The 60948-nt window shown below is 49.5% G+C and overlaps 1 protein-coding gene, 2 long non-coding RNA genes and 1 other non-coding gene across 5 annotated transcripts; all 4 read right to left on the bottom strand.

Moving 5' to 3' along the window:
• Positions 1–24150: 24150 nt before the first annotated feature.
• Positions 24151–29473, bottom strand: LOC109284522 (uncharacterized). Of its 2 annotated transcripts, XR_009459821.1 has the most exons (4): positions 28474–29473; positions 27407–27586; positions 26081–26767; positions 24151–24351 (listed from the first exon to the last, which is right to left on the bottom strand). It is a non-coding gene; the product is annotated as an uncharacterized LOC109284522 (long non-coding RNA). The 2 variants fall into 2 exon arrangements; XR_009459820.1 differs by having other exon boundaries at positions 26081–27586.
• Positions 29474–30154: 681 nt separating this feature from the next.
• Positions 30155–33763, bottom strand: LOC106738453 (uncharacterized). The gene is made up of 6 exons (XR_009459516.1): positions 33638–33763; positions 33325–33448; positions 32808–32917; positions 31954–32291; positions 30819–30973; positions 30155–30521 (listed from the first exon to the last, which is right to left on the bottom strand). It is a non-coding gene; the product is annotated as an uncharacterized LOC106738453 (transcript).
• Positions 33764–43032: 9269 nt separating this feature from the next.
• On the bottom strand, positions 43033–43881 carry LOC132248342 (uncharacterized). The gene is made up of 3 exons (XR_009459517.1): positions 43794–43881; positions 43260–43329; positions 43033–43131 (listed from the first exon to the last, which is right to left on the bottom strand). It is a non-coding gene; the product is annotated as an uncharacterized LOC132248342 (long non-coding RNA).
• Positions 43882–45379: 1498 nt separating this feature from the next.
• On the bottom strand, positions 45380–49435 carry LOC132248265 (maestro heat-like repeat-containing protein family member 2B). Its single transcript, XM_059721298.1, has 5 exons — positions 48441–49435; positions 47293–47415; positions 46501–46663; positions 46010–46108; positions 45380–45561 (listed from the first exon to the last, which is right to left on the bottom strand). Exons 1-5 carry the CDS (start codon positions 48774–48776, stop codon positions 45380–45382), a joined length of 903 nt encoding a protein of 300 aa, XP_059577281.1. The 5' UTR covers positions 48777–49435.
• Between the last annotated feature and the right edge of the window lie 11513 nt (positions 49436–60948).

A 60948-nucleotide genomic window follows, 5' to 3' on the forward strand; every position in this document is an offset into this window, starting at 1 on the left:
AAGCTGATTCTCTGGGTCTCTCTGGTCTCACTGCAGCTGACATGATGGAGGGCCTGCTCTCTGCCCAGTAAGATGTTCCTGTCCCTCGCTCCTAGTCCTGCTCCTGCTTACCAAGCCTCTAGTGGCAAGTCACAGCTGTGCAGGTGAAGGACAGTCAGAGAAGGGTTTTTGCCTTCAGGTTTGACTGCTTCACTAAGCTGAACAACAGTAAGCTGATTAGCATTTGTTTGGCTTTCAGTGTAAGGTGTAACAAGGCCCTGGCTAGGGACAGAAATTACACATTCACTGGTTTAAGGGATCAGAAACTGGTTTAAACCTGTAACAGAGCAAAAGTTCAGCGCACATAAACTAGTTTCAAAATGGCCCAAACTGATTTAAGATAAACCTGGTTGAATGTAGTATTAGACTTAACTGACTGAGGTCAAACCAGTTGATGAACCTTCTGTCCTAGACCCCTGAGTCCCAGGCAAGCAGGCTTAGCCCCAAAACCTTTAGTTTTCTATAATGAATCCAATACTGTTGTGGATATTTCATTTTCAGTTTATACCCAAGATTTTTTTCAAATAAGGGCAAATAAATCCAAGTGCAATTTAAATCATCTAGGTACTTGATTGCAAGGATAATTGTCTACTTAGATAGCTACACTTTGTTTGCAAGTAAATACACATCCAAAAATAGATTTCATTATTATTTTATAGTACCTCTCCATAGAGAGAAACTGATGCAAATTTGTCTCAAGACAGTTAATTAGAAAGACCACAACTAGTACAGTTTGAATTTTCCAGAACACCTGGGTTAGTAACCTTAACTCTAAATAAGAATTATAGAATCATAGATTCATGGGACTTTAAATTAACTTAGCCTACAGCTCATTTGAATAGCTACATATCTATGTAAAATAAGGTTTTTAAGAAGCTCCTTGTCTTACATTTGCATACAAGGAAACCTCATTAAATACATTGTCTATCTCTTAACTACTGCCAAAACAGCATGTGCTCAGTAAGGGAAACCAACTATGAAGCTGATTTAAATTCAGCCAATGCTGAGCATGGCTATAAAACACATGACCCATATTGGGCAAACATACTGATGGGAACCTGCCACAAGGAAAGGTTAGTGCAGCCAATATGAATAAAATATACAGTAGTGTCCATTGAGCTCAGTCCCCCTTCAGCATTGACTCTTTTTTAAGTCATGATGAGCCACTACCTTGAATACATTTCGACTTCCTCTTCACTCTCATGGATGAGCTGTGCCTTTCTTTCCTATTTCCAATTATTCCTGTTTCTTCACCAGCCTTAAATATGTGGCAAACATCACCAAATGGGGCCCCAAACAATTCACCCAGGATCCCTCTGTCACTCCCACTCTCAGCCTGTCATGTGATTAGCGTGGCCTTGCCCTCTATAGCCGTGTCCGGACAAGCATGGCCGTGTGGTATGTGGCACCGCAGACACATCCGTGGCACCACATACCACACATTCAGCTGTTTTCTGTGCTGCAGGGTAGCAGTGCGGGGGTATAGGTGATGCATAGGGAGGGCATGGGGGGCACGTGTCGGCGATCAGCTGCTGGGCCCCACCCGATCAGCAATCGGCTGCTCGTGCCCCCCCCCCCAAGTATCAAGAGGCACCAGTTGTCCATGGCGGGGAGGGTGGGGTCACCCCAGGAGACCCCAGCATCAAAAAAACCCACACAAAAAAAAGTAGAATGGCGCACATAGGGGCAGCACACACCACCCAAAACCGGAGCCTGGCTGGCTGGAGCCACACTTTGGCTGCCAGCCAGGCTCCGAGCAGCAAGTTCACCATTGCTGCAGCCCCAGGAGGCCCCCAGGTAAGGCTGCTGGGGCCACACCTGGGGTAACCTGCTATACACCAGACGACAAATGTCCATGCTTGTGCGGACGGGACGTGGCATATCAGGTAAAGCTGGGCCAGGTTGACCTGTGCCTCATCTGCCTAAATTTTTAGAGGATCCCAGGACACATGACAAGAATACCTGGTTCCAGTCGGGGGGTGGGAGAAGAATTGGCACATACTGGATCCTTTGTGGGGGGGGTATGTGGAGTACACGCACATGCTGCGCAGTGCTGAATTGTGGGGTCATCATGGCCTGACATGCTGTTGACTCTGCTGGGGCCCAGCCCAATGAACTATATAGTAAATCATGAGCCTTTTGGCTTTGGACTAATATCATGCAGTTTGTACTGTGCATAAGTAGTGCTTAAAAGTGTGTTTGTAGAATACTGTGCTAAAACCTGCAGTGTCAAAAAAGGCAAAATGCATCAATTCTGGATGAACCGAGTCTATAAGTACCCATAGTAATTTGCCTTTTTGCAAATTATTACAGGTATGGTTATTTCTAAGTCAGCGTTTTTCAAATTTGCCCCTCATTTCCATGTGCTAAGGGAGAGCAGGGTCTGACAGTGAGGGGGGAGGGGGAGAGTGGGGGGAACTTCATAGGAAAGGAGTTGTGGGGGGCAAAGAGCAAGGAGGCTACCTGACACCCTCAGATTTATTTTCCCTGTTGTAGCAGTGAGAGGGGGATAAATTCAAGGCAAATCTCCAATAATTAAATTTTATACCTGGAAAATTATAACAAATTTATATATGTTCCATATGTAGAATCTAATTGAGTAAATATGGTAGTAGAGTGGCTTAGGGTGTTTGTTCAGGCAGGGCAGAAAGCTATCTTCTGAATCAATACTACCACTTCCTGTGCAGGCTAAGTTGGAGTTTCCCAGGCTGTGGCAGGGGGTGGAATTATAAGAGTTCACAGCCTGCCCAGAGAAGAAACAAGGACAGGAAGACAGAATTATTCTATATCTTTTCCACTCCTAAATTAGGCCTGCTCTCGAGTCTGCAGATAAAATGGCAGGCAGGTCCAAAAGGACCACACTCCTCCTTTCCAAATTTGTACAGTAGTCTACAGTATCACTGGAACTGGTCATGTACACAAACTATTCAGATTGGCGCATCAGCTTTGCTTGGGGATTTTTTTTTTCTCCCATCATTCAGCCATGAGAATACCTTCTGGTCAGACTCCCAGAGCATCAGCAGAGTACAGATGCACTTAAATAAAGGATGCAGTAAACAAATAATCTATAAGCATTTTTGTTGTGGTACTTTGACAACTCCTCATCAAAACCAGGAAGCAACAGAGTATAAGAAAAACAAAATAACAGAAAACTGTTATTTTTACTGTTATTTTTATAAACATCCACAAGTCATTCTACTCAATGTATATTTAACTCATCTACAGTCACAGTAAGGCTGAAGTTGTCTGACAGATGTCATCACTCTGTCCATGAATCTTTAGGAGCAGTTTGCATCTTCTTACATTTACTTAAACATTATTCACTGAACACTTTTTTTTTCTGTTTGTGAATAGTTCTTTGCTGATAGATTATTCATGAGCACTTCACTACATGCATGAAATATTTAAGCTGTACTCAATTTGATTGGAAATGTAGGCCACATGGGGTGTGTGTACACATGCTTTTATATGCACCCAAACTTAATGCACATTTGCCTAAAGCTCAGTAAGGCAATTTGGGAACATATCTACACATGCACACACTAAGGTGCATTAACGCAGTGTGCAGACTGACTTGGGACTAAAGTTAGTCCCAAGTCAGTTGACATACACAGCCTTAATGAGCCTTAGTGCATCTACATGTGCATTAAAGCACTTTAGTGATTTGCGACTAAATTTGATACCTGCTGTTGGTATCACCATTTTAAAGGTGTATTAAGGGTGTACACATGTAGACCCATGCCCTTAATGCGCCTTAATGGCTAATGTGCCTTAAATCAGCATGTGTAGATGCACCCATAGTGTATATTTTCTTAATTAAATTGGCATAGACTTTAGTACCTTTACTGAGGATGCAAAAAGGACCAGGCTTTGAGCCTTCTCAGTGGTACAACACAGCTGTAAAGTCACAGGCTCCAGCCCAGAAAATTCCTGTGTAAGGTGGCTTTTTGAGTGATAGTCTGCTGGTACCTCCATCTCAGCCCCTGGCTTAGGAGGTTTTTCCTGAGAAAGGCAAGAGGTATGGAATACTCGTTCCTATGCTCAGCAGTCCAGTTTCAAAAGAGGAACTGAGGACTGCAAGGTATGTGAAGGGAGAACACAAAGATAGCTCAAAACTACACTTGATCCTCTCTCCTCTGCCGTACTGCATTGAGCTCTGCTGGACAAAAAAATCAAGCTTACATCCTTTGATTTTTCCTTTGCATTGGCAGTTCCCATGAAGGTTTTTGACAGTCTTTCATCAGAATATTGAAAAAGTGACTATATGTGAAGGTCAAATAAAGTGGGGGGAAGGGGAAAACAGTGTATTCAAAATAAACAGAAGCAAGAATTCTTTTTGAGGTATTTACCTCTAGTTTACCATTCAGCCTGTATCCGAGTATGCAGTTGTATCAATCATTTCTCTCAACTAGTATAGATTGTAAACTCTCTCTTAGGGGAGAATCTCTGTTTCCATCAAAACTGACTATGCTGAAAAGCTAGGCTGTGGATCAAGGAATAGGAGGGAACTAGTAACACATCTGGAAAGGACATTATACTCTTCCATTTAACCACAGGCTTCTCTTTTGATGTTCCAGTGCAGTGATGAAGCAAGGTTACATGGAGGAAAAACGGATCCACACACTAATAATAGCAATCAACAAGCGTGCAGATTGGTATATAATTTCCAGCTCCAGAGAAGAAGGAAGCAAGAGGAAATTGAAGGTTTCAGTAGACAGGGTCAGAAACAGACAGATAAGAGGCAGCCTCAAGGTAAATGCAGGCTTTTTAACTGAAAAGGCAAGCATCTCAATTATGCAGTAGTTGTTCCCCCATGGAAACAGCATTCACATGCCCCTATGAACCACAGCTTCCTATTTATAGCTTAGTGCCATCCCTTCCCATTTATAATACCTGCTTTGTTGTTGCTAGTTACCATATAGGTCAAAAATAAGTCTCTTTTACCAACCTGAGCTTGTAAAAAGTTTTTTGATCCCTAGTAAGTCAGGCATAGCTCTAAGCAATGAGAGAAGCAAACAATTCTCAGACATTGCAAATACTCCAGGGAAACTTTCTTTTCACGTATTATTTGGAGAGAGTTTTTTGTAGCCAAATAGGCATCAAAGGAGCAGAAATTTGGAAATCACATGTGTGTGGCATTACTAAAATGAACTCTTTCATTGCAGGGAATAAATAAATAATTTTTGTTCCACGTTTTCAGTTATTTGAAAAAAAAAAGGGGGGAAATTTTCAGGGTTTATTTTCCAAACATAAAAACCAGGTTGAAATTGGGATAAAAGGAAGAAAAGAAAAAAAAAATCGGTTTAAATTGGGGAAAATAATAATATGTTCCCATGGCGATGAGGGAGGGAGTAAGGCTGGGACTAAGGAAGGAGTGGGGGGAGGGGTGCAGCACAGCCCATCCACCGCTCCCAGGGCTGCAGCAGGGAGCAAAGCAGAGGGAACTGTCAGTGGGTGTCGGGGAGGGTGGGGGGGGCGGTTCTTACTGCTACGTGCACCCCAGGAGGGCTGCAGGCTGGGGGGCTGTGCTAGGCTATTCCCGGGGGGGTGCCCTCGGAAGAGTAGGCTGCCAATGCAGGCTGGGGCCAGCAGCAGCCCTGGGCTCTTCCCAGTCCTTGGAGTGGGCAGCAGCCTACTTTGGTCTGGCGTGCAGATCTAGGGGCATGCGCCCCCCAAGAAGAGCCCAATGCAGCCCCCCAAGCCTCCTGGGGTGCATATAGCAGCAAGAGCCATGCTGCCCCTGTACCCACTGACTTACACTTCCCTCCACAGCTGGCATCGGCCGTTTTGGGGCCGCTGCAGCAGGACTGGGGTGAGTAGGAACAAGTAGAGCCCCCAGGGGTATGGGGTGCGGTACAGCTTGTCCCTCCTCACCCCAGCCCCTGCTGCCACGCCCCAGGAGTGGCTGATGCCAGCTGCCTGCAGCTGCTGGGCTGCGCTGTGCCCCAAACCCTCCGAGGCTCTGCTTGTCTACACTCACATGCTGCAGCGGCCCTGGGAGCAGCTGACACCACCTGCCTGCACCACAGCATGGCACAGTCCAGGGGCTGGGGGGAGCAGTGCACTGGTGGATGCAGAGGTGGGAACAGACCTGATCCCAACCCCGGCATCTCCACAGGCACCTCCCGCCCCATCCGGGGTCAGAGCTGGGAGGCCCGCACCCCGCGGCAGTGGCTCCAGCCCCACAGGCCCATGCGGAGTGGCTGGGTGCAGCAGCCACAGCAGGGAGTGGGGTCAGGTTCTCCCACCTGCCTCCCATAGCAGGACTCGCAGGTCCCAGCACCCGGGGCAGGGTGGCAGCTGGAGCCCCCAGGGTGCAGTTGGGACCCTCCTGCCCCAGGAATGATTCTTGTGGCCCCTCCCAACTTGCTCAGGGTCAGAACTGGGAGCCCCACACCCCCAGGCAGGGGCTCCAGGCACCCTCCTCTGGCCCCTGTGCAGCCACCACCCCCATCTCTGCGTGCAGCCGCTGCTACCACCCCCCGCTGCCTCGCATCCAGCCAGAAACCTATGCCTCAGGTAACTGGCACTTTTAACTTACCGGCACCCCCCAGCCATTCTCCACTTGTGTGGTTAAGAGGAATTTTACTGTACCTGGTAAAGTTGCATGAACTGAAAAACAGGTGTAAAACATTAAATCCAAATAACTTCAATAAAAAAAAAATCAGGGAATTTATCAGTGAAAATCAGTAAAAACTTAAAATGCGGAAGACTAGGAATAATACACTGTAAATACTCTTTTCCTTAGAGTTCTTCAATCAGCATTTCTTTAAAAACAGAGAATTAAGTAAATGAAATTGGATTTGATTGGATATTTTTAATTGTTTGTAATTAGAACCATAGAAGCTTTAAAATCAAATTATTAAAAATAGGTACTTACAAACCAGGTTCTTGGCTATTAGGCTATAACTAGAATATCTCTTTGGGAAGGCAATGCGTCACTTATATTGCTGTTGTGGGTCTTATGCAAGCAGTGAAAAGCACAGAGATTGAGCTGTAATCCGGCCAAATAATTCCACATACGCGATGAGCATTGTAAAACTAAGAAGAGCATGCACCATAAAAGATAAAAGTAATAAGTTAAACACAATCTCTAACAATAAATAAAAAATACATATGGCACAGCTTAGCATTCCAGCTTGATGGCTTTTTCTAGGTGAGCCTAAATAATCAAGACCAAAGTTGGCAACACAGCTTCCAAAGGATTGCTAAATACAAAATCAGTCACTCAGCTGACAGGCTTATCAGCAGATACACAGTACAATCCAAATTCAAATGCAGATGCAAGGTCTATGGAATATAGATTTTGAGATCAAAAGAGATGAAAAGAAGATTTCTAGATCACAGTACTAAACACTGAGAAATTATTGAATTCAACTCCAAACTGGAAATCCTTCTTGGATAGTTCGGTAACAGATGGCATAGCATGTAGTGCAGAGGGGAAGTTGGAAGTCCTAAATAAAACCATAGGAAAATCATTTTTAATGTATTTAATTTTCAGGAGAGTGTGGTTCCATCTAAAAATCCATAGTCTATGCAACCTTTTATACTGGGAGTTCTATGGTAATAGTAACTGTAGTTAATGTACACTAAAATTTTAAAAAATTGTAAGTAATCCTGTAACTGAAATTGCGTAGAAACTATACCAGATAACTGCAATTTTGGAATCTTTTATCCCCTAGAATATTAAACTTGATATAGCATCATTACAACAGGAAGGTTGTTTGTATTTCAGTCTATGAATGGTCAGGCACCAAAAGTAAGAATGAAACCAGTCAGCAGCAGAATGTCATTTGGCTAAGGTTGATGCATGCTGTTGGGCTTTGGGGGACATATTTAACTGGGTGTGAGAGATTAACATCTAATTCACTGCAGGGATACCTACCTGACAGTGGGTAATGTGGCTCATGCTGTATGACTGACTTGAATACTGCCTACTGGAAAGCCTGTTGCAGAATTAAAATGGCTCTGCTCCTCAGATACTACACAAGATAAGCAAGAGTGACTGCAGTTCCATTTTACTTCAGATAACAGTAGACAGATGGCCTGGTGGGTCATATAGAAAGAATTTGCATTAGACATGGCATTAATATCTGGTGGGTTTGCAATACTGGAAAACAGTAAATCGGCTGTGTCTGCTAATTCACTTTTGTAGTGATTGTTGTTTTGAATATTGTGAAACACCTGTGAGAAGACCTGCTGGGCAACCTAGAAGGAAATAAATGCTAGAGGGGCAAAATAGCCACATTTAGCTCATGCATTCTCAAAATATAGTCTAAATAATGTTTGCTAGTAGTCTACAGAGAGCAGATAAAATAAATAATACTATTGATTCTTATTTCCATCTGCTTAATTTAAGAAGCTAAAAATGCATCAAATACCTTGTTAATGCTTTCCAGATAATGGCATGGTATAGTTAATATCCTAATACCTTGTAATCGTGAATGGGAGGCGAGGTGACTAAGAAACATGTCCATGTAGTAAGACTTGATCTATACTATATTTGAGAACCCCTCCTTCAGCCTAAGTATGCTACCTAGTTCATGACTGCTTGTTAAAAGAATACACTGCATATGTGTGTGTGCAGTCTATACATGGGTTACTAAAACTTTAACTACATTCAGTTTACTGAAATAAAACTTAGGCTTGTAGGGAATTTCATTCTTGTAGGAGCTCACTGCCAATGTAGTGTTACTGAATAGCAATATAATTTTATTTATAAGAAAATAATTGTATTGTTTGTAGGTTTATGCATAACCTTCATCGGGTTTCTTTTCAAGCATTTTCTCTTGAACTGTCTGATTCTCAAGCCTTCAGATGAGACTGAATTTTAAAATCTTCAGCCCCTCCTTCGTGTATTACAAATATTTCTGACATTCTATAAAGGGAAATGTAGGTCTGGGAAGGTACAAATTGTAAAATTCCTTCACTGCACTCTGTATTATAGTGGTTACTCACACAAATCCCTTATTGTTACCAATGTAGTTTAGTAATCAACTAATTGATTTACTTGCTTGACAAGCCAGACAAGTGTTGTCATCAGTTTTAGAAAGGAAGTTTTGTTTCTTTAACATCTTTGTCAAGGAAGGTACAGTTTGCTTAGCAGGGAGCTTCACAGTGTATTTGGTTTTTATTTCCTGAGTCCCCTTGTCATTTATTCTCTGCTCCTGATTTCAGTAGCAGATTGCTATAATGCATGATTGTATCATTACTTGTTCTTTCTGTGATTTCGGTCTTATGCGCAGCTTTTCTCTTTTGCACTTTTAATAAAATCTTTTACTGTATTTAGTAAATATCTGGAAGACTTTATAGGTTGCAGAAAAGTGAACATTCTTAAAAACAAATATTTATGTCTGTGTGGGAGCATGGCTACAAAAATGGTAAAGATTTTGGTTTAATGTAATTAATGGACTGCTCTGAACTTTGAAATCAATCTTTCTAGCTTTACTTGATCCTGGCTTTTCTGGGCCATTTACTATAGGTTAGAAGTACTAGCAATAATGTGCATACTCCTAATTGTGGATTCAGATCTAGAATCCATGGGTCTGAAGGCAAAATAGAGAAGTCGATTTTGCTCATGACATTTCTCCTGGGTTTGACATGCTGTAAAGATCATGTCCACAGTTCTTTGAGATGGTCTAAAGCTGCTTTGAGATTCTGGAAGTATTTCTTCCGCAATTGGGAGAAGGCAATTAGCAAAGGTACACGTGATGACTTTCCCAGCAGTGGCCAACAAAGATGGATTGATGGATTCTCTGTCTTTTAGGAGTGTTGTTCCATCCTTTGAATTTAGAGGATTAAGGCCTTGAGTGCTAGGGCTGTAGACAGCTTTGGTAGCACTGAAGAAGCCAAGAGTGTCATGGATGTCAGCAAAATGTTGGATTTCTTTTGATTTCTGAATCCACCACTCATTCTTCAGCTCTCATGTTCTCCTCTGCACCTTTGATTTTGCTAATGCTCGTTAAGCGGTTTTGGCAGGTGTCTAGAATTGCAGAGACTTGAGACTAAAGTTAGTCAAGTCCCGTCAGCCCTGCCATGTGTCCCTATGGTCACCAGGGGGAGCTGCAGCCTCCAGCCACATGGCTGTCAGCACTTGGCAACCATTTATGAAGCTCTGATCCTTAGCCAGCCCCTTCACTGCTCAGGAGCCGTGTGCCCAGCACAAGGGCAGCATGCGCCAGCTCCCTCCCTGCCTACCCTGCCTCCTTGCTGCCCCTGGCCCATGACCCCTGCCCCTGCCAGTGGCACCTAGCGCCCCGCTGGTGCAACTTGGCCCCTGCCAGTGGTGACCAGCACTCTGTGCTGTTGCTGGCTATGGTGCTGGCCCCACCAGGTCACCCCCATCCAGGCCCCAGGACAGCCACGCACCCACCAGCAGTGGCCAGGGCAAGTGCTGGCAAGTGCTGACCAGCAGTCAGCGACCACCTGCAGATGTTGCTGGCAGCGTCAGCAGTGGCCAGCAGCAATTGGGGATTGCCTGCAGACGCCACCAGCAGTATCAGTGGGGGGGTGGGGGGTAGAGACTGGGGTGGTGAGCAGGGGGTGCACTGCCAAGCTCCGGGGGTGCACGTGCACGCACATGCACCCCCTATGTGTTGCCAATGCGTGTGGGGTTCCTGGACAACTGGGGCAAAGGGCTAGCTGTGCTCCTGCCTTCCCCACAGCGGGCCTCTCTGGGGAGGCTCCCCAGGGCTGGAACCTGCTTGCCACTGCTCCACTCTGAGCGTGCCCCTACTGCATGTGTCCCAGGCGGTGCGCCATGAACTGTTTGTGCAGGCTGAGGGGTCACTACACCCTGCTTCTGCTGATCCTCCTGGTGCCCCAGGCTCGCCTGTGCTCCTGGTTCAGGACCTTGAATTATGATGGTAGGGGGGGAAGCTCAGACTGTCCCACAACCTCCACCACTGCCTGAAGGGCTACCTGTCACAGTGCTACATGTTCCTGCCCCTCTGCTGAGGAGTACATTGCTGCTGGCATTGACAAATTCCTCAGCATGTGAGAGGCCCATGCCCATCGAGCTGTGGGGACGTGGGCTGCTGAATAAAGTTCTGAACTGTGTCCCACCTGTCTGCATGCTGTGGGGTGGGGGGCAAAACCCAGAGCCAGGGGACTGCAGGCAGGTCAGGTGGGAAGCGGGGGCAGGAGCTGGGGCCAGAGGCGGGACAGGGGCAGGGACTGAGAAGGCCCTTTTCCACGTGTGGGACTTACCACGTGTCCAGGGCTGGCAGGGCTGGTGGCTTGGTGCAGGCCCCCCTATTAAAGACAGTGTCCAGCTATACCCACTGTCCACAATCCACAGTGTGTGGCAGGCTGGTGATTGGCCAGGGGCCAGGGAGGAGCTAGCTCTGCTGGCAGCCAGTGTTGGCATGGCTGGCCACTCGTTAGGCTAGGGTCTGGGGCTGCACCAAGGCTGAGGCAGCCATTGGGCAGGGAACCCCAAGCTGTCAGTGGATGCAGCAGCCAGGGAGGAGGACAGGGTGGGATGCTGAAGGCCCGAGGCCTATGACATGTCACCGGAGGCATCAGGGTAGCATGGGGGCTTGGCCAGACTGCCTTTGCTGGTGGCACTTACAGTGGTGCAACCTATCAACTGCAGTCCCAAAATGTGGATCAGCTGCCACATAAAGGGCATGGACTTTTGGGCATGACCAGACCAAGAATTTAAGTCAATTATGGCCATCCATTCTGTCCGCAAGACCTTTACCTTTACATGACACTATTGCACCAACCGAGAGTGCCCTCTCTCCCACATCCTACCCAACAGGACCTCGTAAATGTGAGTTTTTGAGTGCCTGCCCTGCATGAACTTCCTCTGCACATCTGCATGGCCCCAGAGCACCACAAGGTCATGCACATCCTTCCGGGCACAGTTGGGGGCCCTGGTGGGCATGCGCATGTGGGCAGGGCCAGGGCTTGACGGGGGGGAGGACAAGTACATGGTCATCCCGCACTGGCTTTCTGGACCCCCACTCAGCTGTCCCTGGGTGGCCAGCCCTGGACAGCTGCCAGCAGCACCCAGCGCAGGGGTATGGCCAGGAACTGGGAGCTGCTCAGCAGAGGCACTTCACCACAGGACCTGCAAGCACAGGAAACAGCTGGGGGTGAGCAGCAGTAGGGAGCAGGTGCTGGCCCTACTGGCAGAGACAGCCAGACAGCAGCCCTAGGGAGATCTCAGGGCTGGGCAATGGGTGCAGCAAGCAACACTCATCCGTGGCCAAGCAGCAGCTCTGGAGGGGGGCAGGCCAGGCAGAGGCAACCTGTGTCCTGTCCAGGGGAACACACGGGGCTTGCTGAGCTCCTGCACAGGCTCCTGGTGTGTGTGCCCCAGGGCACAAAATGGCTGCTGGCTTTTATAGCCTGCAGCTAGGGGCTGCCAGAGAGCAGCCCAGCCCTGGGGGAGGAGAGGCACTCAGCCAGGAGCTCTGGGGCTGGGATCAGGTTGGCTCCCTATGGCCGGGCAGACCCAGCACTAAAATTAGTGCCCAGTTGTGTCTACACGTGCGTTAATGCGCTTTCACTAATCGCGCCTAAATTTGATACCGACAAATGCATATCAAATTTAGGTGTGATTTGTCTATATTCGCCATTTTTAATGTGCATTAAAGGCATACACGTGCAGACGCACACCCTTAATGCACATTAAATTAGGCTAATATGCATTAATTCATCTCATGTTGATGCACCCTCTATCTATTATGGGTACAGTTTGATCAGGACTAAATGATTGATCAAGAAGGAAAGCTGAGTATATTATAGCATTTCTTTTAGTTTCTATGGATCTGTTTCCCTATAACCTTTTTGCAAAAAGTTGTAGTAATGAGGGTGTCTACTTTTTATTTTTATTTTTTTAGAGGGGATACCAAATACATTTTAGACAGTAAGAATCCATACTTCCTTGCTACGAGCTTTGTGCTGTAGTATGTATGCCAAAGATGAGGTCTGGCTTGTTTTGAAAGCTTAATTACATGTTGTGTGACAGATTCTGACCTCAAATACATCTTTACACATCTAGAATAACTTGTCAGAAGTCAGTTAAGTTGCCTGGCACTTACACTGCTATAACTGAGATCAGAATCTCTTTTTCTTGAGGAGGTCTAAGACATCTCTCCTGAAGTCTTAATGAATATTCTTGCCTGTCCCATAATAATGAAGGTCCTGTATGCAAACAATTTGTAGCTGGAAGGTAGGTATGTGGAATTTAATCTGGCTAGTCTTGCTTTTGTAGGTTAAGAAGAAAGGGAAGGCACTGAAAGCAATGGCTTAGTTTTGTTTTGCTTTTGAAAAGGCTTTTAACATTTCAGTGAACATTTTAACATGCTCTATGCATTTTTGATGCAGATGAGAGAGTTTGGAATTTTTTATTAAAGTCAGACTGCATTCCCCAGCCCAATGAAAGAAATAGAAATTGTTTACTTTTTAGTTGCCCCAATTATTCTTGGCACATAGCATTAATGGTGTTGATTTTCCACAAGAGATAGTAAAACTAAAATATCTTGGTTCTGATTTTTCAGTGTTATACCATCTTCCATTCTTTCAATTTCTTCTTTGAATCTACTTGAAAGAAAACTTCTACTATATGTATTGAACAAGAAGCATCTTCATGTGGCAAGATATTAAAAAATAATTATACTGTCTCTTATGGTACCAGCTACATCAAAGGGAACTCAGTTTTTCTCAGCTAAAGACTATTGTGGGAATGGTATTCATACTCTTCAGTTAGGAAGCTAGAAGTGAAGTAAAAAAAAAACTACAACATTTAAACTATGTGTATAGAAAGAATGTGGTCTTGATATTCCAAATCCTACATTTTATACCTGCCAAATAGAAGAATGAGCAATAGGGCAATGCTGAGGTAATGTTACATGCAATTGTTACATCATCATTCCTTTGTCTCAGCTTGGATCTATACTGAAATAGATGCCAGATTTCTGTTTTTCCAGGATTCGTAAGGGAGTACCAGTTAAATCTTAGGGTTACAGTATGTAAACCCTGATAAGCAGGTGTTAATGATTCCTACACAACTTTTGAAGCCAGGGTGCCATAGAACCTCTTAGTAAAATAAAGATGTAATACACAAAAAACATTGTAAACAGCACAGAATATGGCAAATAGTATTTGAAATATTCTGGATAATTTTACTTTTATTATTAAACAATAACTATTGATATTCTTCAGGCACACTTCCCCACTTCAGGGTTTTTCTTTTCAATATACATTCAAATATAAAGTTTCTCAATCACATTTACACCTTTATACTTTAGTATACACATAAAAAAATGCATGTTCCTCTATGATCTTCACTCTCAGTCTTGATGGTGTGGCTATTATGTGTACTGTGTATCACCTGGATTCTTCAAGTTTGAAAATAAGGGCAGTGTTTTACTTCTTTTTCAAACACTTCAGAACTTTGTCGGCAAATTAATAGCTCAGGGAGTCTCTAGAACTAATAGCATTCCAGCAATAGGGTTAATAGTTGAATAAGCCTCAGTCATTGATGAAATTACAGTCTGTAGTCTGTATCCAAAGCAGCATAGGTATGAGAGCAGCATAGAAAATATCTATTTGCTGACTTTCTATAAAGTGCCACTTCTCCCGCTAAGTCCAGCCAAGTTTAGGAATGAACAAACCCTAGCCTTAGGATCAGTCCTGCCTATTCTTTCTGAAACAGTATCCCAGTTTAAAGCAATTAGATAATAGCATATGGTAAACTCCATAGACTGTATAATACAGCTGTGCGAAATTTTGCCAGCTGTTTCATTTCAACACTGTTTCGACTAGTTTCAAGCTCGAAACAGCAAAATTGAAATGAAATGAAGGACTTTGAAACAGCCTCAAAATAAAACAAGGGCAGTCGGAACATTTAGAAAGTTTTGAAATGTTTCAAGTTTCAAAGCTGAAGCTGGGCTTGCCTGCAGGGAAACAAAGTAAGGAGAGGGAGGGGGAAGAGAGGGGAAGGACTGCTCTGACAATGACTGTGTAGCTGCCCAGTGACTGATCCTTCCCTGCAGTCCCTTCCCATCCCAGTGCTCTGGGGGAGGGATGGAAAAACAGCATAAAAGTCAGCATTGTTTGAACTGGTCTGCTTTCTGCCTTGGGGTCAGTTACTGAGCTATCTTCCAGAAGCTCAGGAGTGTTAGACAACAAAGGCTACTACTACCATTGTTTTGATTTCCTAGCAAGTGAGATTCTGCAATACCTTTTGCTTTCTTTCTAGACCCTTTTATTTTATTATTATAATCATTGATTTATTCTTTTCAATTTCATAACTGTATTCAATATTATACTGTAGAATTTATATAGGAAGACACACACACATTTATATCTTTTCATTTTTATACATTTATATTTTGGATATTATAATATAGAATTTATATAGGAATGCCCATACAATTATATATTTTATACATTTATATTTTGCAGCATAATATAATACAGAATTTATATAGGAAAGACATATACATTTATATATTTTTATAAAGACAAGACACTATGAAACACACCATGAAGCATGCTGGAAAGGCAGCTGGCAAGCCTTCAGGGAGGGGCGGAAGAGGGGGGAGAGGGAGAGGTGTAAGTCTCCCTCTCAGGGCACTGGTGCAACCAGTCAGGTCATTGGTGGGCTCTCCTTCAAGCCGAGGTGATGGATCAGTCCCATACGGCAACAGAGATCATGGGGTCCATGAACCACTTGGTGCAGGGGTGGCTTGTTGGGCAGGGCGAGCTCACCCACGGGTTCATGGTCACCAACAATGGGGCCAATATGGTCAAGGCAGTCCGTAATGCCAACTTTGTTGGTATCCGCTGTGTGGCACATGTTTCACCTCATTGTCAGGATGACTTGGAGGGGGACAGGGCTGCCGGTGATGGTGCCAGCACCACCAACAAGCTCATTTCAAAATGCAGGAAGGTGGCAGGCTACTTCCCTTGGACCATCAAGCAGGGCAAGATGCTGCAGGACAAACAAGCAGAACGGAAAGTCCAGCAGCTCAAAATCATGAAGGATATGGAGACTCGGTGGAACTCCACATACCTGGTGCTCGAGAGGCTGGTGGAGCAACAGAAGGCCATCCATAAGATGGCCTTGCTTGGGGAGATTGGGATCAGCGGCCCCCTTAACAGAGTTGAGTGGGATACCATCTCCCAGATCTTGGTGGTCCTCAGCCCCTTCCTTGAGGCCACTGAGACCCTCAGCTCTGGCAATGTCCTCCTTAGCCAGGTGATTCCTGTAGTGAGGGAACTTCAGAGCCAAATGGAGAGCTTCCAGGGGATCAATGTTCCTGGCTGGGGCAAGCCACTGTCATCAGATGTCCAAGCACTGGTGAGGTGGCTGAAGGAGGGCATCAGGAAATGGCTTGATCACTTGGGGCTCAGTACAGTCCACGTGCTGGCCTCCATGTGTGACCTGAGGGTGAAGGACAGCATATGCAGCAGCCAAAGCCTGAATCAGTGGATGGAGGTGCTGGTGAAGAGAGTCAGGGAGGCAAAATTGCGGAGGCGGGGGGACATAAAAGAGGGAGATCCACTGTCCTGTGCCAGCACACCATCCACCAGTCAGTCTCCTCCTCCACTACAAGCACTGCCAATGTGGGCCAAGGGCATGGCTTCCATGGTGGGGTCCAGAGGCACCAGACCCCACCATCAGTCAGGTAGCATTCAGGCCTTAGTGGCTGTCTATCTCCATGGTGGCCGAGGATATGGAGCCACTGCTGTGCGACCCCTTGGCTTACTGGGAAAGCTGCAGCCAGATGTGGCTGGATCTGGCCACAGTTGCCCAGGAACACCTGTCCTGTCTATTGGCCAGTGTTCTGAGTGAGAAGATGTTCAGCATTGCTGGAGATGTAGTGACACCCCACCGCACCTGCTTGGATCCTGGTTTGGTGGAGTAGCTGGTGTTCCTCAAGATGAACCTCCTGCTGCTGGGACTCCCCAAGCTCCAGGTACAGACAGAGTGAGTGCCACCTTCCTCACTCCATCCGCACTGTGACAGGGCACTGGTGGTGCCTGCCACTTTAAGGGCTGAGCCAAACAGCCAGCAGGTGCTTGATTAAAGCGGTCAGTTTAGAACTCTGGCTACCTATATAAACAAAGCAGTTTGCTGCTGGCAGGCCAGACAGAAATGTTGCCTGGTTGCAAGGCTGTATGCAACATCTTGGAGGTAAGGGCAGGAGCTTAAGGGGATGGTTTGGAGGAGCCTGGTCCTGGCCATGACCTAAAACTGCATCCTGCTGGAGATGGGTGGCCTGGTGGGGCTCCTAGTGGCGTGGGAGCCCCCAGGAAATGCCAGGCCAGTTACCGCCCCAGTGAAAGGCAGGTTGGGGCTCCTCAACCCCTAGCCCCCACAACACTGTAGGTACAAGGAGGCCAGACATAGCGATGGCCACCTGAGCCCAAGGAGGGTGTAAGACCCAGATGGGGCCAGGCATGGCTATGGCCACCTGAGCCCCTACTGGGGAGGGAAGCCCTGTGGCCCCAGTGAGGGGGCAGAGATGAGGAGCCCCAGTGAGTGGGAAACCAGAGGGCTGGGAGCCCAGTATGTGTGTGGGAGTGTATAGAATTGCCACAGGAGGGGCCAGGGCAAACTTGGACCTGGTTGGGTAATTGGCTGGCCACTACCCCGGTGAGAGTCGTGGGAGTGGCCCAAAAGATGGTACATCTGCCACCCAAGATATGAGCTAAAGAAAGCCTAAGGCTGAAGGGGCCCGCTCTGGGAGGGAGCAAGGTGGTACAAGTTGTCGATGCGTGAAAGAGACCCTGTGAGAGGGGGTGGAGTGTGAGAGGCCCTAGTGATAGGAGGGCAGTATGAATGTGTGTACATCTGAGGCCTGACAATGAGAGCTAAGCTTGGTCTGGCTGTAGGCTGGGAGCATTGTCATCTGAATGCAATCTGCGAGGCTTGGGCTGCAATGTAAGGGTGGAAAGGAGCCACAGATAGCACCCCCTGGCACTGGGGCAAGAATGGGCAGCCTCCCACCATAGATTTCATAGATTTCATAGGCATTCGGGCTGGAAGGGACCCTGGAGGATCATTGAGTCCAGCTGCCTGCCCAGGGGCAGGAAGTCAGCAGGGATCATAGGATCCCAGCAAGATAAACATCCAAAAGTGTCTTGAAGGCGTTCAAAGTGGGTGCTTGAACCACCTCCAGTGGCAGTCTCTTCCAAACCTTGGGGGCTCAGACAGTAAAGAAATTCTTCCTTATGTCCAGCCTGAAACGGTCACAAAGGAGTTTGTGAACATTCGACCTTGTCATCCCTGGGGGCGCTCTGGTGAACAGATGCTCCCCCAGATCCTGGTGAACACCCCTAGTAAACTTATAGGTGGCCACCAGATCACCCCTGAGCCTGCGCTTTTCCAGGCTAAAGAGTCCCATAGCTCTCAGCCTCTTGTCATAAGGTCTGTTAACCTGACCTCTGATCACGCATGCGGCTCTCCTCTGCACTGTCTCAAGCTTCTCCACATCCTTTTTGAATTGTGGAGCCCAAAACTGGACGCAGTACTCCAGCTGCGGCCTCACCAAGGCCGAGTACAATGGGAGAAAAATTTCCCGGGTTTTGTTTGAGAAGCATTTATGGATGCAAACCAGTGTTTGCTCACTTTACTAGCCACAGCATCACATTGAAGGCTCACATTCATCTTGTGGTCAATTATGACCCCCAAGTCCCTTTTATCTGTAGTGCTGACCAGCGTAGCACTGCCGAGCCTATAAGCATGCTGTAGGTTTTTCATCCCTAGGTGGAGAACATTGCATTTTTCAGTGTTAAACACCATCGGGTTCTCATCTGCCCATTTCCTGAGCCTGTCAAGATCTGCCTGGATCACCCTCCTGTCCTCAGGTGTGGATGCTTTACCCCAGAGTTTGGTGTTGTCAGCAACCTTGGCCAGCCCACTTCTAAAACCAATGTCTACATCATTGATGAATATGTTAAAAAGTAAAGCCCATAGGACAGAGCCTTGAGGCAACCTTGAGGGTCATATTAAAATCAGTTAAGAAACAACAAAGTGTGGCAGGTGAGGAGGCAGGCAGTTGGCCCAGAACAGGTGGGTGGGGCAATGGCAGACTGGCCCCAAGAAAGCCCCCTGTTACACACACCTATTTCTTTTTTAACTTTTTCAAAAACCACTTAATGCCTTTCTTTCAGAGCTAGAGGGGGTACTTACTGCATCACCAGCCAGAACGGGAAGAACATGTCCCTGCCGAGCTTCTGTCCCAGGATGAACTTGGAGGTTTGGGCTGGGGCTATGGGAAAGGAGGAGGCTCCAGGTCCTGGGCATGACTACTAAAACTGCACTCTGCCAGAGTCAGGAGGCCTGGTGGGACTGCTGGTGGCGCAGCTGCCCCCAGGAAATGCCAGGACCAAGGATCCCCTGGTGAAAGGCGGGTAGGAGGTGCCATAACCTCCAGCCACCACATGCACGCACACAGTCCTGACTGGGGAAAGTCCAGATCCGTCTTTGACAGGCCTGAGGCTTGCTGGTTGCAATGGAGTTGTGAGGCTCCAGGTGAGCTCAGCTTAGTTGCCTAGGATGCCAGGTTTTGGGTTGAAAAACCCTTTGTCAAGCTGAGGAAGCACCTGAAGTTGGTGTGTGTGCTGTTCCTGGATGGAAGGAGTAGTAAAGTCAGAGGCTGGCATGCAATGCAGGCAAGAAAGCCAGTCAGTGAAAATGGAAATGGAGGCGTCAGGGGGTGAGGGACGGGCTGGGGGGCAGGGGGGTGGGGGGGCAGGAAGGGGGATGTAGCAACACAGGTAAAAGCGGAGAGTTGCATAGGGAGTCAGATGTCTGGCAGGTTGTAGTGTGTCACAATTCCAATGTCTATATTGAGTCCATGAATTTCTGTCCCTAGGAGGTTGATGAAGTGCAGTTCATAGGCTCGTCTGTGAAAAGTGGCTTGTAAATTCCCTTTGAGGATCAGGCCTGAGCGGTTGGAGACAGGTGGTGTTCTGTGGTTGTCTGTGATAGATTTTTGGTGTGTGCTCATTCTGGTGCGCAGTTGTTGCTTGGTGTCTCCACGTATTTTCCATCGGGGCACTTGGTCCTCTGATGGAAATATGTACTGTATTGTGAAGATAACTCTGTACTGGAGGTAATGTTAGCAGGTTTTGTGTGTCTTGTCATGGCATGGCCTGGATCCATTTAGTGTGTTTTGGGCTGTAAGAAGTTGGCTTCTGGTGATGAGGTTAGCGAGGTTCAGTGCTTGTTTGAATTTACAAGGCTATAGATGTCCTCAACAATTAGCTGGTGGTCATCTTCATCTTTGAGTGATGTGCAGGGAGGCTGAATGAGAAACTTTATGCATCGAACATTAGGAATGTACTTCACCTCTGGTGACCCAATATTAGCTGGAAATAATAAAGCATGAAAAGTAATTTAATGAGATTGAAGGTGATGAGTTACTGGCACATCTATTTTGTGAGTATCACTATTTTGGGCTAAAATGTTGTACCATCTAGATATCCCAGATGGACTTGAGACCTCTGTGTGACTTTTGCACTTTGGCCCATGTAGCTAACTCCTAAACCAGCCTTGCCTGTGGCTCTGTCCCACAAAGGAGTTGACTGCATTTTATGTTTCTGGTTAATGAAGTGCAGCTGTTACACCCAGCAGTTACAGTCAGGTTGAATTCAGCCCATGACCATATAATTTGAGAGCAGCCTCCATTAACTCTTTGATACCACAAGTCTTAAAAAGTCAAGTGAATGACCTTGAGATACAGTGTAAATTCATCTGTGTTGTGCTTCAGTGAAAGGAACATTTTAATAATTAAGGCTATCATGTGGCTCTTTTATAGTGTGTTTGTGGAAGGCTCTCAGTCTTCTTCACAAGCATTGTGTTCATATGCCTCCATGAACCAGACATAGTCATTATTCTCCCAATTTTACGAAAAGGAGAATTGAGACATGGCAACCCTGAGGCACTTGCCCAAGGTTAAACTGCACATTGGTGACAGAGACACACTCTGGGGTTTGGCACGTGAAGCGTGTAGCATAAGTCTGGCTGCTGATCCTAACCACCAAGAGCTCTGTTATCTAACAGCCTTCAGGGGCAGATCACTGGACCAATTAATGGCAATATTAATCAATACTGGGCCCAGGACAGGCCCCTGGGGAATCCCAGTTGAAACCTCCTCCCAACTGGACCTTGAGCCATTGCTGACTACTAGTTGAGCACAAAGACCCAACCAGTTGTGTATTTATCTTACAGTACCTCTGTCTGTTCTGTATTTCCTTAGCTTCCTAATGATGAATCCATGCCGGCTGTTCCTGATCACCTTGTTCTCCACATGCTTAGAAATAGATTCTTTGAGGACCTCCTATATGATCTTTCCTGGCATCAAGGTCCAACTGACTGGTCAGTAATTCCCCAGGTCCTCCTTCTTCCCTTTCTTAAAGATGAGTACTACACTTGCCCTGTTCCTGTCATCTGTGGCCTCACATGACAACCATGAGTTTCCATGGGTAAGATGCAAGCTGTGGCCTATGGTCAGGCAGTGCCCCGATGCACTGAAAATCTTCTGCATCTCTCTTATGTCACTGTGCCATCAGGTTCATTAAACAAGACCCATCTATTCATCAGCACAGTGTGTGTCTCATCAGATAGGGCCTTTGTTAAGGTGTTCCCTGGCTGAAGCCTGCAAAATTGTTTCCATCTTTCTTCCCCTCAGAATTCCAGTTACTGTCCTATGTTGACAGCTGCTCGTCACTGGTCCTGCCCCTTATTAGTACATGGATGAAGGTGACTACATTACTTCTCAGTAATTCTGTCATCATCTGAAAGGCTTTGAGAATACCACCTAAGGCTTCGCTTCTTTCTACCCCTGATCCTGCCCTCTCACACTAGGTTTCTCTTCATGTAGACAAAGCCAAATCTGTTTAAAAGTATTTAGGTGTCTAACAGTGCTGAGATGTGAGTAGTGGGGTTCTCTAAAAGTGTGCCTAATTCACACTGTCAGGTATCCACATTGTAGCTGTATTGGTCTAGAGGAGAAAGCAATCAGGACTCCTGACAGAGGTGATATCTTTTATTAGACCAACTAGATTTTTGCAAAAAAATGTCTTTATTTGCAAGCTTTCAGGCACAAACAGCCTTCTTCAGGCATTGGAGAAAAGATTGTAAAAGTTCTCCTGGGTACAAATGAAAGTTCATATTTCATAGGAGAGTTGAAGCTGTGGTAATATCTCCTGTTTGGAACAGATCATTTTAGGTGCAGGTTAGACTCAGAGAAAAGTTGGAATAGTCGGTTTACCTCGAAGTTGTTTGGTGGTAAGCAGGATGTAGTCATATTTCCTTCTGGTTATGGTGTTTCACAGAGGAGTAAATAGATGGGGTGCTCTCCTGGGCAGGCATTTCTTATGTGTGAGGTGTCTCTGAGCTCTGTGGCGAGGCTCTGTGATGATGCAAATTACCTCAAACAAAGGCAGGAGCACGATCTCCGGTTTCAGGTGGTCAAACTTGCTTCCTCCCTGTAAAATGATGAAGATTTCATTAAAAAAATTAGCAAACATTCAATATCTTCAATAAAGCTTGCAATTTAATAAAGCTTACAATTAAAGTATTTTTTTCCAAAAGTCTGGTTGGTCTAATAAAAGATATCACCTCTACCATGAGTCCTGATTGCTTTTTCCTCTAGATCAATACGACTAGAATCTGGATACCTGACACATGGAAGATATCGAATTTTATCTGATTTTTAAAATGAAATATTCATAATGGAAGAAGCGACATTTAAAGCACAGCTTTCATGTGTGATACTGCTTAGAACTTGGCACCAAAGAGGGAAAGGACAAGAAATCCCGTGTTCTGCAGATTTTGCCTTTAATAGATTTTAAGGCAAGAAGGCTTGATTGCGATTAGCTGCTCTGGCTCCCTGCCTAGCACAAGCCAGAAAAGTTCACTCAGTATGCAGAAATTAACTGTACTGAGCGCAATAAGTTGTGAACCAAGAAGACCCAGGAGTTGTGACTGCAGGGCCCAGTGCTCTGTCTACAAGGCTAGCCTCCCTTCTGCAGTATGGGCAAAATGCTCAATGGAAAACAAAGGCTTTTCAGAGCAAAGGCTGTCTGTCTTCTAATGTGGAATTGCATAGCATCCCTCCCCAGAGTCTGTCTCTGAGTCTGGCACAGGGTCAGGGAACCTGTCTAGAGAGGTACCAGCTTCAGAGAATATATTCAAGCCAGGGAAAGCTGTGGCTAGGGTGGAGCTGGATCCAGGATCTCTCAGCCTGCAATGACAGGACTACTGCACTACATTTCCTCAGGTCAGTTTTATCCTGATGCAGAAGAGGAAGCATTTTTAGATCTCACTTTTTTATTTGTAAGACAATTTGTAAAACAGATCCATTTCCTGCTCACCCAAGCCTGTGACTGCTCATGCCTGCTCTACCCATGTTTCAAAACCCCTCAGAAAGAACACAGATGCCAATGCTTATTCTCTGGGGACACTGGCAGGGGCAGGGGCTGGGGTGAATGGGGCCCCAGGGTAGGTTGTGGGATGCTGGGAGCCCGTGAGGCTCATCCAGGGGCGCAGAGGGGCTCCCACCACTGTGCAAACCTTGGGAGAGGCCCGGGGGGGGGCACATTCCCCCTAGATTTGTGTGCAGGGCAGAGGCGGGTTGCTGCTGCAGGCTGGGCTCTCTGCCCCACTGCTGTTGTCTAGGGTTTGGTAGTTGAGGGTGGCTGGATGGTCAACGAGCAGTGGTGTGGGGGGTAGAGGTTAGGGGGCTAAAAATAACCTGGTGTCAGGGGGTGGGGGCTAGGAAAAAAGCAGCCCTGAGTCTGGGGCCAGTGGCTGGGTTTTCCAAACCCCAGGGCTGTGCTGGGAACTGTACAGAAGTCCAGTTAGATCAGGTGGCCATATTTAACCCAATCTATCCTCCCCCTAACCTCTCCAAACATCTGTACCTACCCTGTCTGCCTGGCAGAGCCCCACCTCCTGGCTGACATGTGGTAACATCTATGCGCAGCTCACTGCCCACCAAAAGGCAAGATGCCCAAACCAAGCAGACACACACTCCTGAAGCTAGAAGGCTTCACCCTCCTCTCTCTCTGCTGTGTTCAGGAGGAAAGAAGCAACAACAGCCAGAAGAACGCAGAACACAATTTATTATTGAACGTATACAAATACGGGAGCTCGCTTTTAAATGGAGCAGGGCCTTAGGCACCCAAAACAAAGCAATGAAATTATATGGGGCAGGCTATGCCCATGGTTTTCCTCCTCTTCCTATGTGCTGCCCCAAGGGCTTTTAAAAATGGCTTCTGCAACCCGAGTGGCCACATCTTGGACCTCCTGGGAGGTGTCCTGTCCCAGAGCTTGCAGAGCTGGAAAGAGAGAGGGAGACATTAGTGAATAGAGACTTCCACCTCTGGGGAACATTGGTCACACATGCTGGCAGCGCCAGAGCAAGCCCAACCATGGGGAATGGGCCCCTGGCACGATGTGCGGGTGGACAGTGCACAATGGATGCAGTGTTGCTCCCATCATCTCATCACCAGCATCTCGAACAGCCCCAGACTTGTGGTCTCTCTGGGTCCCAAGTTACAGAAACTCTCCCACACAGACGTGGCTGTGGCTGCTCCACTGGGAGCTTCCTGCATTCCCAGCTGAGGGGAGATGCCGATTCTGTTGGGCACTGAGCAGCTTTGCTGCCCATGGAGGAAGGCTGAGATTCTCAACAGCTTCCACTGACAGGATTCTCTTGCCTTTCCCACCAGAAACCTTCCCAAGAGCTGCCATTGCCAAGGGGATGTGACTGGGCACTCAGACCTGGTGTGGAACAGGCCTGGTTCATGTTGGTTTGTACCCGATGAAGGGACCTGACAGACAGGCTGCCCAGGGGAGGATTGGCAGTGGCATCCAGTGGCACTGGCTACAACTTTCCCCAACCTGAGGGACCACATGAAGCCAAGGGAGGCCAGAGCCTCGGTGGCTGTGGCTGGAGAGGGGCCTGGGCAGGACAGGTAGGAGATGCACAGATTCAGCTCCTCCGTGCTGCACCCTGGTGCTCCAGGGGAATTTGAGCTGCCTGCTCGAGGCAAGGCTCTCTTAGGCTATCCTCAGGGCAGAGAAGATGCACTGGGCTCCAAAGCACAGGGAGGGGTCAGTCCCTGCAGCTTCTCAGCTCCTTCTGGGCTCCAGGAGGGAAGTGCAGGGGCTGGATTTCTAACCTACAGCTCAGCAGGTGTGCAACCTTTATCTGTCTGGCACTCCTGGGGACAGCATACTCCATAAGGATGCCTAAACACACAACAGGGAGAACAGATCAACTTCCCGTGGTCAGGGCACAAGGAAAACTCAGCCCAGAGGAAGGTTTTTGTCTCCCCTGTGCTGTGTTTGCCATCACATCTGGGTTGTGGCCAACACGTTCATTGTTGAGTCTCATTATCTGAGTAAAGGGCTGGGAGCCAGGAAGAAAAGGGCAGTCTACACACGAGCTGCTCCCAACATCTCTGGTAATCCATAGAAACCTGCCTCTTTCCCTGGGCTGGACTGGGGGTGTAAAGGGCACCAGGAGCCTCTCTGCACCCTGAGCACAGGGGCAGGCCAAGCAAGGACCCAGCCTTCCCTGACAAACTGGGTTAGACATGCAGGCAGATGCAGCCTCCTTCCCAAGAGGAAGAGAAGCCCAAGGAGTTTCAAGATGGGCTCAATAAGGTCATGCGGGGATCTCTCTGACAGGACTGCTCCCAGGACCAGGTCCCTGCAATCAGTGGCCCAGGAGGCCCGGGCCCCTTCCCATCTGCCTTCCCCATGAAGTGGTGCTAAGCAATTGCGAGCTGTGCTGGATGACCAGGTCCCAGACACGTCTCCATTGCTCAGGCCTACTGAATCACAGCACAGGGCTTGTCTGCCACAACCCCCAGCCTTACTGTCCGGTTGAATCCCTCTCAACACCAGCCTTGCAACACTGGGGGCATCATCCTTTCCAAATCCTTTCAGGGGAACCTGAGGCACGGGCTGATTAACAGCCTGCTACTGCTCACCAACAGCTTTACCATTCCTCTTGGGGGCGGAGGGGAGAATGAAAAGGGACCAGGCATCCTCTCTCACCTGTAAATTTGATGGCTGCCATCCGAATTTCCCGTGCCACAGCATCTGTTCCTGCTTCCCCTGCTCTGACCCCTGGATATGAAAGGCCAGGGCTGCCTGGACCCTCCTTAAGCCCAGGTAAGGGCAGCACAGGCCCAGCGTTGTTCTGCACTCCTGAAAAACACGGTCACATCAGGTCTGTACTCCCTGCTGACTGCTGAGCTGAGGCCAAGGGTTGCCTCTTGACCCAGAACTGTGCCCAGGCCAGGAACAGGATGGCCTGGCCAGGAGCTGACTGGCACTAGGCATAAAGGAGTGGCTGTGAGCAAAAGGATGACTTCTCCTGCCTTTCATATGGCACCTGCAGGCAACACCCGTCTCCCCCTCAGTAAAGCCATGCAGGGAGATTTCCTGCATGCACAGGGGGTCAGGTGTGCAACCTGCCCTGAACCTGGGAGGCAGCCCCAAGCTCAAGGAGATGCCTGGATGAAGCTGTCTCAGCGGGAAGGGGATGGTCACCACTGGACGCAGGAAAGGCAGAGTTCCCCTTGGGGCTGGACTGAGGAGACCTGGCAGGGCTGAGGAAATCAGTGTCACCGGTTCTTACCTTGGCCACCTGTGGGTTGGGGTCCTCCAGATGAAGCAGGAGTGTTCCCAGGCTCTGCCTCACCTGCCTTTTATAAAAGGCTTGCCTTTTCCTCATGCAGCCTGCCAGGGCACCGAAGAGGGAGAAAGCCACAGCACAAAGACCATTGTTGTCCTGTGGCCGAGAAACCCCCGTGTGGTCACAACCAAGCCTCTCTCTCATGTGCCTGGCACAGCTCCTGACGGGAGGAGCCTTTGGCTTCCAGCCTGCCAGGTGGTGTGCCAGGACGTGGGCTCTGGCAGGTCCTGCTCCAGATGGGCTGCCTGGGCACCAGGGCACTCAGCAGAGCTCGGGGAGCAGCAGCGAGCCTTGTTCCCTGAACGTGCGGGCACTAGGGGCTCCAATCCTGAATCCCAGCAAAACCACATCCCCCAGCCCCTGTGGTCAAGGCTTGCCTCTGCCCAGCTCTGTTTCCGACTTAGGAGAATCAACACAGCAGAGAAGAGCCCCAGAGCCCTACAGAGCCCCATGACCCCAGCCGCAGCCTCGCCTGGTCTCCTGAGCGTCCCTTCCTGTCTACAAGGGCCCATCTGTCATCCCGTTCTCTTCACTTGCTTTTCCTCCTGAAAACTCATCTCTTCCACAGAACTGAACATCTTCCAGTTTGGGCTGGAAAAAGGGGCAGCAAGTGCATCTCCTGCCTCTGAAACGGCCCCGAAAGAAGAGCGCTGGAATGGGGGTGGGGAGCGCTGCTCACTCACATGGTTACAAAAGGACCTGACGTTCACAACTGCATCCTCAACCAGGGACCCCGCATCCGTCCCTAGATGTTTGAAGACACGGGTGAGTGCCCGCATGCCCTCCTCCATGATCTCAGCCCTGGTAGGCACGAATGATGCCTGGAACAGGGTCTCCATGATGGCCTTCTGGTGTTTTTTCAGCTGTAAAACCAGAAGACACGACACAATGATCAGTGCTTACGCTCCTCACCTCTGGGCTTTCCCATTCACAGAGCGCTCAGGACTTCATCTGACCATGACCCCATGGCTCCATTCCCGTGTGCCTGTGAGACACAAGGCACCCGCTTCTGCACCAAAATTACACTTGTCACACCCAACTGTCTCCAGAGGCACCAGAGGGGGTGAGACAACAAAACTGCATACACTTCCAGTCCTTGTGCACCCTTTCGGCCCTGCCTCAGTGTTTGGTCTCTACAGCCGAGCTGCGTTCTAGAGTGCAGGGGGATTTCAACCTCACCTGCTCAGGGGCACTGTACACGATGTTGCCTAGTCCTTTGGCTGCCATTGTCGGACAAGGTTATTTATGTCCCTGGCTCGCTGGTGAAGTAAATAAAGGACTGCCTTCAGGAGCTTCTGCTCTTCAATGACTGGGAAGAGCCTCAGCACACGGCGCACTCCTGTTGGACATGGGGAGGCTTGTCTGCTTAGAGCCAGGCAAATCATGAAAGCAGGGGCTTAGTCTAAGCGGGAGAGATGATGCCGATGCAAGTAGATGGGGACATTGCTTGCTTTAGAGCAGTGTCTACCTGGGATGCTGGGTGGGTATAGAAGATGCAGGAGTTAGGACCAAACTCAGAGCTGCTGTCTAGGATGAGGGCTCAGTAGGGGCAGTTCAGTAAGGCAATCCTTGTCTGCCTCTCTTTCTCATATGGCAGAAGTGGCGATGAAGAGGCCAGGACAGAAGAGAAACCTCTCAACTGTTTCCAGTGATCCTCCCTCCTAGGAAGGTGACCTGGGCACTCCCCAGGGAAAGAGCACAGCAAACAGCTGCCTGTCCATCAAACTGCTCGTTCTCTATGGGGCCTTACCTGGCTGATGAAGGCCGTACCAGTCACACGGAGATTTTCCGTTGGGGAACCGGCCCACTTTAGGACCTGCCCTATAAATTGGGGCGTTATTATTCCCAGTGGGAGCAGAGCCCTGCAAGAGAAAACCACTAGTTCTGGGACCAGCTGAGCACTGCCAATACTCATTTGCTCTGAGGCGGCAGCTCTCATCGCTTGGAGCACAAGCTCCAGGTCTCCAGCCCCACACAACCCTGCATGTTCAGCACAGAAAGTTCCCCTCCACCACTCATCCCACTGCCTAGAGCATAGATGCAATCCAGCCTCCCTCTCTTATCTGGCCAGCTGGCACACCCCCTCATGGTGCATCTGAGGGCTCTCAAGTAGTGGCCAGGTTCCCGCTTTGCAGAGCTCTGCAGCCCCTCTCTCCCCCAGGCCCTTTGCGATAGCGCAGGCCAGGGTCTCCATAGAAAGCCTGGGGAGACAGAAGATTTAGAGATTTACAGACCATAACGAGATGCTTGGCCAGAGCAGAACCAAAACGCTCTGTCACTCTGTGGTCCATTACTCAGACATTGCTGCACAAGGCAGGCAACTCAGATCCGACTGATGCTGCCATTCTTTCTCATGCCTTGCAATCCTGACAGGGACAGGGAGGGCAGGGCCTTGAACAAATCAGTGCTGGAAGCCAGACGGGACTCATGGAGGCTCTCCCAAGCCAAATGCACTACGGAAAGAACTGGGCAGCCATTTTTCTCTCCCTACAAGGACAAAGGCCACATGTAGAGCATGGGAACATGGAGAAGTCACATTCCCAGGTCCCAAGCACCGGGAGCCCAGCGTGTGCTGGTCAGTAATGGAGATTGTGAAGTCCCTGGGCTAAAACTGCCTGTCCTGTCCCAGAGGAGCTCAGATTGGAGGAACAAATAGGCCCTCCCAGCCTTAACATGTCACACTCTGCGCTTCTCAGACAACCCCAGCTTCTTTCAGCTGCCAGGATTAAGGCAGCTCAGCTGTTCTGAGCTCTCTGGGATGTGAGGAAGAGACCTTTAGACTTGGAGTTATGGATCTCCAGGTGTCTTCCCCAGGCTGACTCTGGTCTTCTCTATTCCTTCAGGCAACATGTGCATCCCTGGAGATGCTGACTACCATGCACTCCAGTTCAGTCCTGAGCAACCTTGGCAAGGATAAGGACACCCTGCTGGCAGCTAGCCTGAAGTGAGGCCAAACCTGTGAAACCAGGCGCAGCCTACTCCCTCCCTGCAAGGGTTGCCCAGTGTGCACACCTGCCCCTTCCGCAGCTGCCTCCACCGGATGCTTGCTGTGGGCATCAGCATGTCCTGCCCCACGGTACAGCCAGCTTGCTCTATAAGAGCACACAAGAGCTCGGGGAGTAGCTCCCTCAGGACTGAGCTGGAGTGCATGGTAGTCAGCATCTCCAGGGATGCACATGTTGCCTGAAGGAATAGAGAAGACCAGAGTCAGCCTGGGGAAGACACCTGGAGATCCATAACTCCAAGTCTAAAGGTCTCTTCCTCACATCCCAGAGAGCTCAGAACAGCTCTGGCAGCAGCTCCCTTCCCAGTCACATCCCCACACTCCCAGTCACATCCCTTCCCAGTCACATCCCTGCACTTCTGCCTGGGAAGTGCAGGGGCACCAGCAGCCCGAATGCAGAGCTGCAAAGCAGAAGGAGCCTCTCGGTTGTACTAGTTCCCAGTTCCAAAGTCTCATGGAGTCAGTCAGCCACGCAGCATGAAGCTGCTGTGTTTCTGCTGCTGACGGAAGAGTTGGGGTGACCCGGGGGACAGGACAGCAAGGGAGAAAAGCTTGTCCCATGACCTGGCATTCTACCTCAAGCTCTTGAGAACCAGGACTCTAGCCCTCAAGGGGAAACAGACAGAGCTGGGCTTGGGCTGTCACTTACTGCGTGAGGTCCCAGGGGTGCAGTGCCCTCAGATGAGCTACCCTCTGAGCCAGCTGGATATTGGATCTTCTTCAGAAGCAAATGGAGTATATGGAGGGTGGAGAAATCATCCCTCCCCAAGGCCCTCCAGAGCTCAGAGGTGTCACTGCAATTTAACACAAATTACATATGAGCTGCAGATGCTCCTGTGATGTCATGAAGCAATAGGACACTGAAGCAAAGGCCAAGGGCTCTCCTGGTCTAGGACGGGGTTGGGGCACAGTGATGTCATTTGCCAATGCCGTTAGACACAAGCCTGGCATTTCCTACCCAAACACACTAGGATATTGACTCTTACCAAGTCAAGCCAAAGGATCTGCAGCTGACTTGAAACTCCATGGGCTTTGCCAGGCTATGGGATGTGCGTGGCCACCAGGCACAAGAGGTAGGGAGTGGCAAGTACCTGTCCATTGGCAGAGGCTTGGCAAGGAGGCTGGTGATCACTGCCTCTAGGTATAACACGGCAAGAATGCCAACGCCTTCCAACAGGAAGCCTCGCATGGACCTCTCCTGCATTGTTGGCATCCGAATAAAGATGGTGCCCAGGGTGTCCGGCACCTGGAGAGAAAAGAGCAAGAACAAGCGTCCCTTTCTCATTCAGCCAGCACAATCCAAACCAATCCCTCCCACAGTTTGGCAATTTGCTGCCATCTTAGAAATTCCTTGCTTTAAGGGACCAACGTCCAGACACTGCTGCCTCCGGCTGATCCTACGAAGTGGGCATGTCCCTATGCCCCTATTTGAGGTGAAAGTGGACACCACGACATGTGGGCAGACACCAACCAGCCTGCACACCCTCAGCCTTTCCCTCACCCATGTGCACACACCTACAATCTAATCGCATGTCTGCCCGGGACCCATTTCTGACATGCTCACACAAACACCCCAACAAATATCAACATCTGAGGGTGGTTTTAAGGAGCTAATTTTGACCTTTTGCCTGTGTGGATGCTCAGCTCAGGACCAACAAGCACAACCAACGTCAGAACCCCTGTGAGAATCCCTGGGACCACGAGCAAGATGATTGTAACTGTAATTTTTCCAGGTGAGACCAGCTCTGCTGGAACTGCACACTGGAGTTCACACTCCTCATTTCTAACTGCACCTCCCTATTCTGCACATGGCCAGGCCTGCGGGACAGTAGGTCCAGCTGCCCATAGCCAGTCCCATCCAGAACAGGGAGAGGGCAGAGGCTGCAGTATCTCTAGCATACATTCTTTCCTGCGCCCTGTTGCCAACCCTGCGGAGAGGAGCAGGATAGAAGGAGCATTTCACATAGCCCCTAGCAAGGCTGGGAAATGCCTGAGGATACAGAACCATCTCTAGGTCCTGCCTTGCTGTGGACCCTCTGCATGGTGTGGCACTGAGGGAAGTGTGCATCTGTTCCTCATGCCTAAGCATGGTGTTCCAGCCCAGCCACAGCCAGGTGCCTCAGACTCCTTGTTGCCCTCTCCTGCTGTATTTGCCCCACAGTCTATGTTTCCAAACCTTCTGGGGCTGAAAACTCTTATAAATAATTTAGGTCACTGAATCCCCACCTTGCCTTCCTGTGCTCTCTCTCTTGGATGCAGCTGATCTGCTCTTCTCCATCTCTGGCTAGTAAGGGAAATGGAACTTGCTTCATGTCCAGGGTTCAGCACTAAGATTGCTGTACACTCCACATGTTAGCAGTGTTTGAAAAGCATAAGGCAAATGCAGAAAGCCTCCTCAGCTTCAATTTTACTTCATTCAGAAGGGCATCTCCATTCTCCCTCAGGATTGCACAGAACCAGTGGGCTGCTGCTGTGGCACACATGGGGCTGGCAGAAAGCATGCCATCCATTATTGTCCCCACCCAATCAAGGGCCTGGTTGGAGGGCAAGAATTTGCCAATGACCTGGAGACAAACAGAAAGAAGGGAAATTGCACTGAACCCCAGAGTTCAAGACTGATAATAAAGAGCGGTGCTGTGTATAAGCTTGTGCCCTACAGCGACTTGGTGCATGTGCAAGAGGTGAATCCTGGGTTTGAACGTTCCACCGGTCTTCAATGGAGAGAGCATCATTAGACAACACAACATGAACACAGCCAAGCTGCACCCCAGGATAAGTTAAAATGGGCACACAAGGAGACCAAGTCCTGGCTGAGGCTCTCACTTGGATGCTGTACTGACAAAGGTTTGTTCTTCTGTGCAGAGACAGAACTATCTACCAAGCTTTCTAATTTTGTTCTGACTTATTCTTTCTACCATGGACATGGGCAAACAGCAGCAGACAATGGGTGAACAATAAGTGTCCCAAATGCCTCCCCCATGCACTCCAAAGAAAGAGATACACCATGTGTGAGCAAATGAATGGACAATGAAGGACGCCCAGCTCCCAGAGTCTCCACACCAGCTTCTTGAGCCACTGACCTTCGCCATTTGGCAGGATGATGTCAGCACAGCCTCAGGGCTGGCAGCTTTGAGCTCCTCCCGGAGACCTCTCAGCTCCTCCTCTGCTGCCTCCATTGTCCTGGACTGGTCTGGAATGAAAATAAGGAGGAAAAAGTGCTGTAATCATGTCTAAAACAGAACCGTGGCTCCATGCAGGAACCATGTGCAGTGTCATGGGCAGGGTGGTCCAAGGGTGATGTTCGAGGTCTGAGTGACTTCAGTGGGGTCAGAGGTGCAGCGGCATCAGAGCTGCTACAATCCTCTCCCCATTCTTGCTAGGGGGGCTTCTTTTCACACTTCCCAAAGGAGGGTCAGGCCCTTCACACCACGCAACTCTTCTCTCCTTGGAGGAGATCTTCCAAGGGCCAGTCATGGCCCTTTTGAGGTGCTTTTCAGGTGTCATTAGACTAGCAGTGAATGGACAGAGCAGAGGAGTAGGCATTACCAGAGGGAGAAAAGGGGTAGAGTCATTTGCACCTACTCAGAGTGCCCTTACCTTGTAGCTGCAGAAGGCAGACAATGCATTCGGCGGCCCACAGGCGGGATGTGGACAGAGAGGCACAGGTATACGGCGCCAGCAGCCCCAGCAGGAACCCAAACTGCTCCAAAGGCTCTTGTAGCTGAGAAAAAAGGAAAAAGAAATGAATGACATGTGCCTGGGTCTGGCTAGAGTGATATTCAAGTTTATGATCCTGAGAAGGTGAAAACAGGAATGCATCCCTGTGGGGCCCTGTCTGCTAGGGGAGCTTTCTACATCTCAGGGTGAGGCTGCCATGAGGACATCAAGGCAAAAGTGAGACCATACTTACTCTGCAATAGACTGTGTCCCGATAGGCAACAAGCAGCTGGGAGCTGGCTTGCAAGGCCCTATATTTCTCCCACTCCTTGTTGGAGAAGATCCATGGCTCAAGCAGCTGTTGGGAGAGCAAACTACTGTCAGAGGAACCTTTAAAACAGCTCAGAGGAACCATTTCAACAGCAGACATCACCATCACCACTGAAATCCCTCCAAGCAATCTGAATCTTTTATCATCTGGATACATCCCAGGCAGACTTTAATTCCCCTGAAGCCAGAGGAGCTGTTGAGTGACTCTGGCACAAGAAGATGCAGCTACTAGGAATGTGAACGGGATGCAAGGGAATTACCATGCATTGCCTCAAGGACACCTTGGGAGACTCCCCTCTCATTTGCCCTGCTGAGGGAAACCTTCCTTCCTGTTTTTTGGCCCATTCCCACCTTCCCCAGAGAAGAGAGCTCTGCCTGCTCCTGCTGGCTACTCACATGGAACATTTCCATGAACCAATTCTCAGTGGGGTCTTCTTCAAGGAGGCCCCTCATGAGCTCGCCCAAGGCCTGCATGGACAACTCATGCAGTGCCTGCAAGCAGGAGATAGAAGAGGGAAGCTCAGGGCCAGCAGGAGTGCGTGTCACAAAACCCAGAACCATTCTAGGGAGGCCAGGGGTGACTGCCAGGACCCAGAGCAGGTTGGGGAGCAGGTCCCAGCAGGTGATGCCAGAACTGTCTAGGTGTACCTGTATTTGGACAGAGTCCTGAGAGGTCTCACCCTCTTCCCTCAGCTGCTGAACAGCTGGAAGAGGCAGCAGGCATTTTAAGCAGTCATCCAGGATGTTTCTGCTTTCATCTGCAATTAGTGAGGGTTTCACCTTGCTGGCAGAAGAAAGAGAGGAAGAAAAGCCCTGTCACACTGACTGCCAGCCCCAAGGGAAAGTGGGTCTAGTGCTAAGATATGGTCTGAACCTAGAACCCAAAATCCAAACCCTGCTGGACTTGGCAGCTGAGAAGCTCCTGGCACTCCCCACAACCACTGCTAGCTGTCCCACAACCACCACCACCAAGTCTTTCAAGTCCAAATCTCCAAGTGGACCAAACACATTTAAACCCTCTGACCCCAGCTGCAGTGAGAGCAGCCTGTGACCTGAGCCCTGCAGGTGTCTCTCAGCTCCAGATCTGATGGGAAGAACAACAGAGAGTTAAGGAAGGAGCTCATCTCTGACCAGGGCATCCCAGTGCCAAGGGCCAGGGCAGGAATAACCTACCTCAGGTGCTTAATGGCAAGCATGGCCCTGAGGCGAACAGGAGAGGCCAAGGAATCCATTGGTTCCTCTTTCATGAAGTCCTAAAAGGCAGAAATGGAGACATGACACAGGGGAAATGGATGTGGGAAGCAGAGAGCTTCCCCCCACAAACCCACCAGGCTGCCCTCCCAGGTGAGCCTTAAACAGAGCTAGGGCTGTGCTGGCCACAGCTCCAGAATCCTGCTCAGGTCAATGGCATTAGTGCAGAGGGCACAGAGCTGTACTCCCGTCACTCAGCAGACACAGCCAGGCCCTCCAAGAGCAGCCCACAATGCAGCATTGCCTACAAAGCTTCAAGAGGCACCAGCTTTCTGGGCCCCAAGCAGACTCCTCATGAGGCTCCAAGAATCCCATCATAGCCAAGGGATGAAACAGCCGCTCGAAGAGAAACCAGTCCCATTAGGTTCCCACTAGGTCCTTTGCAGTTTGGTCCCCAGGGCTCCTCCCACTCACCAGCATGTACCCCAGGAGCTCCTCTTTGGAAGTGAACTGGAAGCTCTGGGAGTCGTCTGCGTCCTGGATGGCACGGCTGATCTCAGTGACTGACTGTATCAAGGTCAGCTTTAAGTCTGGGTCCTGAATTTCATGGGGGAACACCAAGGAGATGGGGATGAGGAACGGACAAGAACCAAGGTCCACAACGTAAAGATCAGGGATGAAATGCAGCCTCATTTGCATCCCTGAGAGATGTCTACAGGCCCCAGAAAGCCCCAGGCCCACACCCATATCAGATGAGAAGCATGGTGGCAGCAGGGACTCCAGCCTGGGGAAGGTCATTGTGCCTCCTGCAGGTAGGGTCTGGGAAGAGCACAGGCAGAGGTGGGGTCATTGAACATTTACCTTATTGACAATGTTGATGCCAAGCACCTGGGAAGTGAAATGCAAAACAACCGTCAGTGCCTGGAACGGCTCCAGACTACAGCCCACTGCCAGGTCCAAAAAAGGGCCGGGCTGGAGAGTATTGAGCAGTGCAAGGGCATGAATGCACGCCCCGCTCCAGCGCAGGACAGGTCAGAAGCATCTATCCCAGCACTCTCCATACATGGGTCCCTCCTACTGCGCATCATCCCAGAAGGATTAACATGGATGCTCAGCACAGGCGTGAGTTCAGGGGGAGGATCAGACAGTCACAGCCTCGCTAGGCACCCAAGTGCAAAGGAGACATCAGTCCCATGGCAGGCCTGTTCCCAACATGATGCAGTCCCAGGCTCTTACCTGGCAGCTGGTCATGTAATACTGCAGGACCTTCCTGGTGATGTCATGCTCCACGCGGGGGAGCAGCTCTGTTCGGGGGGCATGGACAGCAATTCGGCTGTAGGCCTGTATCAAGGCCCTGTGGGTCCTGGCTCTTTTCCCTTGGTGATAATCCTGCACAGAGTGACACAACACTCACACCAGGGCTTCCCATGCCTTCTGCCCCACAAGTAGAAATCACTGCTGACCAAGGAGTTGCCCAGCAGCGATACCAGCTCTCCCTGCCAGTCACAGGAGACCCACAGCTCTCAGCACCGTCATCAGTGCTGTGTTTCAGATGTCTCATCTTCTCTGTCCTGCAGCCTGGGTGACTCGGGCAGAGAGAGCAGCAGTGCCACTCTGAGCCGTGGAAGTCAGGGCAGGGGCAGGGGAGAGTTTGTGACTGACAGAAACTCAGGCAGCAGATGCATTGTGCCCAGGGCCTCCTCATGCATTTGGCAGTAAGGAGTCCCTGGGCACAATGCATTGGGAAGGCTGCTGCAGGTCTCTCCGTGTGAAGGAGGTGGCTCTGCCTGTTGTGCTTTGTGCAGAAGATGAAGCTCTCGGCAGGTGTTTGGGGCACCATGAACACCCTGCTGGATGTGGCCTGGACCCAAACACCTGTGAGTGCTGAGGTGCTCAGCTCAGCCGTGGTGGTGGCTCTGCTGGGCTGGGTGAGCCCTAGAGGAGAACCTTAGGGCCCATTTTGCAGCAAACATGTAGGTGGCTCTAGACTCTCCAGCACCTGCCCAGGGAGGTGGGTGGGCATGTGGATTATGCACTCGGAGCTGGTACTTTGAGGCTGGGCAACAGGGCTCATGTCTCCTCTCCCACGGCTAACTGAAAGATGTGAGAAATACACAATCTCTTTCTCTGGGTGAACAACAGATGCAGTTGCCTCAATGTCTGAAAGGGGCTGGTTAACTGTTGACCCATTAACCCGGGACATGAAAAACGTGAGTAGCAGAAACTGTGTTCCCCTCTGTATCACTGGAGACCTGATGTGGAGCATGTCCCCTGGGAGAGGGCATTACCAGGGAGAGGAGCCACTGCCAAGCTGTTCTTCTCAAGGGTTTCTAGGGGAAGGAAGTGTGAGAAACCCCCCAGCTCCATTACCTGCAGGCGGCCGACTATCCCAGACACCTGCACTTTACTCATAGCCGCACCAAACTTCTCCAGTGTGCCCAGGGTGAGGTCCAGGTGGCCCTTGGCTGAGAATGCCAGGATGGTCACAACATGCTGCAACCCAAGAAATGCATTGGCGAGTGAGCAGGACTGTCTGGCTGACAGACCCGAGAGTCCTCCCCATCTCCCGATACTAGAACTGCCCGTCTGAACTGCAACAAGCCAGGGGGCTGTCCGAGGGAAAGGAAAAGGGAAGGCCATGAAGCAAACAAGCCCCAGACACAGAGCAACACAGAAGTGAGGACACAGGAGGACCTGGCCATGTCTGGAGAGAACAGGGTCCTCACCTCTCTCTCAGAAGTGTTCATGTAATCTGTGCCCTTCAGAGATTTCTGGAGCTGGGATTTCACATGGGCAACATCCTGGCAAGAGGCCAAGGTGGTACCAAGTGCCTTGTATAGGAAACTCTGAAAGAAGGAAACCAACATCACCAGAGCTGGGAACACAGCAGCCTGCTGGTCAGGACAAGAACCGCCCAGAAACACACCCGTCCCTAGGAAGGACCAAGAGAGTCCAGCCCCAGCACCCACGCACCAAATAACTGGCCCCACTCCCTGCAGGGAAATGGCAGCTAAAGGCAGAGAAAGAGCCCCGCTAAGCACTCCCTTTAGGTCAGTGAAAAGAGCAGACAACCAAAGACAATGCCTTTGATCAAGAAAATAGAACGGAAAAGCACAAACTGTGGAGAGAGACTCTCTGCAGCCTCCTGCCACAGCACCATGAAACAGCTGCAGAAACCCAGCCATTGCCAAGAGTACGCACCTTCTCCAGGGAGGAGCAGGCATAACTGGCTGTCTGGTGCTGCAGCTCCAGGCTCAGCTGACTGCTCCAGGCATCGTCATCAATGGTCTTCAGTGACATGTGCAGGAACTGAGGGCACAAGTGAAGGGAAAGAAAGGGTTGGGTGCATGAGCTGAGTCTCTGTCGTCCTGCTCCTGTGCCCTTTCTAGCACCCAAGTCTCACAGGGAGAGGACGCCTTTGGACAACTCTACAGGTGGACACCCTAGGATCTTCCTGCTTCTCGCTCCCCCTTCCTCATCTCTGCCCAAGGATCCTCCACAACCTTGACACCAGTGAACAGAAATTTGGAAGAGATTGTGCCAAGAAACCTGTCCACTGGGGACAGATTGTGTAGAGCGGGGAGGATGGATCAAGTCAAAAAGGTGCCATGGGCTCTACAATGGGCACCTCCAACTGCCAGGGATTTCAGTGCTTTGTTGTGTTGGACTTGCATTGTGATCGGACCTGGGAATTGCAGAAGCCCCCAACCAAAGCCTCATCTCCTTTCTTGAGCTCAAAGACTGTACGGAAAGGGTGAAGGATCCCAAATGGACAACTCTGGATGCCAATCCAAACTCAAGGACACTGACAAACCTTCCACGTTGGACTCTTGCTGGGTTATTGACTTTCATCACCTCATTTCCCTGAGGCATGAGGGAACCCTCCCTTCCCAGACAGCCCTACCCAGTTTGGCTGGCTGCAACAACAGTTCTGAGAGCCATCCTGTACCGTTAGCAGCAGGTGCTCCCACCACACATTGTCCTGGGAGGTCTCAGGATGTCCTGAAGGTGGGAGGCAAACAAGAAGGGTGTCACTGCCATAGGCACTGAAGAAGAGTCCTAGTTGCCTCCCTGGGCATCAAGTCTTTAGAAACTGCTGCATCCGCACCCAGAAACCTCCTGGGATCCCAAGGTCACATGCTCTGTGCTCTAGTACATACCATACTGGCATGTCTGGAAGTTGTGCATGACCAGTCCCTGCAGAAATGGCCATAAGGGGCATGGAGGGTGCTCAGCACCTCAGGGATGTGCTCAGCACAGCACAGTACAGGACTGGGCTTCATAGAAGGGAAAAGTGCACACAGGTTTCCTCTGGCAACAGAAACCTCCCAAGTGTGCAGGGAACTGCAGGAGAGTGGTTGCTCTGGTGGAGTCCTTCATGGGCAAACCCTACCCTGGGTCCCATCAACCTCCATGTTGTCAAGCCCCTGGATTTGCCCCCTGTGGCAAAGAGTAGAAGCTCTCAAGCATGCGATGCTGCAGAAGAGGAATGGTGCCACGGGGGGCTCCAGGAGGCTGCAACCTCCCCTCTCCCTTTCCATTCTGCAGAGATCACTGTGCTCTTTCCTTGCTTGTTACCTTCAATAGTCGAGAGCAGGATGGGAATCTTGATCCTCCACTGCTCTCCAACAGCAGGGTGGATCGTGCGGTGCAAAGCCCACAGTCCCCGCAGGGCAGAATGTGCGCGGCTGCCGTCACCCAGGGCCGAGGCAACCACCTGACAGCAAGAGAGAAATGGGCTCAGCTCTCGAGTGGGACTCCATGGCTTTCTTTAGGAGGGAAACTGGCCTCCACCATACATGGCCAGAGCATTCAGCAATCAGACGTAGGCTGAGGTTCTGTGCTAGGCTGAACCTGCATGCCCCTCTGCAGGCTGCGAGGCAGGGGCAGAGCCTGGCTCTGCTCTGCCAAGGGAAGGAAACTGCCAGCACAGGGCAGCGCGGAGTGTGGGAAGAGACGGCGCGTGCTCCTCCAGGTAAGGCTACAGGCACGTGTTCCCACACCACTGACCCTCCCCACACCTCTGGCAAGTACCTCTCCAGGGCTACTCACCAGCAGTCGCGCCAGCAGCCCCTGAGCCTTAGGAAATTTGGCTGGAAAGAGAAAGAGAGCATGGCCATGTGGGACTACTTTGGAACTGGTGGGGTGATGCTGCTACAAGCCTCTCCATTCCCAATGCGCCCACCCGTGGACACTCGGGGAGCTGGGCACAACTGGCACTTTCCTGGCACCTTCCGTGTCTGGATCTCAAGGAGCTGTACCAAGGAGCCTTCACTCCCAGCCCCTCTGTGAGGCAGGCACTGTTCAGTCATCATTGGATAAGCGGAGAAGCTAAGGCAAAAAGGCCCTGGGATTCCCCTATGGCACAGCATAAATCTGGGGCAGCTCACATTGGAGGAGCCCACATTGCCTGGCTCCCCCTCCCAGGTTGTAATGACCCAACTGTCCTTCCCGCCTTTGGGCCTCCTCGTAGTGCATGGAAGAGACCGAAGATTTTCTACGAGGCAGTTGGAGCAGGTTCATCCCACAGGGATCTGGATTTCAAACCTCCTTTGCTGGGGTCCATGCAAGCCGCTTCTTCTCCCTCCCACTGCGGTTGCTCGGCCAGGTCCCCGAGGCATCGGCACAGGGGGGTCAGAGTGCAGCTGTACTGAGCTGGCACTATGTATTCCAGCAGCCGGGGCCATAAGACCTGGAGAGAAGAGCCAGACAGCTTGGACTCAGCTACTTGTACCCCTGCACCCAGCTCTCTTCATCCAGTGCTCAAGGACAGTCTCCTCTTCGTCACCAATGACCCCACTTGAGGGTCCTTCCCCCACCCGTGACTTCATGTCTCTCTCTCAGGAATAGCTGATCTCTGAAACCCTGTTCTAACACTGGCCAAACAAGTCTCAATTTCAGAGAAAACTGAGCAGAGCAAGGAGAGAGAATGAGGAGGCCAGCTCAGCACAGGGATCCCTTCCAGCTGGGGTGTTGTATGTCATTCCTTAAATGGTGGCAGCTTGTTCCATAACTCACGGCCAGCACTGGCCATGGTCTAGCTCCATTTCCCTGCCAATGCAGAGAATTGCCCAGTGGAGAGGTACAGGGGATGAAAAGAAATGCATTGATAATGCAAGGGCAGCAGCTGGTCACCTACTTGGCTCATGCCATTGATTGAGACATCCAGATTTTCCAGGATCTCCACACAGGTGGCTCGGATGATCTGTTCCTCCTCAGCATCCTGACTGGAACGGTTTTTGGACTTCTGCACAAGAGACCGAGAGAAAGCTCATGAGCAAGTCAAAAGGCACTGACTGGACACTCAGTCTCCATCTCCGCAGCCAGCTTGAACGCTGCAGTTACCGCTGATTTTATGATCTGCTGAAAGCACAACTCACTGGAGCTGAGATAATAAAAGAAAAACCAAGCTGATGGGGCAGGTTCCCAGTTCAGAAAGACCTCCAACACTGCAACGACTTGCTGGACACAAAGTGTTTCTGGGGCCTGGGAGTGGGTTATGTCTTGACACCTGCCAAGTATTCACCTCCCTTGTCCTTCCAAGAGAACCCTTCAGATTCAGCCCAGCAGACACAAATGTGCAGGCATTACACACCCGCTCTCCTGAGTCTGCTCCAGGGCCCAGCCAGCTCAATTGTCTCGTCACTGTGATTCTATCAATGGGCCAAGCTATGTCCTGGGCACCAAGACACATCCTCGGGAGTCTATTTCTACCAGAGAGCATTGCTGTTCTCAAGGAAGTTTCCCTGACACACTGTGTGGTCAGGGATTTCACTCTTCAGTGCCTGACAGGGCAAATCTCAGCCTCATCAGAATATGTACATAGTTCAGATCAGAGTCTGGTCTCACCGACACCCTGGGGAAAATCCAGAGGAGCTGCACTGACATCCCGAGAGCTCCCTTGGATCTGTTGTACCAGTGGAAATGGTCTGACCCTGGTTCTAATGACTCAGTCTGGCAGCCCTGGGGCACCCCACTCTCCTGCTCAAGCCAATGGCAGGCTTCAGCCTGTTACAACAGCAGCACCAAGTCTCCAGCCTTGATTGCTCTTACCATTTGCCTGCCAGACAAGCTGGACTGCTTGAAAATATAGGCCACTAAGTCCCAGGCCCAGTCATCCAGGCCCTGCACACTGAGCAGTGTCCTGATGAAATGAAGGACGGCCTTCTTCACCTGGAGGGGAGGAGAGGACAGATTGGAGTCAGGATGGCCCTTATGCCCTAATGGTGGCGGGGACCAGCCATGGCACAAACCCTCCCTCAAACCTTGGAAAGGAGACAGGGAAGGAGAAGGGTCCCCAGGCCTCCAATTTTATTTCTAGGGTTTATAAAGAGGCAAGAGAACAGTGTGTCTTTGCTACTCAGTAGTCCCATATTGGCATCTCAGGGAAAGCAGATCCCCTCCCCACTGGCAAACTGATAACACTTCCCCAGATCCTGACTCTCCCCAGCTCTGGAAGCAGAGGGGCAGACTCTCTGCACTGCCTTCCCTGAAGACGCTGATAGGGAAAAAAGGTTTTCTCTACAAGAGAACCAAGAATCTCAGGTGGGAATTGTGTGTCAGGTCCACGTGCCATCCCCAGCACAGCCACTACTCACAAAGCACCTCACCTCAGTGCTCTGATCACCAAGTGTGCACCTCATGGCCTTGACTATTGCATATTTTTTCTGGCTCATCTCCGGCACTGGAAGAAGGAGAAGGAGGGCACAATGTTGCTGTGTTCTGGGAGCAATCCACAGCAGGTGGCACCTGGATTGCAAAAGACCTGCTTGTGGCGACCTGCACAACCTCCTGTCTCTACTTTGGAACCTGGGAAAGTCTCTTGGGCCATAACAAAGGGCTCGTTAAACCTCTCGACTTGAGAGTGCTGCCAGGAAAGGTGTCCGAACAGGATTTGGCCCCAGCATTCCTGTGTCATCCAGCAGGACGCAGGGTGCTACTGGCCCTCTGGGACCGAGCAGCAGAGGACGGAGGTCTGGCTCTAGCTCTACACAGCCAGGGCTCTTGAGCACAGCTAGAGCAGGACAGGTAATTCAGCCTGGACAGTCCTAACTCAGTTCCTGAAGGGTCAGCCAAGACAGCAGTCAGCACGTTTGTTCTGGTCATACTTACAGTCAGCAGCAATGAAGTCACTAAAGATGGAGAGGGATGCCACACGGCTTCCCTCCTTGTCAGTCTTGAGCCGGGAGCCCACAAGGGAAATACATTGGTCTGGGGAGAGACAGGCTGCAGGAGAAAAGAGCAAACCTCAGTGGCCTCAGCACTCCTCATTCTCGTTCCCCCGTCCAGGGTTTGGCACAGTGCAGGGAGGTTCGAAGGAAACCCCCGTGTCACTCGGAGGCCCCTCTCCTTACCGAGCAGGCGGAGACAGTAGAACACCTTGACCTGGTTCTCTGATCCCGGCAGCTGTGCGATATCACACACCTGTGGGAAGAAGGGAAGGGATTCTCCACAGTCCCAGCTGGGTGCAGATGAAAGTGTGGAATGGATCCTGAACTCCCACTGTCTAGAGTCCTTTTGAGTCCCGGGAGACATCACTGCTATCACAGCAAGAGCCATGAACTCAAAGGTCCAGACCATAAGCAAGAGGGGACCCTGATTTCCAAGTCCCTTTAGCAACACGGCTGTTCTTGGCTGGACTTGCACCACAGGGTTGATTGTTCTGGTCCTGACTTGCTAGGACAAAGGGATTTGAATGGACCCTCCCATCTGTTGAAGTGGACTAAGGGGAGACAAGGAGGCCACCACCTGTTTTCTTCTTCTTGGACAAGCAGAGAGGTTGCCAGCAGAGTGGGGCTTGGCACCTCCATCAGCTGGGTCTGTCTGGGTAATGGGACTTGGACCTGCTAGGCCTTGAGATGAGCGGTATAGAATTGACCTCCCCTTACCTGGGTGTGCAGGGCAAAGCAGATGCTCTTGAGTTTCCCATCGGGGAGAGGGACCTCAAAATCATAGGCCACCTCCAAGATCTGGCTCAGACTCTGCAACAGATGGTGAAAGTCAAAGGGAGGGTTAGAGAGGAAAACCGTGGAGTGAGCAAGAGCAGAAAATTAGTGAGTGAGAAAAGATACCTCACTGCCCCATGCTTAGTGCTTTATTACTTTGAAGATGGAAGTTTCCACATCTGCAACTCTGACCACACCACACTGTGCTGTTTGAGCCCCTGACCCAGTACCCTGAATACACCCCGCCTGGATTACCACTCTCCAGAGATTCAGATTCCTTCCAAAGGATGCAGGAGGAGAGTGGGTCCCACAGCCCACAGGTGTCATAGGCCCCAAAACTGACCACAGAGTCAGGACCAGCCAGCATCTGCCCACACAGCCCCAGGGACACAGGACAAGGGAGCACAGAGCTGAAGTGGGATTCTCCCCTGGGGTAAACCTGTGCTGCCTCAGGGGGCTGCCCAGGTGCAAACAAAGACAGAGCGCAGCCCGTCTCATGCAGGAGAGACACGCTCCACAGGCATAACCATTGTATAACATGCTCCACTTCTATAACCCATAGCAGGGAGCCCCAAATCTCCATGTTTTAAATTGCCATGCCCTGACCATAATCCCTGCCAAGCCCAGAGGGAACAGAGCGAAACTCAGCTGGAAGGAGTGGTCTGGTAGTTCATTTCTTTTGTCTCCCCTTATCAGACTTCCTAGAAAATGGAAGTGGCATTCCCATCATAGCCACGATCTACAGATCCAGCTGCTGTGAGTTTAGCCCCCAAGGGTAGGCAAGGCCGATCTGTTAAGGAGTCTTGAACTGCACCAGGAAAGCCCCGAGAGCTACAGAGTTCCTAGGGCAAGTCGTACACACACGCATGTGTGCCAGTGCGCACACCCACGCATACAGACAAAAGCTAATGCTGGTTTCCCAGGAGGCATCTCACCATGGTGACATGAAGATTGTCGACCCCTCCCTCATATTGCTGCAGGAGACAGGGGAGCCTCTCAAAAACAGTATTGCGATGCCTCTCATGGTGGAGAAGGAGGCCCATCGCAGGTCCCAGCGCCTTGACCGCAGCCTGCTGCAGCTGCAGAGAAGAAAGGCAGGACTGAGTCCCTCCAACAGACTTCCCAGGAGGTTGCTCTGGGTCAGGAAGAGGCACAGCTTTTCTCCTTCTCAGGTCAGCAGTGTCCTTGGTCCATCATTGGACCAGCCCGGTCTGCATGGTTCCCATCTACGGCAGCTGGGAGGGGCTGTGGGATATGGCCCTGAGGCTGGCTCCCCAGTGTGCTGCTGTGCCCAGATTCATGTGCAGAGAGAGCAAACTCCTCCTTGATGCCATCCCCCTGGGCAGAGGGAGTCATGCCCAGAAGGAGTTTCCCCTATCCCAGTGCTCAGTGGCACCCATTAGCACACACAACTGCACACTGCCTGTGAGCAGAGCAGATTTTCAGACACGTGATATGAGCCCCAGAGACTGGGTCTTCCCTGCCAGGACTGCACAGACACGCAGAAATAGTGAAACATGACAGCTGTGCTATGCAGCTAGAAAGACAGCAGTCCTCACCTCCAGGTCCTTGCTTGTCAGCCAGCTGCTGCTCATGAAGCTCAAGAAAGGGAGCACATGAAAACCGTAGTCGGCTGCCCGACAGCTGGGGAACGGGCTCTCGTCCCCGATGTGGAATTTCAGGTTGGCAGCTCGGGCAAAGCCTTCCACAACTGCAGAGGGGGAGAAAAGACAAGACGTTTGCACAGGAACATCGGAGTGAGGTGCTGCAGGACGTGCAGGCCTGGTGGTCATGGCAGTGTCCCGGCAGCCTCTGTGCTGCTCAGGGCAGATGGAGAATTTGGGACAGGTGAAGCATGCACCATGGGCTACATCTAGGATTCAATCTGCACCATCTGCCCCAGGGCCTAGAGGCAGCTCCAGCCTCAGTGATGGCTCCTGGGAAATACTCTGCAAGAGTCATGAAGGGCCCAATTTTGCTCACTGCTCAGAGCCTCCACCCAGCCCAGGGAGAGACGGTTCTCCACTCGTGGTTGGATCAGGCCCAGGAAGTGCAGTGGAGGCCCCGCTTACCAGTGTGGGACACTCCAGAAGGGCCCAGGCTCTGTGTTAGGCCCTGGGTGCCCAGTGGGGGCACCTGCAGGAGGGGCTGGCACTCACCTCCACACAGCGCCCACTTCATCTGGTCGGTCTCCACCAGCCTCAGCACAAAACGCAATTTGCTGAGCGTCAGCACAAGGAAAGGCTCAGACCTCAGTGCTGCAGGAGGATACATTGTGCAGTTAGAGACATTCCTGTCCACCTTCATCCCTCACTCTCAGGGTGAACAGCACAAACGGGCTTTGAAGATGTCAGAGGAACCCCACAGTGACCGCCCCTATGTAGGGCAATCCTCTGTCTGCTGCCCTCCCACGCCCAGATGCAGGGCAGGAGGAGAGAGTGGAGGGTCCTGCCCACCTGATCTCCACTCCTTCCTGTGCTGAAGGCCCTTCCAGCTGTTACAGAAGTTAGTGCTGGCACCTCAGAGCCAGGAGCCAGATTCTTCGGGCCCCAAATCCAGCTCAGTTGTGATGGCCCCATTGGACAGAGTGGTATCCCCTCCCTCCACAATCCCTGATGAGAGCCCGGAAGCAAGGGAGGCAATGCTGTACCATAGGCTGAGGCCACGTTGCCCAGTGCAATCAAGAAGTAAATTGGAGGGAGCTCCATGATGCCCACGTGATACTGCAGCTCATACATCACCCAATTGTAAAAGGTGCCGGCAAGTGCCACGAGGGTTTTTCCTGCTGCCAACTGCACTTCATCATTTTCTTGCTAGAATAAAAAAAGAAAACTGGAGCACATGCCCGATGCACAGTTATACAGTGGTAAGTCAGGCTGGGGATAACTCTGAAAGGGAGGGAGAACCATGCACTAGCCTCAGCTCCTCCAGTGGCCCAGTGTCATTTCATCCTCGGCTCCAAGCAAACTGTCTTCCCCACCACCTACCAGCCACACACTGTAATAGCTGCTCCTGACTTCACTACATCCCCCTCATAATTCCTTGCATGAGATCCCTCACTCATAAATGCCAACTGAAACACTTGGCTGAATGATGTTTCAACTCTGGTTGGCTGGCCAACTGCAGAATTCACCTGGGCTGTAGCACACAGCTTCAGCATGGACCAGGAAGCTTCTTGGACAATGCTGTCCCCAGCAAAGCACCTATGCACTCTGGTCTCTCTCAGCAGACGAGCTGCCCCATGTTTCAGAGGCGCTCAACGCTGGGCTGGATCGTGTCCCTGCTCTCCAGAAACATCTGGAGGAGATCTGTCTTCAGCAAACCTGCAGCCTCTAACCAGGGTCCATGCAGGAGATACACCATAGGCTCAAGCTACATTGGACCAAACAAACTACGCATAGAGTAAGGTCTTGGGAGGAGAAACTGGGCAGAGCTCACTCACCTGGGTCTCCCTCATGTCTTTGGAGGCCAAGTAGACGATCCTCCTGACAAGGCTCCTATCCAGGCTTTTTATGTCCCCCTGCAAGACTTCCTGCAGGCTGGAGTAAATGGTTACTCTCATCTCCTGGGAACACACCGAGAAAGAGAACAATGGGTTTCCTTTGGGACCAGTGCCAGATCATCCAGGACTATGATGTTGGACATCAGCTACCCAGGGATTGTTCTACAGCCATGCTAAGGGGGACTTTGCTCCTGGACAGGAACACAACCCAGCGTGTCTTGCGTTTGACCTCTCATGCAGATGTTCACAGCTGGCACTGACAAGGGAGGAGTGTCAGGCACTGTGGGGGCACAATGTAACAGACTGGTGGGAGACACAGAAATATGATCAGAAAAGCAGTCAGATGCATCACAGGCACTGTCACCCCAGTGCACTGGGGAGGTGGGAGTGACTTGCATTTCTTTCAGAGAGGGGGACACCAGGGGAGTGACAAGGAGCTGCCGGGTGATCCTGAGCAGCAAATTTAGCAGGACTTTGCTGGGCAAGATGTTGCCAAAAACCATTGTGTTATTAGTTCTGTCACTGAATGAAGAAGGGAGTTGAAATACTTGTGAACCAGGTTGCGCTAAGCCAGCTGAGTCATACTTGGATGACAGCAAATCAGGCAGGGCAAATGTGTTGCCCAGGGTCTCTAGACAGAGGCTCAGCACCCTTGGCTGTATTCCCAGTTCTTTTCCTGCCTTGCTGGGGGACAGTGGGCAAGTCACTTCACTTCCTGGGCTGAGGCTTTCCAGTCTCACAAGGCTGCTGGGAAAGTAGATTTCATACCTCAGTGCTGTGGGATACTTGGAGGAAGACACTAAAGAGGCTCACAGCATTATCTGTAGGGTGAGGGCTTGTTTGAATGTGGCTTATACCATATCTATCATCCACTGGGACGGGGGAGATGATGCCCATGTGAGCATGCCCTCATATCATCGTGACATCACAATATAACAAGGGCATGTTGTATTGGGACCTTTAATAGGAGAGGTGGAATGGAAAAGACACAGCAGATGGAAAAAGACCCATTTTACTTGGGGTCCCATGCTGCACAGCTTGGAAGAAAATGCTTAGAGCAGCAGTGTGATACAGAGCCATTTCCCTACCTCCTCCTGTTGGAGTCTCTCCAGCAGAAGGCTCACAGTAATGTCAAGGTCCATGTCTGCCTGGCCAAACCCTGGGCCAAGATTGCCCTGAGCTTGGTCCACCAGGCATCTCCCTGCAGAGGCATCACTGGTGGAAAAACCTGAAATGGAGGAAAAGGATTCTTTTGATTTCCATTGGTCTCGTTCATCACCACCCACTAGCAGCTCTGCTGGAGCCAAACCCTGTGGCCTGGCTACAAAGGAAAGGTTTCCTAGCACAGCAAAAAGGGGAGAAATCTCCAGGCCAGCATTCTGGGCTGAGGCAGCTAGTACTGCTAAAGGGTCACTTTCCTTCATGCAATTTAGTTTTGCCAAAAATCCTTTCTTTGTCAATGGGATGGAGATGATGCTCTGGTGTCAGCCAGCATCAGAAGCTAAAAACCTATAATCATCAGTCCTGTGCGCAATGGCCACAGCTGTACCAGCCAAAGAGGCAAGAGTAGACCTGGTCAGGGAGAAGAAGATGCATCTTCCCCCTTCTCCCACTCTGTTATGCTAGGAGATTTGCTTGCAAAATGGCCCAGCCAGTTGGAAGGGGAGATTACTGTGACATTTGTTTTCGGGAAAGTAAGGGAAGTTGTGCAGACAATAACAATTCTTTTCTCCTTGACAATTAGTTGGAGAATTGGGATCACACACCCAAAATGATGGCTTAGGGCTAACATTTTTTAAAGCAAGGTTGCCTATACGCATACCAGGGATAGGGAGGAGCTGTTTAAATTAGAGTGGTTCCCCAAGAGCCACTCTAATTAAAATGGCTCATTGTCACATGTATTAAGCACCCCATATTTTAACATTGCCATTGGAGCACTTTAACTGAAGTTTATTCAATGAGCTTTAGTTAAAGCACCTCCACAGCCATTTTAAAATGTGGCAGGGGGTTGAGGGGGCCCTTAATCCACATGACAGTGAGGCAAGGCTGGAGCGTTTTAATTAGAAAGTGGAGCAGACTTGATTAACTGAGCCTGCTCCAACCTGTTCTAATTAGAACACGAACCAGCACGTCTATAGGCTGCCGTCATGCTTCATCTTAGGTAATGCATACAGAGACACCTCACACCACCCACCTGGCTGCAAGGGGGACAGGGTCAGAAATACCTCAGGGATGGAAGGAGACCTTTCCCAGAACATCTAACACAGTCTCCAATGATTGGAGGCATGTCAGTATTCAGAGGCTGAAGGCTTGATCCTGACCTGGTATCGATCACCCAAGCTACAGTCCAGGCCCCCAAGTAACAGTGGTTTGCACAACTGAAAATCTGGCTCTAGAAAAGCTGATTTTAGATAATCTACCTATTCCTTGGGCTTGCAAGAAGGGGTGTGGGACTAGAGATTAGGCATGGAGAACGTCGTGGGGATCTTACCTCTGCCGGGTAGTGTCAGATCGATGACTTCCATTGTTCAAAGTCGGCTTCAACAAGCTTTCCTTCTCTAACGTGCTGAGCAGCTCCTATTGCGAAGGTGTCCGGAGGCACTCAAGGCTCCAGGTCCAGGACCCAGGAAAGAGGTGAGCCAACAGCCTTTGTGATGTAAGCACCACTATGACAACTAGGTGACCATGTCCTACCTCACAGGTGGCTGCTGACCAATGAGGGGCTGTGTATCAGGGAAGCTTTCACAGGGCTGCATAAGGCTCCAGATACAAGTATCCCCAGAGGAGGGTAAATTTGTTTTGATATAAAATATCTTAGTCCCCCAGATCACCTTGGAGCTTCCTGTCTTCTCCAGGTGCGCTGTACCTTCCAACACTGATCGAGTATTTAAATCTGCCCATGGTTGAATTTGCAAGAAATAAAAGCAGGTAGGAACCAGGAAAAGCTTCCTCTCACTTGCTAGTTCTTGGCCTCCTTTGATTTTGCATCTTGTTGTCCAAAATGGCTTGTTGTAGCCCTCAGATGTTACACGACTGGGTTGCAGCCATCTTGTCCATCCAGCCTGCCAAACGCACCCTGCCGACATGGTTCCTGGGTCTGCCTACATGTAGGCCCCACCCGCCCCCTCCATCCAGTGCCCCCAGTGGTGGGTGCGGGGTGGACACTGCCATGAAATCTACTCAAGAAGTCAATGATTCAGGACTTTAAAACTTGGCCCAGTGGGAATCTCACACAAATGTCTCACGAGGTAGAAAATCTGTATATATAAAAGTGCTCTTGTTTCCCTCCCATGTTGCTGCCATATCCCCTAAACTTTAGTTATTTAAATCATACACAACCCCTGTCAGATTGCCAACGATCACTATTCTCAATAAGCAGATGAGGATTGTGAGGCAAAGAGAGAGTAAGTGGTGGGTCTAGAAGACACGTGCTGGTGCAGGGAACTGAACCGAGACCTCTTAGGCCCTTTTCAGAGACCTCTGATGTGTCAAACTCTCACTGCAGAGGGTTCGCTCTTGCTTTTTCTGAGATGCCTGTAATTCATGGAGGGGAAGGGAGCTTTTCCCAATGATACTAGAATGGTTGCATGTACTGAATAGGTGTGATTAAGTGTAGCGTGTGCCTGCATACACTGGAGGACCTGCAGGACAAGTAAAATATAAAAGTGATTGGAGGAATTGTACAAGATGGTGGAGCTGTTATATTTTTTACGTGAATACAGCATCTGGCTTAATCAGGCCCTTTGGTTCCTTCAAAACACAGTGAGAGGCTAACACCCCCTCTGCGCAGAACTACCTGCATGAGCACTTTTCTCTGAACTTAGCAACAGCAAGGCCTGTGATCTTAGGTGTGCTATGTCTCAATTCCATATCAGGGAAGTTATGCCAAAGTTTACCATACTATTAAGGCTGGCTGTGCGGCATCTTACAGGGTGCCGAGCGCAAACATCAGTCTTCTAAAATGGTGCCTGCTAGCGGCAGGTCAGGCATGCAGCATGTGCAGCAGTTTCCCTCGATTATTGCATGCTTCTGGCTTGAACTTCAGAAACGGACATCACCCTTTCACTCCTGCTGCAGGTGCTCACACGCTCTGGGAACTAGGCCATCATCTTAACTCCTTCTATAAAGAAATGGGATGTCTTCCACGTGCCATTTCCTCTTAGCTCATGCCCTCTCTTCAGATTTAAAGACGGAAGGAAGTCTGGTTTGGTGTCTGGGGCTAGGATTCCCGTCTACAGGACCTGGATTAAAATTCTTGGTTCACTTCACACAGACCTCTGGGGTCAGGTGTCAGTCCCGCCTTGGGACTGGTGTGAAACAATAGTCTGGAGGGCCAGTCTCAATTACAGCCTTGTTGTTGCTGTCTCTAGTCATTGTCTGAGTAGAAAAGGTGACCAAATGCTCAGCCCACATGCCAGACCAATGCAGAACACGAGAGCAGGTCATGTTCAGCGTGTGAAGAGCTCATGATCATGAGGCTGACCAGCTCGTGATCAGACAGCCTTAACAAATCAGGAGCTGCAGGAGAAGCGTGGCTGCCTGGCCAGCAGACACACTCTCTTAACTATAAATCAGCAGCCTCCTCTGATTGGCTGAAGAGTTTATAAAAGGGACAGCGTGCTAAAGCGCAGGGTCCCGGGTTCCACACAGGCCCTTGGATAGGACTGATCACCCTGTCCAGGAATCCGTGTCCCCATGGCCGAATAGTACGAATAGTCATACGAATAGTCACACTCTGGCTATTATTTCACCGAATAGTGAGCTCTCCATCCGCACGTACATCGGAAAAAGCAATTGCTGTCTCCTACCCGTCATCTTTAACTACTGCTTCACCACTGTCGTTTTGTTGTGTAACTGCTGTTGAAATCTTACTGTAAGTAAACGTTAAGTTCAATTTTACTATCTTCCAACTGAGTCAGTGTCCCTTTCATCCCCAGCCTGTCCACAAGGCGGGTTGGTCATCCACCCGCCCCCCCGGTTCAACTGGTAAACCGCCTGGTGAGTGCTGCGGTTGCTGACAGTCATAAAAGACACGAGGTACAGTGATATGGGAGGATGAAACACGTGTATTTTTGTACAAACCAAAATAAAGCAGTCTTTCCTGCCCAAGTGCAGCAGGGCTGGACCCGATGATCTTGTAAGGTCCCTTCCAGCCCCTAACATCTATGAACCTATGAAAAAATAACAAAAATAAACACAGCCTATATTTTTGGCCTTGATTTTTCCTCTGTTCTGAGACATGGTGACCATGAGTTTCTCCCGATCCCACAGAAAGCAAATGTGGCAAAGTGTCTATGAACAAGACAAATTTCAATCCTTACTTTTACCCCCAAGGAGGGGGAATAACGTCAGAACCCCAGGTGAGCAACTGGTGGTGGATCAGCTTGGGTCCCAAACCTCATGCGACTGAAACCTACCACGTTGCCAGCATGGGCTGGTTGTTTCGGACTTTGCTTTTTCTGATACACCAGTGTTTTTACAGAGAGATAATTAACACACAATCCATATCTCACCATGAATTTCAATGGGATGGCAAGGCACCTGCAGTGTTTGCTGCAAGGGAGATGTGTTTAAGAGACCTACGTTTAAGGTTGCCCTATTTGCCCAACAGTAAAATCACAGTGACTTCTGGCCACAGGATTTCTACAGCAGGATGGTGAATGGGTGTTAGCTACCTGAAGTGAAAATACGCCTTTTTTGCCATTGGAGCTGTAGCACCTGATAAGACAGACATCGGTAGAAGCTACTCTGTCTGGGTATTGGTGCACAAACAGGCACAGGGTGACAAATGCTTGTCCTTTCATTCCTCCCGTGATACCATCAGTTTCTTGACATATAATGCACCTGCTGACAGCCCTGGAATTTAAGCTTTTGGTAGATCTTTTCCTCCACGGTCCCATGCTTTCCCTGTGTCCCAGCTTCAAAAGTCTCCCTTAGCATGGTGGCCGGAGGCAATGTTCCTCCTGCTGAGTGTGTGGCCAGAAAGTCTGTCTCACTGTCACAGTCACTTGAAATGTCCTCGTCCCCTACAAACTGTCAAATCTGAAGGCCAATGTCATGGGGAGGGAGCTCACTGGAGTCCTCAGAGACTTGTACTTTCAAGCAAGCTATGTGCTCAGGGAAGGGAAGTCTCTCCAGGTCAGGGTGAAGGTGGCCCCTTGCAGGGAGATGTGGGTCCTCAGAGGAAGGGTTAAAATGAAGACCCTCTGTCAGCACACTCACCTGAAGGAAGGCCTCTTGTCAGCACCTGTCTACATCCACATTATGCTGCTCGTATCCTTCTGCTGGATATCTAGAGTCTCCCAAGGAGGAGCTGTCCAAAAGGAGGTTTTCTCATTGTCTTGGAAACCAGAGTTGTCCTCCTCAGTCTCCCTCCAGGCAAAATAAAAGAACCTGCACTCTGTAAGGTTGGGCACAGACCATGAACAGCACGTGCCCCTGGCAGCTGGGGGGGGGCACGGCTGCGCTGTTGGTGGCAGCACAGTGATGGTGGCAGGAGCCCAGCAGCGGGGAGCAGGGAGCTCCTGCAGACGCCGCCAGCACTGTCGGCAGCTGGCATGGGGTGGTGGCGGCAAGTGCCAAACAGGGGTTGGTGAGCACCTGCAGGCACCACCGGCAGCGGCAGCCAGGGCCAATCATAGACTGATGGCAGGGTGATGAGTAGCAACCACCTGCAGGTGCCGCCAACACTGTTGCAAGGGGTGCATCACCACTCACAGGTGGTGCACATGCACCTGCCTGTACCCCCTATGCATTGTCCCTGGCACAGACCCTCTGTACAGCTGGGAGAATCCTGATTCAGAGCTGGACTCCAGCCCTTTCTGACTCACACCAGACACTTGGCAGTTCAGGTCTCACTTTGGGAACCGAGGCATTTCAATGTAGGGTGTGAAACTGCTGTCATCCTCCTCCGACAAGGAAAGGAGAGAAGCTGCTGGTGATGTGTTGTTTCTTGTTGAGGGATTTTTCCTCCTCTTCCGTGATTCCAGCTCTTCCACAAAGAAGTCTTCCTCATTAGGCTTCTTCTCAAGAACCAATGGCAGAGGCCTTAGATAGGAAAAAAGCCCTAATGGAGATCTACATGCACCCATGGCTGCACAGAACTTAGGACATAACCCTCATACTGCACTTTCAGTGCCCTTGTGCCCCACCGAGCTTCTCTGTTGCCTGACACCACCACCCGGAGCCTGGGGCTATCCCCCCATGTCCCCTGCCAGCCTGGACCTGCTCCACCCTTGCTCAGATTGCTGCTGCTCTTGGTGCATGTGTACATGCTGCACCTAGGAGTAGTTTACTTTGGCTCAAAGTGCTCTGCAATTTATTGCTTTGCATTAATTGCACATGTAGATGCACCCATTGGGCATGTCTACATGTGCAATTCATGTGACTGAATACCCTCTGAATAGCCAGAGTAAACTAATCCCAACATCACCATCTACATGTGCATTTAAGCGCAGTAATTTACTCTGCCATCAGATAGTACCTGTGTTGGATGGAGTTGTAAATTAGTTTATACTTGCGCAATTGCTGTGCATGAGTAGATAGTGATGCTTTACTGCACAGTAAATTAGTCTACTGCGCAGTAAAACACACATGTAAGCATGCCTATTGTGTACATAGCCACTCCTATCAGGATGCTTTATGGTAAAATGTTTTGTAACATTGCAAACTAAAGCTACTGCCTGGCTGCATCTACACGAGATCATAGGCGACATGTAGGTGGGGCACAAGGGGGCACATGCCCCCCTGAGATTGGCTGCCGCCAAAGCTGCTTCTGCAGGTAGTCATCACTCACCACCCGCCCCTCCTTGCTGCTGATACCGCCGCCAGCATCTGCGGGTGGTCCCCGCTTGCCACCCCCTCCTCCCCGACACAGCCGCCAGTGTCTGTGGGTGGTCCCCGCTCGCCGTTCACTGCCAACAACACTGGCGTCTGCAGGCGGTCCTTGTTTGCCACCATGGTGCTCCCCCAGTCATTCATGCATGAGATATTTACTGTGGTGTTGGCTAATAAGCTCTGTAGTAAAGTCTCAGTGGTGTGTCTACACAAGATGCTTTACTGCACAACAAACATCAGTATGTAACTGTGTGCAGGAGCTACTACACAGTAGATTAGTTTACTTCACAGTTTTCTATGACCAGTAAGTACAGGTAGTGTATTTACTATGCAGTAGCTACTGTGAAGTAGGGCATGGTAGGGCATGGCAAATTGCTCCCAATCGGCCCAAACAGCAGGGGATGGAAGAACTCTCCCCTCCCCCAGCTGTCCCCTGCCCTGGGAAGCTGCCTGCTGCCCAGGGAAGGGAGCAACATCCAAGCCCTAGGTCCCATCTTGGAGCTGGAGCTGGCAGCTGCCTGCTGTGGGGGCAAGGGGACATTGGCCGTGCCCCAGCTCTGAGATTGGAACTGGCCTCAGCAACAGGCAGCTGCCCAGGGCAAGGGAACGGGGTGGGAGGCAACTGCCCCAAAGGTGGGACACCTCCCCTCACCCCCCAGAGCCCATGCCTGACTCCAGTGATCCCTGCCAGGCCAGGGATGGCACCCGGGGGAGCTGAGAGCTCTCCCTTGCTGTCATATTGTAGGAGAGCAGGGAAGGAATATCCCTGCCCTGAATTGTTCCTGTTGGAAACAAATTTGCTCCTGACGGGCGTGCATGTAGACGTGCTCTCAGGGAAAGCTTACTGCACAGTATTTTACTGTGCACCAAGCCTTCTGTGCATTAACTGCACATGTAGATGTGCCTAGTATCTACACACGTGGCCCTATCAGGTGCAGTAAATTAATTAACTCTGCCATAGGTTAGTACTTGTAAATCAAGTACTATCCCACGGTAGTGTTATTTAGTGCAGCGGTTCCCAACTTTTTTTATACCAGGGCCCATTTGTAAACATCATTGGCCAGTCTCAAAACAGTTCCCCTCACCCTAACTTGCTGCCCCCTGCCCCTAGGCCCCAGCCCCATAGTATGCAGGGCAGGGGGTTGGTGTATGGGGTGGGGGGCCCAAGCAGTCCCTTGTAGGCTGGAACTCTAGCAGCCTGCAAGGGAAAAGCCAGTTTCCCACATTTTTCTCCTTTAAAGGAGAATCCATTTTTAAAGTTTATTGATCCATTTTTAAGTTTATTTGTGGCCCTTTCATATATTCTTGTGAAGATTATTTGTGGCCCTTTCATATATTCTTGTGACCCAATTTTGGGTTGTGATCCATGGGTTGAAGAACACTGATTTGGTGCACTGTAATGTACATGGCTCGCTGGGGCATGAGGGTTCTTCAGTGTGGGGGCTGCCTGCCAGCATAAGCTTTGGACCAGATCCTACAATGGGATTTTATATCAAGAGACATAGTAGTCCCTTTGGTATCCCATGCTTTGTCCTTTTGTGTCAAAATAAAGAAGCACTGTAGCAAGATAGTGCAAGGAAGCTTATACTACTGCTTCCTTCACTGTACCTGAGGCCAGACTTCAAGGCACCTGCCTTCCTCAATTATTCCTGAAATCAGGTTGAAAGGAACTATAAGGTTCATCCTTTATGGCTATAAATCCAGTGTGCCTCCGCACCACTAAATTCACTTAGAAATAAAAATAATCTGCATATTTTGGTTTCAAATTCTGTTTGTCCATATGTTTATATGTCCTCAGGGTAAGTTTTGCAGCTTGTGGGAAACTAAACCTTTCTAACTAGGATGCAAGACAAGATTTGAAAGGCAGTGTTACATTATTTCCTCATACCTTCAAATTTACAAACTAGCAAAAAATTACAAAATACAAGAGAAAAAATTATAAAAGCAGTAGTTTAAACCACACAGCAGTTCTTTGGAAGTTACCACCTGTATTTTGAATCTAGCAAATGATAACTGGGCATGGGCATGGGCATGGGCATGGGCAGTCCAGTATGAAAGATGTGTTACAGTGTTGCCACTGTTCTTTTCTTTTCTCTTTGTTTTTTTTAAAGGATAAGGTGTATGAGGCCATTGTCCTAGGGAATCATCTGGAGATTAAACATATTGGAAGGAAACTGGGAAATGTCTGTCATTCTTGAATGATTGCAGGCTCAGGTTCCCATCTTAAACTTTCACCCATTGCAAGTTTCAGAACAATCTGTTCAGCTACACACAGGATACAAAAGAGGTAAAAGTATAGTGATAATGATGGCAAAACCGGTCTCAAGATGGCACCTGAAAAACTGTTGGAAAATTGCCACAAATAGATGACCAGGCTCTCTTACACCTTGTTTTCAGCTTTTGCAAGTGCAGTCCTTTTTGTTGATTTAATACTAATCAAATTTTAAATCTATCTTTTGTAGAATAATTTTTTCCAAGTACGTTTAAAAGACATGCCATTGTATAATAGCAGGCTTTTCTTTCTTTTTTATTTAATTATACCTTTTATCAACAAACATTATGCACTCTAATATAGTATGCAGAATTCAGTCCTGATAGAAGCAGATGCAATTTCATTGATTTAGGGCTTGTTCCTTCAAACAGATTTAGACATTTGATTAACTTAATTCCTGTGAATTGTCTCATAGGCTTCTGTTTCTATCATCAAATTCTTAGACTTCATTATTGATCCAAGGAAGGTTTTGGAGTTTCTTTTTTAGAGATTTGAGTTCAGTTCCAATCAAGTGTTTGTCATAATACAGAAATACAATAAACATGTTGTTAGGCTCATTGATATCAGAATCTAATTCAGTCGTTGAGGAGGCATTCCTTAGCAAAACCTCATATAAGCTGGTTTGGAAATCAAATCTTGGGAGGGAAAGCTTTTCTAAAGAAGGAAGGTGATAACAGTGGGTCCCAGAAATCACAAAAGGATCCTGTTAGAGAGTCAACCGAAGATTAACCTGTGTGGATGGAGCACAGGAACAGAAGAACTTCAAACAGTGCTGTGTTCTCTTTTGGATCTCTACAGATCTAGTTTCTGGACTCAGCTTTAAAGTTGATGGGCACAAAGGAAAGTGAAATATATGTTCAGTTAGAAAGAGTGATTTGCCCCGACATCAAGGAGCTTCAGCTACTAAAATGGCACTTAACTAGTGTTGCAACAAGTATTTTAATAAAAATCTATAAAAAAACCTCTAGTGTGTGCCCTCTTTGTTTCATAGATTTCCTGGAGTTTATAGCTACCACATTAAGCCAACATCTTAAGCAGTTTGAAAACAGTGAATAATATCTTAATGTAAAATTATTCTGTGACTGGTCTGGTGCAGGGGTGGCCAACCTTTGGCATGGGTGCCACAAGTGGCACAGGGCAATCTCTATGTGGGTCAGATGGCAGATTGGGGAGAGGACAGGCAGCACAGTGGCTGATAAGGCAACAGAAAGCAGAGCATCAGATCTGGCAGGAAGCACAGGGAGAATAGAAAGCAGAGCAGCAGCTTGGTCAGGAAGCACAGGGCAGGAAGCAGAACGCTGTACAGCAGATTGGGTAAGAAAAAAGGATTGGAGTAGTATTGGGGGATGGTACGGGGCTAATTTGTGATAAACCTGCAAAAAAGTTTGGCCTCCACTGGTCTAGAAAAACCATATAAGTGCACTTCAGTCTGTAAAGTTTAGTGTTACATGAACAACCACCACTAGATAGCCTGCAGCACAGAATGGTACAGGGAAAATGTTTCACTTTTTTGTGCTTATATTCTCATATTCCAGGATGAAGTCTCAGATAGTAGGACCAGGACACGTAATTTTTTCAGAGATGGCAATCCTACCATACCTGGTGAATAAGATAATTTGGGGATTACAATGTGGAGGCAGCAGGGTTTTTTTGACTATGAAGAAAATTTATAGCCTGAGAAGGTATCTATCTGGGGGTTGCCTAAGCCCAGCAAAACAGTATATAAACACTTTCATATATGTTGCACAGTAAATCATCTTGTCAAGGAAAGAGATATTCAAGCTCTTGGCATGTTTATTGAACTGTTGATTCATTTTCAACTTTAAAATTCCTAGCTGATTATTGTACAAGGTTGAAGTGTAAGGGTGAAGTTGCATGCTGCACTTAAGACTTTGAAAATATTAAGCGGTATTAAAACTAAAACATGATGTGAGCAGTTGCATGTTAACAGTTAGTACCATTTCTTACCTGTACAGCTCTGACTTGCCACAAGACAGGGCTGTTAAGCATCTGCATGGCTAGAGGCCAGGACTCCTGGGCTCTATCCCTCCTGACAGCAGTGGGGAGAGGCTGGGAGAGGTGCATTCTGGGATGCTGAAGGAGTGCAAATTGCTTGTTTATGCCTGTGAAGCAGACTGAAGTTACCTTAACACAAGCTGGGCAGCACAGCTCAGAGTTAACCCTCGTCTGAAGTGGCCTACCTTTGAACCTTTCAGAGGGCACTTAGCAGGAATTAACAAGATTTAATGTTCAAATGGTAACTTTTGAGTGCCCCTAGTATGGTCTGAGTGTAATGTGTAATGTCACCCTAGTAGACCTGTGGAGGATTAGGTGCTGTCCTACAGCACAAGGGTGGGGATCAACATAGCACGCTCTCTGCCTTAATCATAATAATGAGAATATTCAATGCTTGGGGAAGAGTTGCTCCTTTGAAACCTGGTTTGGTATTTGGACTGACATCTGTGAAATAAGGGATGGTTTTTGTGATGAAACAATTCAAACAGAAGAAGGTAAGATTGCACCAGTATTTGGCTCTGAAAAATAACAATAGCCGAGGCAGCCTGGCTGATGGTACAAATGTAAACTGAAGCACTGTTTTGCATGTATGTCAGGTATTTTGACAAACACACTTAGCACAGTAAATTTCTCTGGTATGGACAAGACCAAGACTATCCATACCCTGTATGAGCAGCCTAATAAAATACATTTTTTAATCTATATTTTAGCAGGTACCTGGTATGTATTTTGGTTACATTTTTTGGCCTATCATGGACTATAATTATGGATTTCTCATGAATGTGGCTGAGTGATTCTGTTTCTGCACATCAGCTTGAAACAGGTTTCCTGGTGTTTGGGAGACTGAGGTAAAAATCCAAAGGATGTGCTGCTGATAGTTCCCAGAGAGGTGCTGAGCTGCGTCAGTCTGAAGTTAGGCAGAGAAGTTAGGGTAAGGTTGTTGCCCAAACGGCTAGTTTGTTTTCGTGCCCCTGGAGGCTTTTCCGATCGACCTCAAGGAGAGAGTCACACACTCAGGCTGGGTCCATTTCAAATTTATTGTTTGCGCAAACAAGATCGACTAGGGGGCTCGTAGCCCAAAGCAGAGTCGACCCCCGGTCTTTGTCCGAGGGTCTTTTTATAACCTACTTAAACAAAGAACCGTAGCGTGTTATGCAGTTATTGGCTGTCTTACAGCGTCTACAAGCTTCTACTGTTTCGTCTAAATTTCCACAAGACATCAAAGTTTCCATGGTTACGTCTAAGTTTCCACAGGATGTTCATGCTATGCTCAACTTATTATGTGTTATGTTATAGCACCTGTGTGTTTTTAACAGGTGGGTCTGCGGTAAACTTAATATCCTCTAGCAACCCCTTATCTTACGTCTTCAATCTATGTGCAGAAGCTAATGCGGAAGCCATTTGCAAGCCATGTCGAATACAGAAGCATTTTGCAAAAAGGCATTATGTCTAAATTCAATCATTATGTCTAA

The sequence above is a fragment of the Alligator mississippiensis genome, chromosome 2, assembly GCF_030867095.1.
Source record: "Alligator mississippiensis isolate rAllMis1 chromosome 2, rAllMis1, whole genome shotgun sequence".
NCBI classification, from domain to species: Eukaryota; Metazoa; Chordata; order Crocodylia; family Alligatoridae; genus Alligator; species Alligator mississippiensis.

Excerpts from the sequence above, each read along its gene's own strand:
- LOC132248265 (XM_059721298.1), bottom strand. The coding sequence starts at position 48,776 with ATGAAGGAAAGTGACCCTTTAGCAGTACTAGCTGCCTCAGCCCAGAAT. Across the intron at positions 46,109-46,500 it reads CAACGTGGCCTCAGCCTATG|CACTGAGGTCTGAGCCTTTC; the intron begins GTACAGCATTGC and ends ATCCTCCTGCAG. Across the intron at positions 45,562-46,009 it reads GAAGTGGGCGCTGTGTGGAG|TTGTGGAAGGCTTTGCCCGA; the intron begins GTGAGTGCCAGC and ends CCCCCTCTGCAG.